Here is a 72089-nt window from a genome sequence, read left to right as displayed (position 1 = left end):
TTAAAGCTGTTATATTAGCACTCGTTCTATTACTAACGTAACCACATTAACATTATTGACACTCGCTGACTTTCCATAGTCGTTGATAAGTGAAGCAGATGGAGCCTGACCCTGCGTCGCATATTTGATGAATTACACCTTGTGATCCACAAAACAGCAGCGGCTTCGCTCATGCGCGATTCATTTGCAGTTTGGATGCATAGGTGTGAACATCTCCTGCCCTGATAGCAGCTGGGGGAGGACTATCCTCCGCCCATGAGCACTTTGGCACGAGTGAGGTGCCCACGGCAGCACCGCTGCTTGTTGAGAGCAAGAGTGATACGTGTTTTCATGTCAAAAAGTCGTCATAAATAAGTCTCCAATAACACCAGAATAAGTCTCCAGATTCTCTAGTCGCTTTTTAGGGGGAAAAAAGTCGCTAAGGGGGTCTGAAAACTCGCTAAATATAGCGACAAAGTCGCTAAGTTGGCAACACTGGTTAGGAGTGAGCACGTGTTGCAATGTATATTTGTACGTGTGATTTGGCTCTAGAAGAATGTACAAACAGCAAATGTGAGTTTCACTTGTCATTACACTTCAGCGGAAGTATCAACAGTGCATGCATTAACCTGGACATGGACAACAGCAGAGGTGGGCAGTAAAGACACCCAGGTGTCGTCCACATATCTGTACCAGTGGCTGGGTACTCTTCCTTTGAAAGAGCCAAGAGCCTTCCTTTCCACTTCCTCCATGTAAAGGTTGGCTACAATAGGTGACACGGGGAGCCCATGGCACAGCCATGTTTTTGTCTGTAAAAGCCTTCGTTGTACTTAAATATGTAGTGGTGAGGCAGAGGTCTAACAGTGTGCAGATCTGATCGGGTGTGAAGTTGGTCCTGTCCTCCAAGGAGCTGTCTTCTTGTAGTCGTTTTCTGACAGTCTCCACAGCCTCCGTGGTGGGTATGCAAGTGAAGAGAGAGACTACATCAAAGGACACCATGGTTTCATCTGGATCCAGGGTAAGTTTCTGTACCTTGTCGGTGAAGTTCTTGATGTGGTGTGGGGTGTTCCCCACAAGAGGAGCAAGGATGGTAGCAAGGTGTTTAGCAATGTTATAAGTGGCTGAGTTTAAGCTACTGACTATGGGTCTGAGTGGGACAGCTTCCTTGTGGATTTTAGGAAGTCCATAGATGCAGGGTATGGCATCACCTGGGTAAAGACGGTGATATGTAAGGCGGTCAATAATTTTGTCCTTTTCAAAGTCTTGAAGGCAAGCTATAACTTTCTTTTTGTAGCTGCTTGTGGGGTCTCGCTTTAGGGCTTCGTAGGTATTGTTGTCACTGAGGAGAGTAGTGATCTTTGTATGGTAATCTGTAGTGTTTAGGACCACGGTGCATCTTCCCTTATCAGCTGGTAAAACAGTGATGTTGTGGTCTTTGCTCAGGGAAGCGACGGCCTTCTTTTCCTGTATTGTGAGGTTGGATGGAGGGACTTTGGCACTGGAGAGCGTGGCTGAGACTTTCATCCTGATTTGCTCTGCTTCTGTCTGTGATAATTTATTAATCCGTATGGCTGTGATGAGGTCCACTATGGGCAACTGTTGTGGAGAAATGGCAAAATTGAGTCCTTTGGCTAATACTCTCTTTTCAGGTTCAGTGAGAATCCTGTCTGAAAAGTTCTTAACCCATTTCTCCTGATTGACTTCAGGTGTGTTTTCTTCTCTGGGTTGTGTAGGTTCAGGATGAGGAGTGTGTTTTTTGAAAGCAAGGTGTGAAATTTCCTGCGTTGTCTTTCTTTTCCTTTAGAGTGTTGGGCCCGCTGAGCCTTGTCCACAAACTTGTAAACCCCTTCTAAGATTGGAGAGGGTAGAAGGATTTCCAGTTCCTGCAGGGTCTGGCTGATCTTGATCTGGAGGGCATCTATGGTGAAATGGACCTGTCTTATCCTTTCACTTAAAAGGTGATTTTGTGCTCTGTAGAATCAAGTCTGCTCTGTATCCCCTGACAGTGGATCCAAGGCGCGGGCTCTTAGGAACAACTCTGCTTTGTCTACATCTTAGGTTGAAACGGAGATGGTTCCTATAATCCGCTAGTTTCCTCGATTCCCTTTCATACTCCCGCACCAGTTGAAGGGTGTTCCTCCCAACATGTACGGCAATATGGCTGTGAAGGTTCTCAGTCATCCAGGTCATCGTAGTCAAAGGAGCTTGCAAAGAAAAGCGTCTGGACTTCTTTAAGTTGCTTGAAGACGTTTCACCTCTCATCCGAGAAGCTTCTACAAAAGGCGACTACAAATGTTGTGGGTGCTAAATAAACAGAAGAAATTGATCCCTGTTGTCTTTGCTTACTGATTGTTTTTAGTGTTGACAATCCACATTGCCGGGATTGTATCTGTCAACATGTTTGTGGGTAGATCTGGATGTACCAGGGGTTAGTGCAGCCACTCAGCCTCTACTCAATGTGATCATAGCAGCAGGTGCAGATGTGTCACAAGTTAATCTAGTAGTTGGCCACAGGTGGCAGCAGTGGACTGACCTCCATTGGAGACTGCTCCAGCTGCTGTGTGATAGTGGATCTGCTACAAATTGAAGATCATAAGTTTTGGAAATTAACCCTTGTATTAAGTTGAAGAACAAACAATTGACATTGATTTTGTTGCGGGTCATTTAGATCCGTACTGTGTAAATCCACTCAGAATTATCCAAAAACTGCAATAAAACAATAGCAACTTTATTTTCCATTAGATAAACATGTAGAACACAGACATACAACAGTTAGACTGTCCATAACTATTTTAGGAACAATTTGGTTTTTCGTTCTTACAAACACATTTCTTTTGAACTTGCCCAACGTTCTCAGTTTTTCAATGCTCAACATTTTCTATTTTGTCCACATGATGGACAGAATGTAACTGTGTGCTTTCTGCAGATGTACTTCTTGCATTTCTCACAAAGAGTGCTTGTTTTCAAACAGGAACCTTCCTAACTAAGATTTAAAACAAAGGATTTCTACGTCTCCTCCAGTCTCACAAACAGATGACAAACCAAGCAACACACCTGAGTCACTGACTTTCTTAAATCCACTCACTCTCACTGGCTGTTTATTACTAGACACTGTGTAACTGCTGTGAATTCACAGTAACTGCCATCTCCTTACAAATGTTTATTTGATTAACCACACTTATAAAGACTGTATATAACAACCAACTCTAAAATGTTTGTTCGCAGAGAAAAGACACAGGCAGACTACACTAACGACATGTAACGGAGGCGGAAGGCTGGTTTTACTTCCACAGTGGGTTTTGTGCGAAGGAAGAAAATCTTCCTCCAACCGGATTGAGCAGTGGAGCCGCCAAGGGAAAGCCCACGATTAAAAACTGTATAATTAAAATATAATTTATTATATTTAAATAGTTAAAAATGTAAAATGAATTAAAACAACCTTGGCCAAGGGGTAACACAATAAAAATCAATAAAACACAACATTAAAAGTCCAGTGGCCTGCGCCACGACCTAAAAGTCCCAGGGAGCTAAGAAATCCGGCGAAGTAGTATAAAAAGGGAAACCCAGCGGAGTCCCTCCTTCCTTTCCGCATTCGCGTCCCGATATGCTGGAGAAAGGGAGGAGCGGCAGTCACTATTCTTCTAGACGGTTTTATTTCATAAAAAGGGATAAGTCAGAGACTTACCCCGGGTGGGCAGAGCTCTCAACTCCGCCCGCCGCTTCTTTAAAACTGCAAATCGGCACAGCCGTCTCGTGCCTTCCGCTGGTGCTGTCTCCACTCTCCCCGCTGGTGTTGTCACTCCCCGCTGGCCCTCTGCGCGCTGGCCCTCTCCTCAAAGTTAACTCCAGCCGTCTTATATGTCACTCTGTAAATTCTTGCCTCCCTCTCAGGTGTGTCCAATCAATAAAAACGGGGAAAAAGGCGGAGTCTCTCCAGGACAATTTGACGGTATAACGAAAACATGCAACAACATAACCAGTGCACAAAACATGACCGATACATGCAATATAAAAACTAAGTAAATACACTTCATATTAAAATATAGCACAGCAAAACAACATCCGTCCTTCCCTGGATGACACATGTGATGTTACAACACTACTGAAATATTAGTGTCATTTCATTCATTTCAAAGGTTTATTTGCATGACGCACAAACAGACACAATTGAAAGGTACAAATGTGCATGACACGAATTCAAACGTGGTGCAGATGTGTGTCACAGGCTGATCTGGCTGTAGGCTGTGGCACTTGGCCAGAGGTGGCGCTGGTTGACTCGACTCCATGTTAGTGCACAAAGTAAACAGCACGCTGTAGTTGTGAAGCAAAAACGCTGAATTCGGAGAAATAAACCGTGCGAGGGGAACGATAACGACGACAAGAGTCTCCCGATCGTTTACTCTTGCTGTCCCGTGAACAACAACGGCGTAGTGTTAATTGTTTGCTGTTTTCATGATTGCGTTGCGCATGAGGGTATCACCAGGTAAACTCGCCATATTTTAAACATTTTGTTGTTCAACAGCATCAAGACTGACGGAGTGTGTTTGAGATAACCTCACAAGTGTCACAGATGACACATTTGCTGGTTTGTCGGTAGCAGCTCCTGAAATGCAAGACTGCCACACATCTGTTCGACTAACGCCAGTTGATCTAAACGCCAGTAGATCTGGAACACCAGCAGCCGCCTCGGGTCTCTCCTCCTGCCTCACCTTCCCTCATCCACCTGTTGCCTCTGTGGAAGCTCCGCCATAGCCACCACCAAACAACTGAGTTATTTTTACACATCGGCCAGCATCTGGCCAATCCACCACCTCTCATAAATAAGTCATCAGCCCACCGTGCAAATGTCCGATGGCTAGTCCAGCTATGTTAACTTGTTAATCTGCGGTGCCGTCTTTCGTGCTTGGCTCTCCTACCTTTGCTAACATGATGGCATAGTGCAGAAGCCGGTGCTGCATTCACTTACCCTCGGATATCTGCGCTTCACTGTGAAACCATAATCGTACATTTGATATTTCATTAAATTTTATTGTTTTAGCTTCGGGGTGGCACCTGGGGTGGCCAGTCTGGTTGGGGTGGCCTGTGCCCCCCCAGACCACCCCGCTGGACACGCCATTGGTTTGAATCCTGCAGCTTATCACACATTTGATTTCCATGTATGACAACTGCAAGTGTCCAGAGTGAAGACAGACTGAGGGACCCACTGCTGCACATTCTCTGAGGCTTTGCACCCCTGATGATCCACCAGGACAAACTCAGCAGTGTGTGAGGAAGAGGAGGAGGAAGAGCCAGCAGCAGCTGACAGATGGAGAGAATAGACAGTGTTCCCTGTTTGTGAAGGACTGCTAGAAAAGTTTTAGAACTAACTATGGGGCGATTGTGGCTCAAGAGTTGGGCGTTCGTCTTGTAATCAGAAGGTTGTCGGTTCGAGCCCCAGCTCCGACAGTCTCGGTCGTTGTGTCCTTGGGCAAGACACTTCACCCGTTGGTGCCAGTGTCCGGCAGCCTCGCCTCTGTCAGTATTTTTGGATTAGTAGTACTGCTGTGTTTTGTTGCATCATATTGCTGTAACTGTTTATATGCTTTATATATTCTGAGATAGTTGATCTATAGTGTTACATCATATTCTATAAGGATGTTATGTGTTTGTAGGCTTTCTGCCAGTTGACCCATTTAGCAGAAGTCAGCCTGTTTAAGACTCTGATATCTAAAGCAGTTATGATACGGTCTGATTTTCTCACCCAATAAAGGAATATTTAATATATCAGTCTAGTCTTCATTCTATCAAAAACAGTTATCACAACTTGTACATTTTCTTTTTACACATATATGTAAGCATTGAGCCAAAATACAAAACATTAAACATGTTAACAACACAAAAGCCATATTAAACACAGACTAATTTAGGCCCGGAAGTAGGATTCGTCACGTCATACCTTAAAGACCGGATTAAGATAAGATAAGATAAGATAAGATAAGATAAGATAAGATAAGATAGAACTATTAATCCCTCGGGTGGGTTCCTCTGGGAAATTCGATTGTCTCCCCAGAAACATTTCTATTGTGTTTTGTGTGCTTTTTCAGCTTTTTTCTTTTTGCAGAGTTTTTGTTTTTGCAGGTGTTTTTGTTTTTGCAGGTGTTTTTGTTTTTGCAGGTGTTTTTCCTTTTGCAGGTGTTTTTCCTTTTGCAGCATTTTTCTTTTTGCTGGTGTTTTCTGAAGTTGCAGTGCAGCGTTTTTCTTTTTGCTGTGTTTTTCTTTTTAGAGCATTTTTCTTTTTGCTGGTGTTTTCTTGAAGTTGCAGTGCAGCATTTTTCTTTTTGCTGGGTTCTTCTATTTGCAGCATTTTTCTTTTTGCTGGTGTTTTCTGAAGTTGCAGTCCGTTTGGCCTCTCAGGGCCACCGTATTTATTCCCATCTTGTGGCAGAACATCTGAGGGAAGGACAATAAAACTGAGTTAAACAACCAAACACAACAGTAGACACAGTACACTGGAAAAAAAACAAAAACGGACTGGCCATCTCTTGGATTATGTAAGCATCTGCATGTATTTAAACACAATTGTCTCATGTTTTAAAGTTAAATGTAACTATCTAGTGTAAAAACTACATGATATGCCAGAAAGGGTGTATTAAAATTGTTTATATCCTGTTCAGGTGAAGTAAGTCAATAAGATAGCAACGTTAAATCTCGTGAAAACCGTCGAGCCAGCCAACTCTACGTTTTTGGTATGACTTGATTTTTTGAATTCATATTTACCATATTTCAGCCAAATGTAGTTAAAACATCTAGAGTGTCGCCATGTAACATGCTAAAAGAGAGCCGTTAGCTTATTTGCTGTTTTATCTGTTGTCAAAGAATTGGCGCTTTTTTCATCTGAATTTGTCATTGGCACAAGAGCCGTAATATTACATTAACCTAATTACGAGGCACTCATAACATAATTTGGTTTTCTGTGTGAAAGATTTTGCCAACTGACTCTTCAGTTACTTGTGTATTTACTGCACCGTGGTATTAGTGAGATTTTGGACATTGAAAAAGCTTTAGCTAATATCATCAGCCTCATTATGCTAGCTTACATCCCTACCCCTCCTGCCCTCATCTTCTGTCCTTTTGTTTTGTTTGGTTTTTTTGGGTTTTTTTTTTTGCTGCACATTGAAAGATGACCTCTATTCTGCATTTCACCAGGAGTCAGCTGATGGATTGTGGGTTCAAGGTGTAATGGTTAGAAAGTATATTCTACTTTTGCTTAAGGTTTCTGTAACTTAATTATAATAAGGTTTTTTTATAAGTTATTAGGTGCATGCATAATCAACAGACTGAGAAATCCAAACTCTGCCATAGGTTTAACTTATACCTGTATGTATTGTCAGAAAGGTGAATACTGGACTCACATTAATGCACACTTGAACTAAAATGAGGTTGTAACTTGTGGGTTGTTGGGTTGCAAATCAAAACAAACATCTTTGGATTTTTTTAATCCCATAAGATCTGGAAAAACAGTTTTTATTTCAACAAAACATTACTGATTAACCAAGCACAGTGCTTGCTGTTATTTCAAAATAATTTTATGTCATTTCAGATAAATGCAGCATTCCAGCGCATCCCAACCTTGCCTTTACTGTCAAGGTTCTGATGGAGCTAAGTTTCTCTCTGACAGTCTGCTGAAGTGTTTGCAAGTGATCGAGGAAACAGGGCACAAAGGTAAAGGATGTAGCTGCCATGATGACAGTAAGAACTTTAAAATTCTTTAACTACAAAGTGTATATGTATTGCATTAGGTCAGTAAAAGATTTGTAGCTGCATCCATTAAACAGTCAACTATTACCTGTGAGTACTGATTCCACTAAAAGGATGCCATAATTTCCGTCATGCATTACTGGCCCCCTGAGAAAAAATGTATCTTTTTAAAAAAATATATGTTCTGGAAACTATATATCCATAAAGTTGATGTCAAACAGGAACTTTTGATATTGCTTGGTAGCTGCTGGTGTTGCATGTTGACTGGTTTAAAAAGTCAAGAGGTTTTTGTCTGGGAATCATTTTCTTCTGTGCTACTGAAAAGTTCACAAATCTCTGTTTTCTTTGTTATAATACTTAACCCTAGAACACTATCGCTGGTGATTTACACCCGAGCAATACATTTACATGATTTCTCTCTCCTGCAGCTGTTTCGCGTGTCGAGGAGCCTGTGCCGTCACCAGGGAAGTCTCAAATGTCCCAGGAATGGGTGGACCAAAAGACCAGCTTCCAGAGTCATTATTAATCTAATTTGTTCATGTGTTGTCATATTTTGATATATTTGATTACTTTTTATTGGTTATATTATATCGGGTAAAAATCACCCGCATTAGTGATTGTGTTAGTATTTATAGCGATAGTGTTCTAGGGTTAAGGATGACATTAATGCTCGAAGGGAGTCCCTCATCACAGTGCTCCGCATCTGTGTGAAAGACAATTGCAACATCTTGGTGCAGGAGTTCACGGTGAGTGTTTTATGAGTAGATTGTGGCTTTGCAACATTTAAAAATGCATTCAGTTATCCACTTGATCCTCATTGGACTGGTTAGGACCAGTAGTCCTCTTTAATAATTTGAAGTTCACATGAGGCCTGGTAGTGAACTCGGCCGCCGGCTTTTGAGGCCTCACCCCCACCCCTATATTAGGGTTCACATCAGTATGAAAAAACTTTAAATTTGTCATTCTAGTGAACAAAGGAAAATCCCACCAATATTTACATTAGCTTTTGTTTGAAAAAAAAAAAAGACCAACTGATCAACAGCTAACCAAATTGTGGGGCTGAAAGTCTAAATTCTAACATCTTCTGAGTGACATAACCTGGATTTCTGATGGGCCGGTGTCTTTCTAACAAAAACTAATGTAAAGTATTTGAAATTATTATGTTTTTCACCCTCTCTTAGAAACTCTGTTAGACCATGAATGGCAGCATGGCAGGCCACTCTTTGGCTATAGCTATTTACTATGTTGCTTGCATTGGTTTAAATTACTCTAACATTAGAACTGGTAGATTCAAAAGAGATGAGTTTAAAAAGGAATCTTAAAGAAATGTTTTGTGTTTAACCCAGGACTTGACTGAGGCCACTGCACAGATTGAGAAAACCACAATGAACATCTGTCTCCAGAGGATGCGCCAGGCAATGACTTTACTGATGTTGGCATCATCATCGAGGGTATAGTAGTTCTTCAAGATCTGGATAACGTGACCTTTGCAGTAGCCATGCTGTTTGGACCTTTTTTATTCCTTCAATATGAGTTACCCATCACAACTCTGCTACACTTTTGAGGTGATTCAAAAGGTGGTAATGGAGTTGGATGCAACTCAGCTCTCAAGAAAAGCTCACAACTAAGACAAAACTGCTCCTGCAAGGAAAGCTCACTGTTATGCATGTGAGGTGATCAGCTCTAGGTGAGAGGACATTTAAATCTCACACTTATTCTGCTGCATTTTTGAAGCTCAATTCCAGGAACAGATCGCAGAGTTCATTTTTATATACTCTGCAACTGCCATGAGGACAGGGCCAGTTTTGTTGTTGTTGTTGTTTGTTTTTCCTTTTGCTCTGTACAAGTTCTCTGTTTGTCTGTTTGGCAGCATTTTCAATTTCTGTTTGTATTTTTTCTTTCTTTTACTAGTGAAGAGATGTAGCGTGAACAGTTATACAGTCTAAATATCCCATATAGGTCGTGTGAAATGGTATTTTCAGTTTCATTCAGTTGAAGTAAAGAACGTTGAATATTTCTAAGTGTGCTGTTTTGAACCAAGATGTCACAGTATGATCAGTGCTGTAATTTTTGACAGTCACTGTATCAATGTTATTTTTGCATCTCTTGAATAAAGGTTTTGACCTGCAAGTGCTAATTTCTTTAGTTATTGGGGTAACATGGGTAATGTTAATAGGAAGGTGTTTGCCAATTCAGTAACCTAATTTAATGTTAATGGAAACTAACATTACCTCAAATTGTTTAGTTATAATTGTTGTTTAACTGAATCTTGACATCAGAGGCCTTAAATAGAATGTTTTGTATTGTTCTTTCCCAAGATGGTTACCTGTAACATTTTTCAAAAGAAACAGTCTAATTTCTTTGCTGTGATTGATTCCAGAGAACACGGAAGAACTGACATTATTTAACTGTTGATTTATATAGATTCAGTAGACGAGTAATGTCAGTTTAATTCTTTATCTACTTTCAATGCAGTGAAATTAGACATTTTGTTTTGAAAGGTTACTGGTGGATGCCAGCAACCATCTTGGAAGAGAACAATACAATCTGTTATAAAGGCCTCCATTTGAAAATTGTGTATTTGATACTAGAATATAATAGCAAAATAGCAAAGATAACATGTAGTATTTAAGTGACCAAGTAGTATTGGGTAAAAGTTATTGAATGGTGTTGGGATAAAGTGAGAAAATTGTGAAGGATTAAAATATTCCAAGAGCTCAAATTACTTCATCAAAACATGTTTAACCTCCTAAGACCCAAACTTTTCCACGGCTTGCATTTTTAATTTCTCTTTGATATTTGGGCATATTGGGACGAATGTAAAAACAAACAATTACCAGATTTTTTTTTTTTTTTTTACCTGATTTTTGTTTCTAAGAAAAATGAGAGCCACATATCAGGATATTCATTTAAAATGTCAATAGAACAGTAGCAGTATAATGTCCTCGTAAATGGATATCAGGCCCTTGTAGAGCAAAATTTAGTATTTTGGTCTAAACAACCCAAAATGTGATGTCCACATATGTGGACGCCAGGTCCTAGGAGGTTAAGTCACATTTTATCAACACAAATTGAACATGAATAAATTGTGTTAATTTAACTCAATTGTTTAAGTTGCTGCCAAAGCAAAACATCTGTGTGCAACAAATGTCCACTATTGAATTAAGTAAATCCAACAACATATTTTTTCAGTGTATTTCTATACTGTGTTACGTGTGTGTTACCGTGCTGACCTGAAGACACTTGGACAGGCTCGGATAAAAGGGGGGTACAACTCAGCTGTAAACTCGCCAGCAGAGGGAAAGTTTCTTTAATGGCGCCATCGGTTTGCAGGAGGTTCAGGAAGTCTTTGCATTTATCTTCTCCTTTATTCATGATCTTATCCACGAGCTCAATGACGTGTGTCTCCGCATTTGCGTTGTTGATGCTTTTAAGATTGTTGTACTCCCGCTGAGCGATCAGCTTATTCTCATAAACTTTGTTGAGAATTAGCCCGTAGTCTCCGGACAAAATCTCATGAATGGCTGTTTTATTGCTCCTTATTGCATTTCGGGCCGACATGCTGAATCTGCGCAAAGGAAAGAGTCAGAGGTGATCCTAAACACTACTGTCTATGAGAAGGAAGTGGTTTACTACAGCTTACTATCGTAATAATAGCTGCACATTATATTACATAAAACGTAATTCTCTTACGGTCAGTTGGAACTTCTGCTGTCCTTGAAAACGAAACCTTGTTCCTTCTTTCAAATAACATCCAGCACCAAACTATCCCGCCTTCTGAGAACAAACTCTCAGATCCTCCAATAACGACTACACGCTATACAATAGCGCCCTCTACTTCTGGACAGCAGGAATAACAGGTTTACAGCCTTTGGTGTAGCACTGAGAAGAAGCTGTGCTGCAGCATCCCTGTCGCAGCAGAGAGTATTCCCCACAAATCCCCCACCCTGCTGCAAAAACGCACAGTATTATTACACAAACATAACATATTTTGTAAAGATCTCACAGTGAATTTCACACTGAATTTATCCGTGCGTGCGTGTGTGTGTGCACGCCCATGTGCAACTGTACATTGTAAATCATGATTAAAAGACATAAAAGCTGCATTTTAAGAAAGAAATTTATGGAGCGCATTGTATTTACCATGATAATTTATTTGGTGAAGGCAGACCCTTTGTATATGTGTAAAATAAACCACATATCTGCCAACCTGCTGCCTCAGGCTCAGGTGTTCCACTCCCATTGCCCCATTCCCACACACTGATATCTGAGGATGGAGGTTAGTTATTTTATGTCACAAAACAAGTGGAATTGTGTAAGGAAAAAAAATCTTTCCTTTTTGCCAAGGCATATAGGATTCCCATGATGCATTGAGTATTTCTTCCTCAGTCACATTTCTCACTCACTGTGTGTTAATAGACCTCTCTGCATTGAATCATACTTGTTATTAATCTTCAGCTCTCTTCCACATCATGTCTTTTATCCTGTCTTCCTTCCCTCACCCCAACTGGTTGCAGCAGATGGCCGTCCCTCCCTGAGCCTGGTTCTGCTGGAAGTTTCTTCCTGTTAAAAGGGAGTTTTTCCGCTTCAAACTGTGGCCAAAGTGCTTGCTCATAGGGGGTCATAGATTGTTGGGTTTTTCTCTGAATGTATCATTGTAGGGTCAACTTTACAATATAAAGCGCCTTGAGGCGACTGATGTTGTGATTTGGTGCTATATAAATAAAATTGAATTGAGGCCATGGTTCTCAGCCGGAAAAGGGTGGAGTGCCCACTCCGGGTCGGGGATGAGTTCCTGCCCCAACTGGAGGAGTTCAAGTATCTCGGGGTCTTGTTCGCGAGTGATGGGAGAAGGGAGATCGACAGACGGATTGGGGCTGCAGCTGCAGTAATGCGGACGCTGCAACCGGTCCGTCGTGGTGAAGAGAGAGCTGAGTGTAAAAGCAAAGCTCTCAATTTACCGGTCGATCTACGTCCCTACCCTCACGTATGGCCACGAGCTGTGGGTAGTGACCGAAAGAACGAGATCGCGGATACAAGCGGCAGAAATGAGCTTCCTCCGAAGGGTGGAAATGAGCGCAGGAAAAAACAAAAACAAAAACAAAACACACACACACCAAAAACAAAATCAGTATATATAGTACATAGTATATAGTAACAAAATAAAAATGAAACAAATGCCGTTGTAACTGAACTAACTCCATAAAGGTTTAGTTTCACCAAACTAAAGAAAACAAGGAAACACCTGCAAATATTTTCTAAAAGTAGTGGGTTTTTTTAATTTAAAATATTGTACAACAAGACCAAGCTGCAAACGTGAACGCAATTCTTTTTTTCAACTGAAGCCTTTAATCGAACAATCAAACAAACAAATTGGCACTCTCTTATGGCCAGACACGTGACAGCTCTTCTGCTATCATTTTGTTCACATTTAAAATAAAAATGCAGACATAAGTGTACACATTAGTTTTTGAGTGCTAGTGAAAAGGGTTTTCTTTTTGTTTGTACTCTCTTGAGAATTTTTCTCCTCAAAATGCAACATTTGTACTTGCAAAAATTATTTACGTGCGCTTAGAATAGAGGCACATGATCTATAAGTCATTTCTAAATGTTAATGTTTGGTTTATTTCGGTGTTTTATTGGTTCCTGACTAAATCAGTTTGGCTTCATAACTGGACCGTTTAATTTAATATTGAAGCCTTACTCTGAGAGCTGTCAGTATACTTTGAATTTCACCCGTCATATCCCCCCGATGTAAAATCTTCTGTTGTGGCGGACCACCAGGTGGCTCCACTCACACCCAAGTTGAAGGGAAGTGTTGGGGTGGAGATTTTGGTGCTCAATATATGTGAAGTTCTGAGAGTCAGTTAATAAAGTTGGAGTGAGACACAGAGACCTCTCCTGTCGTTATTACATACCTCCACATTGGTGACCCCTGTAGCGAACATGCTAAGGCTCGACGACGAAGCCAGCTCCGGCCTGGAAGCATCGGCTGCCGCCGGACTTTCACCTCCGCCGATGGCTGCGTTTGCTGTGGCGCTTAAATTGCCGGATTTTTGGCTTCACGATCCTCCTTCATGGTTCGTGCACGTAGAAGCTCAGTTTGCTCTTCGTGGAGTTTCAGCCGACGATACTAAATACCACCATGTGGTGGCCTCACTTGACCCGCTGTCAACCCGCCGCGTGATGACTCTCCTCCGGGACCCCCCAGCCCAAGGCAAGTACACCGCCCTCAAGGCGCTGCTGCTGCGGCGTTACTCCCTCTCAGATGCTGAGCGAGCCGAGAAACTCCTTTCCCTCGCGGGCCTGGGCGACGGCACCGCTCTCGAGCTCATGGAGAGCATGCTGTCCTTGCTGGGCGCGGATGACGGAGGATTTCTCTTCACCCACCTCTTTCTCCGACAGCTGCCGGCTCCAGTGCGCGCTGGCCTTGCCAACTCCCCGCTATTGGCCACGAAGGATTACCGCTCCCTTGTGGAAGAGGCGGATCGCATCCTCCTGGCTACCAGGACTTTCGGCGTCCAGGCGATTGTTCAGGACTCACCAGCGTTTTCCCTCGCCCCCTCACCGATGCTCCAGGGGCCCTCCGACTCGTCCACGGTGGCTGGAATCGCTGCAACGGCGGCACCGCGGAAAGGGGCTTTGTTTTTATCACCAGCGTTTTGGAGCGAAGGCACGGCGCTGTCTCCCGCCTTGCAGTTTCCAGACCCAGGGAAACGGGCATGTCAGCGCTCTGTAGCAGCCGCGACCGCTGGCAACAAGGAAAGGCTGCTTTTCTTAGAGGACTCACGCTCGGGGAGGCGTTTCCTGGTGGACTCCGGCTCACAGAAGAGCCTTCTTCCCCCGGCTGGCTCGGACAGGCTAGCTGAGGGCTGCGGGCCATTGCTAACAGCGGCTAATGGCTCTCCCATCAAAACCTTCGGTGAAAGGTTGGTGACTGTTTGCTTTCACGACCGTGACTTTCAGTGGAACTTTGTTGTTGCTGCTAGCTCTGTGCCTATAATAGGCGCTGATTTTCTTTGTGCTCACGGGCTGCTGGTTGATGTTGCTAACAGACGTTTAATTGATGCTGTGTCATTTTCCTCATTACCCTGTTTGACTCGGGGTGCTCAGCCCGTGGTGCATGCTAACTCAGTAGATTCGGGTGATGTTTTTCAGTGTTTGCTTTCTGAGTTTCCCTCACTCACTGTCCCCACTTTCTCGAGCACTGTGACGAAGGATGGGGTGGAGCATTACATAACTACAGTAGGGCCCCCGGTGTTCGCGCGCGCGCCGCCTCGACCCTGCCAAACTGGTTGTCGCTCGGGAAGAATTTGCCACCATGGAGCGTCTGGGCATCGTGCAGCGTTCGAACAGTGCCTGGGCTTCTCCGTTACACATGGTGCCTAAATCTGATGGTCGGTGGCGACCTTGTGGGGATTTCCGCCGTCTTAATAATGTCACAGAGAACGATCGTTATCCCATTCCCCACATCCAAGATTTTTTCCGCCCATCTTGCGGGGACCTCGGTTTTTTCGAAGATCGATTTGGTACGGGGATATCACCAGGTTCCCGTGCGCGCGGAGGATTTCCCCAAAACCGCCGTAATTACACCTTTCGGCCTTTTCGAGTTTCTGCGCATGCCGTTTGGCCTGAAAGGTGCCGCCCAAACCTTCCAGCGGTTGATGGACTCGGTCTTGCGCGGGCTGCCCTTTGTTTTTGTATATCTTGATGATATACTGGTGGCCAGCAGCTCGAAGGAGCAGCACATGTTCCATCTGCGGCAGGTTTTTCAGCGTTTGGCGGAGCATGGACTGATTATTAATCCGTCTAAATGCCAGTTTGGGTTGCCCGTTCTCGATTTTCTTGGGCACCGTATTTCCGCCGAGGGCGCGGTTCTGTTGCCTGACAAAGTCCGAGCTGTTTCGGAATTTCCGCGTCCCACGAATGTTAAGGCACTGCAGGAATTTTTGGGGATGGTGAATTTTTACAACCGTTTTCTCCCCAGAGCGGCACATCTGCTGAAGCCCCTTTATGGGGCGTTAAAAGGTAAGAAAGCTAATGACTCCGTTGACTGGTTTCCGGAAAGCATCCAAGCGTTTTCTGATGCTAAGTCAGCGTTGGCTAATGCTGCCTTTCTGGCCCACCCATCCCCCTCAGCGCCGATTGCGTTGACCACCGATGCGTCGGACATAGCGGTGGGTGCGGTGCTGGAACAGCGAATCTCGGGTGTCTGGCAACCGCTCGCCTTTTTCAGCCGTACGCTACGTGACAGCGAACGCAATTACAGTGTTTTGACAGGGAGCTACTGGCGCTCCACCTGGCGACTCGTCATTTCCGGTTTTTTCTCGAGGGTCGTCACTTTACCGCATACGTGGACCACAAACCCTTGACGTTTGCCATGTCCAAGGTTTCTGATCCATGGAGTGCACGCCAGCAGCGCCAGTTGGCAGCCATTTCTGAGTTTACCACAGACATTCGGCACGTGGCTGGTAAATCCAATCATGTGGCTGACTGTTTGTCCCGTGCGCTGGTTTCTCTCCCGTCTTTCTCGGCATAGACTACTCCGCCATGGCTGCCGATCAGAGCGGTGACCCGGACATCCTCGCGCTTAAATCCACCCAGACGGGCCTCATACTAGAGGACAGACCCGTGCAGGACGGTGGTCCCCGCCTCGTCTGTGACGTTTCCACCGGCCGCCCTCGCCCAGTGGTTCCCGCTTCCTGGCGTCGTCAAGTTTTTGACTCGGTACATGCTCTCTCTCATCCAGGGGTCCGGGCCTCTGTTAAACTGGTCAGCTCTAAATTTGTTTGGCCAGGCCTTCGCAAATCTGTTAAGCTATGGGCGTCGGCGTGCATTCCCTGCCAGCGTGCGAAGGTTCATAAACACACCAAGGCGCCCCTGGAGCCGTTCTTCATACCCGGCAAACGTTTCGATCATGTGCATGTCGATCTGGTGGGTCCTCTGCCGCAGTCACAAGGTTTTACGCACCTTTTGACTGTTGTTGACCGGACCACCAGGTGGCCGGAGGCGGTCCCCCTGGCGTCCACTACCGCAGCAGTGGTGGCCAAGGCGGTCTCGCAGTGTGAGACACAGAGACCTCTCCTGTCGTTATTACATACCTCCATACTGTTCTTATTTAAACGACTGACTGTGAATTCAATTTAACATTAAAAATATTTTTAATACAAGAAGAAACATTTTCACCGGGAGCAAAAATAGCATGTTAATAAGTGGACATCCTGAAGATTGTATTTTAAATATTGTTCAGTTCTCTTCCAAACACCAGCAGCTGTGTGTTGTAAGTTTTGAGTGTCTATTAAAATGAAAATAAAAGCATTCTAACATCTCACCTGTTTGTCTTTATTCAGGCATACATGTGTTTATTAATAGAGAGATTAAGCTTGTGTTAGTGGCTTTGCTTAACCGTATGAAGCTTATTAGACATTATGAAACAGATGATACGTAAAAGCAAATTTGCCAAAGTGCTTAAGGTACTTTTTAATTATTTTTTTCTTAAAAAAAATCTACTACATTATGTGCATTTTTTTCATTTCATGTGTAATTTCCAATGCAAATATTAATCACAGTTATATTAAGAAGGAAACGCAGTAAAAACTCAGGAACGGAGATGTCATCACGTACACTGCCGTCCTCGGGAAGTCAGGACTCCCATGTGAATCGACAAAGTCCGGACTGGCGAGAGAATTGAGAAACTGCCATTATTTGTTGTATTTTGTCACTGGGAGCCTCCAAACATAAAAACTTGAGCCTAAGCAGAAACACGTGAAAGGCAGTCCTGCTCGTGTATTCATCACCAGGAGATATTAAAGACATGAAAGGCAAAATCGTGTGCCATAGCCAGGGGTTAAAATGGGCCCGTGTTTTTATTTATTTATTATTGCAATGGTGGCTGATAATGAAGTCGTCAGCAAAGAACAAGTGACTTTTAATGAACACAGCACATAAACATAGTTGAATGTAGTACAGCTTACATGTGTGTTTATCAGTTAGCCATCTTAACTATATTCCTGGACAGCATTATTCTTCGACAGTATTCCACATTGGTGCAGTTTGGTATGTAGCGCAGTGAGTTTTAGGCCTCAGTAATATGGAACGCCAGGACTGCCATAATGAATTAATTAAATACACCATTAAATAATTAATTAAATGTGGCAATAATTAATTACAATTGGAATTAATTAATTAAATAAATAGTTATGACACATTTATTTAATTAATTATTGACACATTTAATTAATTATTTATGTATTTCACATTTTAATTAATTATTGACACATTTAATTAATTATTTATGTATTTCACATTTTAATTAATTATTGACACATTTAATTAATTATTGACACATTTAATTAATTATTTAATGATATATTTATTTATTTCATTTTGGCAGTCCTGGCGCCTGGCTCTCATCTTGAAATAATTTTATCTGTCAGCCTCACCCATCAAACTCAGGGGGCGGGGTTAACGCTGATCGAGTCAAAACCATTGCTTTGGCCTGGTGGCCATTGTTTCTAGCACACAACAACCGGCATGTGGAAGCTAACAGAACTGAGCTTTGAAAAACCCTGCTTGTGTGTTACCAAATACCGTTTTAATATTTTTTTAGCCGAGAATGTAGTGGTTTAATCTTCATGTGTCTGTTCGGTTTGTCAAGATACAGCCTCTTTGCAAAAGTGCTTCGATGATTTCGGAGATGTCTGCCCAGTCTCACGGCAAAGCGTGGGATAGACCCGCTCGCCTCGCAAGCAATCCCACCGACAAAGCGCAGGCCCCGGTACACAGCTGTAGTAACCCCCGCTGACTTCTTTTACTGAGGTTATATTTATCAGTGTTTTATTTCCTGATGTTCTTATGTGTCCTACGTGTTTCAGTCGCCAATTCTGAATTATAACTAACATTAAAAACATGTTTAAGGAGGCGAGAGAGCAAATAAATCTGTTTAACATCTGATCTTTGGGTTTTTGTTCAGTAATCAGCGTGACCTGTGTATAAACGCATAAAAGAGATAACGTTGGTGTTTCCGTCATGTAGTAACTGCTGGCTTTAACTGTACAAAGGTTGTTCGACACTATGAAACACATACAGACTTCATGATGTTCGGCTAATATTTTTATTGTGAATATTAATCATGCTGACCTCGCTCTGTACACCACGCAGCGAGGTCAGCATATCCACGATATCCACGATATCCTCAGCTCCATGAGTTAACACAGAGTTTCCCAGCTGACTATCTAACTTCCAACTATTCCAGAGACGTGAAAATATGCAGCATAAAGAAAAGTGTAAGAGACTCAGCAGCAGATTAGAATAACAGTTATACATTTAATAAATCACCAAATGAATCCAAGAAACGAGCAAACCAATCAATTTGAGTTTGTATTCCCTCAGCTGCAGACTCGCTGCTGTTTAAATGTTTGAAAAGGAAGATTAGATATAAACAAACGTCAAACATAGACTCAGTCTGCCTTCACATTTGATATGAGGCCAGCACGTATAGTGGCTGTGTCCTGTTTTAAGATCATACATGTAAAATTGTTGTCTGACCTCCGTCGATCCAGCCGCTCAGAGTCCGTGGTTACCATGGTTACTGCATAAGCAGCTATAATGTTAACAGCTGGCACTGAGGAAACCTACCGGCAGCATGGGTGTTTATGTTTTTCATTGCCAAAGAACTGTCTGAATGGTTAACTTGGATAAATTATAGTTAAGGAGTATCACAGATAACGCCTACGTGAGCTGTGCGACTGTTCACCTGAAATCAGCAGGCTATTACTGAAATACACGTGCTATATCATGAACTATGATATAAATAGGGAGGTCCTATTAACATGTTTAGTTTTAAAGGACACCTTCCTGCCTTTAGTCTCCTTCATGAGCAGTATTAGTTTTCTTCTAACATCCAGAAGTCTGCACGATGTGTTTCATAGTTTGTAACAAGCCTTTGACAGGTAAACATAACATGACGGAAAAAGCAAAAAAAAAAAAAAAAAAAGAGAGAGAGAGAGTGTTGACATAAGAAGAGAAAATGCTCTCAATTATGGAGACAGGCAAATGGTTCATTTATGTTTGATGTGTGTTTATATGTATGTATGTTATATTGAGTACCGGCTGCCCAGTTAAACTGTGACTATCACCAGGAAACGTAGGCGTGTTTCTTGAATTAGCAGCAGGTGTTAAACAGCTGACAGATGATGAGGAGGATGCATGCAGGTAAATTGAGGGTCTGTTGAGCTGATCGCTGGTTTCGTGAGAAAAATGTCAGCTCGTTCTTTATGTTACAGAAGCACAGAGACACAAGACCAGGCGGAAAGAGACGATCGTTCGGTGAAAATGAGAATCTGCGAATGCAACATGTGGAACACGGAGAGTGAAATATGTAAACAAACCGGTTAACATAACCCCCTCTGTGCACTCTGCATGCTAATTGTTAGCAGAGCTAGTGAAATCTCTGAAAACATCTGAGCACTTTTGCAAACATGTTCTATGTTGACAACCTGACCAGACATACGTCGCGACATTCGCGGCTAAAACACTGTTAAAAGTGTAGTTGGTGACAGAAAAACGGGGTATTTTAAAACTACACCACCACCATTGCTGCCTGTGATTTGATCTGCATTCTGGGATACCTGGCTGCCCCAAGTCTACACAAGCAATCGATTATCTAGGATCAACCTGTTTTGACTTACTTTGCACGGCAACCAATCAAATGTTAGAGAAGCTGCATGGGCAGCGTTAACCCCGCCCCCTGAGTTTGATGGGTGAGGCTGACAGATAAAATTATTTCATGATGAGAGCCATGCGCCAGGACTGCCAAAATGAAATAAATAAATATATCATTAAATAATTAATTAAATGTGTCACTAATTAATTAAATGTGTCAATAATTAATTAAAATGTGAAATACATAAATAATTAATTAAATGTGTCAATAATTAATTAATTACATGTGTCATAACTATTTATTTAATTAATTAATTCCAATTTTAATTAATTATTGCCACATTTAATTAATTATTTAATGGTGTATTTAATTAATTCATTACGGCAGTCCTGGCGTTCCATACAGTAATGCAGTGCAACGTTGTTATTGTTAAGTGTGATTCATCACCAAGCTGTCAATCACTTGAGTTGACCTCATTTAAATTGATAATAAAATATAAATATTATACATATAAGAAACCCCAAAGAATAAATTCGAAACCGAATTGGTTAAGAAAGAACAAGCCCCGCCTCCCCCTGCTATTTACGTGCTCAGATGCAGCCTGACTCCATCCTGATTCTTGATGTTCAGAACACACACACACACACACACACACACACACACACACACACACAGGTACTGTTTAAAGTTTAGTGTTAACCTGAGTCACTGATCATTTACAGTATTACAGAGTCTGGCAGTCTTTGCATGATGTCCACGTTACTGTAAGTTTCCAGCTGACTCTCAGCTGTGCCAGCAGGAAGGAGGCTCAATAAACCTGCATCCTGAGGTTTGTCATGCAGGATTAAATGAGGCAGACTTTGTTCAGACAGCTAGGATTGTATTTTACACTGACTCTAGATCAGTATAAGTATCATACAATGTAAACGAAGCACTGAAACTTGCACATATTTTTATAGATGCATTGAAGCTAATCGGGATATTTACTGTCAATCTGTGGCTGCGATTAATCACTTTACTAGAAACTTTATTAAGTAGTAACTCATTACTTCATCACAGAGGCTAATATTTCTGTCCTAAAATCGTTTAAATAGTAACAGCCAGTGGCGGAGCGGGGGTGGCTTACTGGGCTTACAACGACCGACAGTCTCGGTCGTTGTGTCCTTGGGCAAGACAAAAACGTTGGCGCCAGTGTCCGGCAGCCTCGCCTCTGTCAGTGCGCCCCAGGGCGGCTGTGGCTGCAATGTAGCTTGCCATCACTTGTGTGTGTGTGTGTGTGTGTGTGTGTGGATGATTGTGTATAGTGTAAAGCGCTTTGGGGTCCTTAGAACCAAGTAAAGCGCTATGCAAATACAGACCATTTACCTGTCCTGAATCAGTCTTATTAGGTAATGTTCAAATAATTTTATCATCCCAGTGTTTTCAGTGTGGGAGAAAGTACTCAGGGCCTTCAAATTACACACTATGAAAGGCAGCAACAAGTTTAATATTCAGAAACTTAAAGTATGTATCAGCAGCAGAATGGACCTAAAAATAAATGTTTGTTTCAGTTCTATGAAGCTTTGAGTATTTTGGATTAGTAGTACTGCTGTGTTTGTTGCATCATATTGCTGTAATTGTTTATATGCTTTATATATTCTGAGATAAGTTGATCTATAGTGTTACATCATATTCTATAAGGATGTTATGTGTTTGTAGGCTTTCTGCCCAGTTTGACCCATTTAGCAGAAGTCAGCCTGTTTAAGACTCTGATATCTAAAGCAGTTATGACATGGTCTGATTTTCTCACCCAATAAAGGAATATTTAATATATCAGTCTAGTCTTCATTCTATCAAAAACAGTTATCACAACTCGTACATTTTCTTTTTACACATATATGTAAGCATTGAGCCAAAATACAAAACATTAAACATGTTAACAACACAAAAGCCATATTAAACACAGACTACTTTAGGCCCGGAAGTAGGATTCGTCACGTCATACCTTAAACACCGGATTGTCTCCCCAGAAACATTTCTATTGTGTTTTGTGTGCTTTTTCAGCTTTTTTCTTTTTGTAGGTGTTTTTCTTTTTGCAGGTGTTTTTGTTTTTGCTGTGTTTTTCTTTTTAGAGCATTTTTCTTTTTGCTGGTGTTTTCTGAAGTTGCATGGCAGCGTTTTTCTTTTTGCTGGGTTCTTCTATTTGCAGCATTTTTCTTTTTGCGGGTGTTTTCTGAAGTTGCAGTCCGTTTGGCCTCTCAGGGCCACCGTATTTATTCCCATCTTGTGGCAGAACATCTGAGGGAAGAACAATAAAACTGAGTTAAACAACCAAACACAACAGTAGACACAGTACACTGGAAAAAAAAACGGACTGGCCATCTCTTGGATTTATGTAAGCATCTTGCATGTATTTAACACAATTGCCTCATGTTTCAAAGTTAAATGTAACTATATAGTGTAAAAACTACATGATATACAGAAAGGGTGTATTAAATTGTTTATATAATGTTCAGGTGAAGTAAGTCAATAAGATAGCAACGTTAAATCTCGTGAAACCACGCGTGATTTCATCTGGCGGGCTTTGGATCGTGGTTTAAAAAAGGTATCCATCTCAGTCAAGTCGAGCAGCCAACTCTACGTTTTTTGGTATGACTTGATTTTTTGAATTCATATTTACCATATTTCAGCCAAATGTAGTTAAACGTCTAGAGTGTCGCCATGTAACATGCTAAAAAAGAGCCGTTAGCTTATTTGCTGTTCTATCTGTTGTCAAAGAATTGGCGCTTTTTTATCTGAATTTGTCTTTGGCACAAGAGCCGTAATATTACATTAAACCTAATTACGAGGCACTCATAACATAATTTGGTTTTCTGTGTGAATAGATTTGCCAACTGACTCTTCAGTTACATTGTGTATTTACTGCACCGTGGTGTTAGTGAGATTTTGGACATTGAACAGCTTTAGCTAATATCATCAGCGGCATTATGCTAGCTTACATCCCTACCCCTCCTGCCCTCACCTTCTGTCCTTTTGTTTTTGTTTGGTTTTTTTTTTTTGGTTTTTTTGCTGCACATTGAAAGATGACCTCTATTCTGCATTTCACCAGGAGTCAGCTGATGGATTGTGGGTTCAAGGTGTTATGGTTAGAAAGTATATTGCTTTTTTTGCTTAAGGTTTCTGTAACTTAATTATAATAAGGTTTTTTTTTATAATTATTAGGTGCATGCATAATCAAACAGACTGAGAAATCCAAAATCTGCCATAGGTTTAACTTATACCTGTATGTATTGTCAGAAAGGTGATTACTGGACTCACATTAATGCACACTTGAATTAAAATGAGGTTGTAACTTGTGGGTTGTTGGGTTGCAAATCAAAAACAAACATCTTTGGATTTTTTTAATCCCATAAGATCTGGAAACACAGCACAGTGCTTGCTGTTATTTCAAAATAATTTTATGTCATTTCAGATAAAATGCAGCATTCCAGCGCATCCCAACCTTGCCTTTACTGTCAAGGTTTCTGATGGAGCTAAGTTTCTCTCTGACAGTCTGCTGAAAGTGTTCGCAAAGTGATCGAGGAAACAGGGCACAAAGGTAAAGGATGTAGCTGCCATGATGACAGTAAGAACATTAAAATTCTTTAACTACAAAGTGTATATGTATTGCATTAGGTCAGTAAAAGATTTTTATGCTGCATCCATTAAAACAGTCAACTATTACCTGTGAGTACTGATTCCACTAAAAGGATGCCATAATTTCCGTCAGAATTTCTGGCCCACTGAGAAAAATGTATCTTTTTAAAAAAATATATGTTCTGGAAACTATATATCCATAAAGTTGATGTCAAACAGGAACTTTTGATATTGCTTTGTAGATGCTGGTGTTGCATGTTGACTGGTTTAAAAAGTCAAGAGTTTTTGTCTGGGATCATTTTCTTCTGTGCTACTGAAAAGTTCACAAATCTCTGTTTTCTTTGTTATAATACTTAAGGATGACATTAATGCTCGAAGGGAGTCCCTCATCAAAGTGCTCCGCATCTGTGTGAAAGACAATTGCAACATCTTGGTGCAGGAGTTCACGGTGAGTGTTTTATGAGTAGATTGTGGCTTTGCAACATTTAAAAATGCATTTAGTTATCCACTTGATCCTCATTGGACTGGTTAGGACCAGTAGTCCTCTTTAATAATTTGAAGTTCACATGAGGCCTGGTAGTGAACTCGGCCGCCGGCCCTTGAGGCCTCACCCCCACCCCTTTATTAGGGGTCACATCAGTGTGAAAAAACTTTAAATTTGTCATTCTAGTGAACAAAGGAAAATCCCACCAATATTTACATTAGCTTTTGTTTGAAAAAAAAAAAGACCAACTGATCAACAGCTAACCAAATTGTGGGGCTGAAAGTCTAAATTCTAACATCTTCTGAGTGACATAACCTGGATTTCTGATGGGCCGGTGTCTTTCTAACAAAAACTAATGTAAAGTATTTGAAATTATTATGTTTTTCACCCTCTCTTAGAAACTCTGTTAGACCATGAATGGCAGCATGGCAGGCCACTCTTTGGCTATAGCTATTTACTATGTTGCTTGCATTGGTTTAAATTACTCTAACATTAGAACTGGTAGATCATGTTTTTGCTGGAGAAGTGCAAGGTTTTAGTCAACACCATCAGACACAAAGAAATGTAAAAATATATATTTTAAATTAAGTTGTTTCAGCTATTTTGACTATTACCAGCTTCTCTGTTCTACTGTTTATGCACATATGTTTTCAAAGTAATTATACCACATTTAAAAGTAAGATTGTTTTGGCTTTTTATTATTAGAGTTAGGCAGCACGGTGGCACGGTGGTTAGCACTGCTGCCGCACAGCAAGAAGGTCCTGAGTTCAATTCCACCATCAGGCCGGGGTCTTTCTGTGTGGAGTTTGCATGTTCTCCCTGTGTTTGCGTGGGTTCTCTCCGGGTACTCTGGCTTCCTCCCACCGTCCAAAGACATGCAGCTTGTGGGGATAGGTTAATTGGATAATCCAAATTGCCACTAGGTGTGACTGTGCGAGTGAATGTGAGTGTGAATGGTTGTCTGTCCCTGTGTGTTAGCCCTGCGACAGACTGGCGACCTGTCCAGGGTGTACCCTGCCTCTCGCCCTATGACAGCTGGGATAGGCTCCAGCACCCCCCGCGACCCTGAAAAGGAGAAGCGGAAGCGAATGGATGGATGGATAGAACTGGTAGATTCAAAAGAGATGAGTTTAAAAAGGAATCTTAAAGAAATGTTTTGTGTTTAACCAGGACTTGACTGAGGCCACTGCACAGATTGAGAAAACCACAATGAACATCTGTCTCCAGAGGATGCGCCAGGCAATGACTTTACTGATGTTGGCATCATCATCGAGGGTATAGTAGTTCTTCAAGATCTGGATAACGTGACCTTTGCAGTAGCCATGCTGTTTGGACCTTTTTTATTCCTTCAATATGAGTTACCCATCACAACTCTGCTACACTTTTGAGGTGATTCAAAGGGTGGTAATGGAGTTGGATGCAACTCAGCTCTCAAGAAAAGCTCACAACTAAGACAAAACTGCTCCTGCTAGGAAAGCTCACTGTTATGCATGTGAGGTGATCAGCTCTAGGTGAGAGGACATTTAAATCTCACACTTGTTCTGCTGCATTTTTGAAGCTCAATTCCAGGAACAGATCGCAGAGTTCATTTTTATATACTCTGCAACTGCCATGAGGACAGGGCCGTTTTGTTGTTGTTGTTGTTGTTTGTTTTTCCTTTTGCTCTGTACAAGTTCTCTGTTTGTCTGTTTGGCAGCATTTTTCAATTTCTGTTTGTATTTTTTCTTTCTTTTACTAGTGAAGAGATGTAGCGTGAACAGTTATACAGTCTAAATATCCCATATAGGTCGTGTGAAATGGTATTTTCAGTTTCATTCAGTTGAAGTAAAGAACGTTGAATATTTCTAAGTGTGCTGTTTTGAACCAAGATGTCACAGTATGATCAGTGCTTAATTTTTGACAGTCACTGTATCAATGTTATTTTTGCGTCTCTTGAATAAAGGTTTTGACCTGCAAGTGCTAATTTCTTTAGTTATTGGGGTAAAATGGGTAATGTTAATAGGAAGGTGTTTGCCAATTCAGTAACCTAATTTAATGTTAATGGAAACTAACATTACCTCAAATTGTTTAGTTATAATTGTTGTTTAACTGAATCTTGACATCAGAGGCCTTAAATAGAATGTTTTGTATTGTTCTTTCCCAAGATGGTTACCTGTAACATTTTTCAAAAGAAACAGTCTAATTTCTTTGCTGTGATTGATTCCAGAGAACACGGAAGAACTGACATTATTTAACAAGATAATCGACTTCTGTTGGGGTAGCGTTCAGATAGCTGCTCTGCTCTGTGTTGGTACAGGGCATTGGAGATGATAACAGTGGGTGGATTATATTCTTAATCTTAGTTACAGCGCTTTCAGAAAGACATCTACTGTGATAAAGTCTACTCTTCACCGCTGTGTAATCAATTATTGTAAAAGTAAATGTTTTCAGGAAATGATCAGACAGGAGAGGGTTTTCAGGAAACACTGTTAAATGTTCAGTTTCTATGCCATATGTTAAAACAAGATCTGGAGTGTGATTAAAGTGGTGGGTGGGTTCTTTTACATTTTGAGAGAAACCAATTGAGTCTAATAACAGATTAAATGCCATGTTGAGGCTGTCATTTTTAGCATCTACATGGATGTTAAAATCACCCACAATAATTATTTTATCTGAGCTCAGAACTAAATTAGATATAAAGTCTGAGAAATCAGACAGAAACTCTGTGTAAGGCCCAGGTGGACGATAGATGATAAAAAGTAAGACTGGTTTCTGAGTTTCACAGCTGGGGTGGACGAGGCTAAGCATCAGGCTTTCAAATGAATTAAAAGTCTGTCTTGGTCTTTCATTAATTAATAGGCTGGTGTGAAAAATTGCTGCCACACCGCCCCCTCGGCCTGTGCTTCGAGGTTTCTGGTAGTTAGAATGACTCGGGGGTGTTGATTCATTTAAACTAACATAATCATCCTGCTGCAACCAGGTTTCTGTAAGGCAGAGTAAATCAATTTGTTGATCAATTATTAAGTCATGTACTAACAGAGACTTGGAGGAGAGAGACCTAATATTTAATAATCCACATTTCACTGTTTTACTCTTTGGTTCAGATGTGGATACTGTATCCACATCTGAGTATTGGGTAAAAGTTATTGAATGGTGTTGGGATAAAGTGAGAAAATTGTGAAGGATTAAACTATTCCAAGAGCTCAAATTACTTCATCAAAACATGTTTAACCTCCTAAGACCCAAACTTTTCCACGGCTTGCATTTTTAATTTCTCTTTGATATTTGGGCATATTGGGACGAATGTAAAAACAAACAATTACCAGATTTACTTATTTTTTTTTACCTGATTTTTGTTTCTAAGAAAAATGAGAGCCACATATCAGGATATTCATTTAAAATGTCAATAGAACAGTAGCAGTATAATGTCCTCGTAAATGGATATCAGGCCCTTGTAGCGCAAAATTGAGTATTTTGGTCTAAATAACCCAAAATGTGATGTCCACATATGTGGACGCCAGGTCCTAGGAGGTTAAGTCACATTTTATCAACACAAATTGCACAGGTTTATTGAACATGAATAAATTGTGTTAATTTAACTCAATTGTTTAAGTTGATACCAAAGCAAAACATCTGTGTGCAACAAATGTCCACCATTGAATTAAGTAAATCCAACAACATATTTTTTTCAGTGTATTTCTATACAGTGTTACGTGTCTTACCGTGCTGACCTGCTTGGACAGGCTCGGATAAAAGGGGGGTACAACTCAGCTGTAAACTCGCCAGCTGAGGGAAAATTTCTTTAATGGCGCCATCGGTTTGCAGGAGGTTCAGGAAGTCTTTGCATGTTTTTTCTCCTTTATTCATGATCTTATCCACGAGCTCAATGACGTGTGTCTCCGCATTTGCGTTGTTGATGCTTTTAAGATTGTTGTACTCCCGGTGAGTGATCAGCTTATTCTCATAAACTTTGTTGAGAATTAGCCCGTAGTCTCCGGACAGAATCTCATGAATGGCTGTTTTATTGCTCCTTATTGCATTTCGGGCCGACATGCTGAATCTGCGCAAAGGAAAGAGTCAGAGGTGATCCTAAACACTACTGTCTATGAGAACGAAGTGGTTTACTACAGCTTACTATCGTAATAATAGCTGCACATTATATTACATAAAACGTAATTCTCTTACGGTCAGTTGGAACTTCTGCTGTCCTTGAAAACGAAACCTCGTTCCTTCTTTCAAATAACATCCAACACGAAACTATCCCACATTCTCGAGAAGGGTCTGGCTGCAGCCACTGTGGAGCTCCACAGTAACCGGATACACGTGACCTCCACAGTAGCCGTAAACACGCATGGATACCGTGGAAGTCTTGCAAGTTGATCGCAAAGGTTGGTTAAGTCTTTTTTAAATAAATTTGCCGTTAGTGATTTCATAATTCTAGGAATCGTCTAGTTTTCTTACAATGATCATGTTGCCACTTATTTAGCGTTACAATTTATTTTAATGTTTTTTCATCGTGCTCCATGGCAGAGAAACACACAAATATGCTTTTTCCTGGACCTGGTTTAAGTAAGAAAGCTGGATTAACGGCTTCTGTGGGCGAGAAGAAGCAAAAACCACATTTTGCATTAGAGTATGATTTATTGTCAGAGATGCAAAATAACGAATACTTCAATACTGTACTTAAGTAGAATTTTCTGGTATCTTTACTGCTGTACTTTTTTGTGCCTACTGTATACTTCTTTATACTTCTACTTCTCACATTTTAGCACGCGTATCTGTACTTAGTAATCCGTACATTTGTAAATAAGCCCCCCGCACGCGTGCTTTGGACGCAAGATTACTTCAAAATTTTGTACATAAATTATATTTTAGACCCTGTACTTCTTACTTCGACTTGACTAAAAAGTCGAGTCAGTGCTTTCTAAACAGAGGTATCTAAACTGTAGTAAGGAACGTGTGTACTTGTGACACCTTTGGTTAGCGTCAACACTGTAAATTTCGTCACAAACAGATTTAGATATTTATCAATACTTCTATTCGTTATTCTTTTCTGTACAGCTTTTTTATTGCCCAGATTTTAGTTAGCCTCTGTTCAATTGACTGTTATATGTCAATAGAAACATGTCTCACAAATTAAAGTGTCTTGTAAAATATTTGTGGGGTTTTTTTTTTTCAAGAATTTTCTTCCCAAATCTATTACATGCCAACTGTAAATTGTTATTTCTGCTAAAACCTTAACTTAAATGTGTATATGGTGTTTATCTGTTTCTCTCTCTGTTTTAGATGCACACATCAATCTGGAATTCGGGCTTAAAGCCAGAACTGCAGGAATGCAACACGTGTTGCAGAGGACTCTTTCACTGCCCTCTGTGCCCCACTTTCAGCCCTACTGTCAGGGCAAAGATTGAGGAGCATCTAAGTGTGCATATAAAAAAATGCTTTGCCTTTCAAAGGTATGTTTGTATTAAATATACTTTATAGTTATAAATATGCACTTTTTTAAGCACTTCTGCAGTATCTTTGTTGACTTAAAAGTTGCTGTTGATATTGTACAGTTCAGTGCATTCATCTGCAACAAAAATAGTGTTTTTATAAAATATATTTTTATTTACTTTTCACCGCTTTTCTTGACATAACTTTTGTGATCCATACCATTTTGCTTTCATTATTGAGGTTGGCTTGGATGTTTTTGTTAACATGTACAATCTGATTGTTAGACAAATTGATTGCATTCTATACAACTACATTTAAATTACATCTGTTTGTTTGTTTGTTTTTTTCTCTTACAGATAAAATGATATGCCGGTGCAGGCTGCCTTGTAGGACAACAGGACACTTTCACTGCCCTGTCTGTAAGATTACAATCATACGGTGTGGGGATATGGCAAGGCATTTATTGTCTTGTCAGCATTCTTCAATGCCAAGTCAGCCACCATTATCAGGACTGCTCCCCGCTGAACTCTCCGAGGAGACCCGTATTCCTCCGGCAGTACTCTTCGAGGAGCCCCGTCTCCCCCCAAGGTTTTGTCTTCGGTATCTGAACCATTTTCTGAGTCTTTGTTAGAACATTCATTGGCTCTACCCTCTGTGTTCAATAAAACTGCAGCTGATGGAAAGTCCATGAAAATGACATGCCCTCACTGTGGCCTTACTCTTCTTAGCTTTGGCAAGCTATTTGCACACTGGAGAGAGGAAGCCAAAGCTGTGCTTGAAGGACAACACGTGCCCATTTTCAGACTGAAAAAGCGCAAGTTCCAGGAAGTCAGTCAGGTCAGTATTCACTTTAAACAGTAGTGTAATTACATGGTTAGTGAAATTTGAATAACTGTTAAAAAACTGTTCTGCAACAGAGAAATAACTATGTTTTCATCCCCATTTGCCTGACACAGGAGCCAGCAGTTGTTGAAGATCTGCGTCCTGCTGTGCAGTGGGTTGTCCAAAATAAGGCACTTTTCCGTGGACATGTAACAATGCCCAAATATCTGTCCTTAAATCAAGGGGACCAGCAGAGGGTCTTAATAGACATGTCAGAGGAAGAAGACACTGGAGCAAGGGACTTGTTCCTCTTTGTTTTTCAGTTTGCAGAGGACATGGAGCTGATGAGCAGGGACTAAGGGTCAGTGCTATGTTTGACATGTAATGGACAAATGAAGTCACTGGCTGTGTTTGTTTGTTTGTTTGTTTGTTTAATATGTTGTTGTTTTTTTGTTTTGTTTTTTGCGTAGTACAAAATTCCAATTAAACTTATTTCAAAATGTTGTTCACTTTTTTCTGTGTCCATACTTATAATAAAGGATTACAGTGTAACAGCATTAAATGTAAATGTAACAGCATTTTTTTAAACTTGTAATTTCAAAATAAAAAGCTTATTGTTGATATTAACAGTAAAGAATTGCAATCAATAATATTTTTATACATTTTAAACATTAACACTCTGGGCTCTATCCTGGCCATCTGTGGACACTTCACTTATTCTTTTTTTTGACTACTGCACTGCAGTGGACCAAAAGAATGACACGGGTTTGATCTTAAGGATCTAATAGTTGTGTGTGTTGTGCATGACATTGCCACACAAATATGTATTTGCAAGATAGAGTAGAATAAATTATGACGCATGAAATATTACATAGGCTGCAGTGAATTTCTGTTGATACAGCCTATTGAGCTTTGAGTTTCCCAGTCAAACTTAGCTTTGAAGCACATGCTAAAAACACTTTTACTCTTGTGCATTTCAAAACAAGACACCATAGCCAAAATATTAACAAAATATATATTATTAAAAAATTCAAAGCTGCAGCACATACAGCAACAAACACCGTTAGTAAATGTGTCCTGGAGTTTATGCAGGTGCAGAAAGTGCTGCTGCTGTAAGTCAGCCTAACAGCTTCCAGATCACTTATTTTTCTGGAAAGATGGTAGGAAGGGCATCACTGCTCATTTCTACAGTCTCCCAGATCTTGGAATACAATCCCTTTGTATTGTATTGTTTTGTATTATTTGTACACTTATGTCTGCATTTTTATTTTAAATGTGAACAAAATGATAGCAGAAGAGCTGTCACGTGTCTGGCCAAAAGCGAGTGCCAATTTGTTTGTTTGATTGTTCGATTAAAGGCTTCAGTTGAGAAAAAAGAATTGCGTTCCCGTTTGCAGCTTGGTCTTGTTGTACAATATTTTAAATAAAAAAAAAAACACTACTTTTAGAAAATATTTGCAGGTGTTTTCTTGTTTTCTTTAGTTTGGTGAAACTAAACCTTTATGGAGTTAGTTCAGTTACAACGGCATTTGTTTTATTTTTATTTTGTTACTATATACTATATATACTGATTTTGTTTTTGGTGTGTGTGTGTGTGTTTTGTTTTTGTTTTTTCCTGCGCTCATTTTCTGTTATTTTTAGGTTTTTCTTTGACCCTTAGTCTGTTGTAATTATGCAACTTTTATTTTATAGTATGGCTGGTTTCATTATGTCTATATCCTCAGGCCTTTTTACCTGTAGTCTGTGTTCTGTTCATAATTCTAGTTTGATTGTATTCTGTTCCTTGGTTAAGTTTATTTTACGTTCCCGTGTTTCATCCATATCTTATTTAGTCGCCATTTCCTGTTTTATTTTTCTAGTCTGTCTCCTGTGCGTTTTTGCTTCCCCTGTTTAGTTATCTGATTATTTTCACCTGTTTCTTATTTTTCCCCAGATGTGACTCATTCTCTTTTAATGCTCCGTCTGTCTGTATATAAAGTCTCGGTTTGTCCTAGCTTTCTGTTGTGTTGTACTTTTTGTCTGCCCGTGTGTTTCCTTCCATTTTGGCTCAATGGACTTTGTGTTTCTGCAGGCTAAATGAAGCTTTCTGAAGCATTTAAGCTTGTACTGAAAAACGGTTCATTACTGAAAGCTTTTCAACACAGTCTTCTTTGGTGGCATCAAAACAATATGAAGAGCAACCTAAATCTAAAACTTGAAACAAACTTCTTCAATTGCCCACTCAAGAGAGCTGTGTTCATAGCTTCTGTTTAATGACAGCTCTGTCTGATATCGGGCTGCTGTTTGTTCTATTCAATTCAATTTTATTTATATAGCACCAAATCACAACATCAGTCGCCTCAAGGCGCTTTATATTGTAAGGTTGACCCTACAATGATACATTCAGAGAAAAACCCAACAATCATATGACTAGGGGTGGGTTTTGATAATCAATTTATCGATTAAAATCGATTCTGGCTTGGACAATGTGATATCGATTCATTAAAATCCTGAATCGATTTTTAATATAAATTAATTTTGCCCAAAATGCCAGAATCTCAGGTTAATCCTCACAAACGCTAAAACAGTAAATGAGAGCAGGTACACGGATTCTGCACAAAGACGTAAACACAAAGCGGATCAGAATCAGTGAGATGTCGCCTTTCTCACCCGACAGCACGGACACGGTCGGGGCTGAAAGCCGACACCTCGCTGATTCTGATGTTTCGGCGGGTCGCGCTTTATGTTTACGCCCTTTTTGCGCTGATCCTAAAGCTGTTAGTTGTATCTCTCTCCAAACAATATTGACCGAACCAGCAGCAAAAGAAGATCCAAACTACGCTTCACATAAACATCGTCATGAATTCCCTCTGACTTTTGTTGTTTTGCTTCCACCACGATAAAATCACACTTCATGCACAGCTCTTTCTCTCTCTCGCTTTCTCGCTCTCTCTGTATAGAACAGTTTCCCATCTAAAAATCTGTTTTCTGCATTATTCGCTTGCTTGTTATGTACAAGTCTACTGTTGTTTACAGCGCTGTTTTTTTCCCTTTTACTTAGAAAACCTAATTTCTGTCGTTCAATAGGCTACTGAACAAATTTAAACTATTTAAAATTATACAAAATTATACAAAATGCAAAACACTTAGCTGTGTCTCTGATAAAACCTCTGTAACTTCAGAGGTAATGTTCATATGTTGATTAATGGTTTTCTTTCGTTTTTGATGTACTGCAGAATATTTTTATAAAATCCCGGACAGGAAAATCACCTTCATGTTTTTCTGTGTTTTATCTTCAGCTACTTTGACACAAAGGTATCTGCTGTGATGCTCACACCTTTGAAAAAGTCTTGCGAGTGTTGAATCGAATCGAATCGTGGATCGAATCGATTCGGGACCTTGTGAATCGGAATCAAATCATTCTACAAATCAGTGACGATACCCAGCCCTACATGACCCCCTATGAGCAAGCACTTTGGCCACAGTTTGAAGCGAAAAACTCCCTTTTAACAGGAAGAAACTTCCAGCAGAACCAGGCTTAGGGAGGGGCGGCCATCGGCTGCAACCAGTTGGGGTGAGGGAAGGAAGACAGGATAAAAGACATGCTGTGGAAGAGAGCTGAAGATTAATAATTCAATGCAGAGAGGTCTATTAACACACAGTGAGTGAGAAATGTGACTGAGGAAGAAATACTCAATGCATCATGGGAATCCTATATGCCTTAGCAAAAAGGAAAGATTTTTTTTCCTTACACAATTCCACTTGTTTTATGACATAAAATAACTAACCTCCATCCTCAGATATCAGTGTGTGGGAATGGGGCAATGGGAGTGGAACACCTGAGCCTGAGGCAGCAGGTTGGCAGATATGTGGTTTGTTTTCCACATATACAAAGGGTCTGCCTTCACCAAATAAATTATCATGGTAAATACAATGCGCTCCATAAATTTATTTCTTAAAATGCAGCTTTTATGTCTTTTAATCATGATTTACAATGTACAGTTGCACATGGGCGTGCACACACACGCACGCACGGATAAATTCAGTGTGAAATCCACTGTGAGATCTTTACAAAATATGTTATGTTTGTGTAATAATACTGTGCGTTTTTGCAGCAGGGTGGGGGATTTGTGGGGAATACTCTCTGCTGCGACAGGGATGCTGCAGCACAGCTTCTTCTCAGTGCTACACCAAAGGCTGTAAACCTGTTATTCCTGCTGTCCAGAAGTAGAGGGCGCTATTGTATAGCGTGTAGTCGTTATTGGAGGATCTGAGAGTCACTTCCGAGTTTGTTCTCAGAAGGCGGGATAGTTTCGTGCTGGATGTTATTTGAAAGAAGGAACAAGGTTTCGTTTTCAAGGACAGCAGAAGTTCCAACTGACCGTAAGAGAATTACGTTTTATGTAATATAATGTGCAGCTATTATTACGATAGTAAGCTGTAGTAAACCACTTCCTTCTCATAGACAGTAGTGTTTAGGATCACCTCTGACTCTTTCCTTTGCGCAGATTCAGCATGTCGGCCCAAAATGCAATAAGGAGCAATAAAACAGCCATTCATGAGATTTTGTCCGGAGACTACGGGCTAATTCTCAACAAAGTTTATGAGAATAAGCTGATCGCTCAGCGGGAGTACAACAATCTTAAAAGCATCAACAGTGCAAATGTGGAGACATACGTCATTGAGCTCGTGGATAAGATCATGAATAAAGGAGAAGATAAATGCAAAGACTTCCTGAACCTCCTGCAAACCGATGGCGCCATTAAAGAAACTTTCCCTCAGCTGGCGAGTTTACAGCTGAGTTGTACCCCCCTTTTATCCGAGCCTGTCCAAGTGTCTTCATGTCAGCACGGTAACACACACGTAACACAGTATAGAAACACTGTGTCTCCTGTTGTGTTTGGTTGTTTACCTCAGTTTTATTGTTCTTCCCTCAGATGTTCTGCCACAAGATGGGAATATGTCACAGGTAAGATGCTGATGCAGAAACAGCCTCCTACACTTGTGACATCGCTTGAGACAGATATGTAGATGAAATTCTGTGGTTACACAGGCTGTAGTAACACATGTAAAATCTTGGTGTCCACTCTTTAGGATGTTTATGAAATCATTAGCCGGCCCGTCGGCCTCTGCGTGATCATAAACAATAACAACTTCAAGGATGGTTCACAGAGAAGAGGGACAGATAAAGACGCCCGTAAGTTTCAGGGGCAGATTTTTTATTCTTTCTTGTTAGTATCTGGTGCTTAAATATTTTTCTCTAATTACATTTTTTGCAGAAAGCTTGGCAGAGGTGTTCAGGTGTCTGGGCTTCAGAGTGCTGATGTGTGAAGACCTGAACAAGGATCAGATGGATCAGGCACTGACGTTTCTTGCTTCCCTGGCAGACATGTCTCAGCTGCAGAAGTTCAACTTTAAAGAGTGGGATGGCAGCAGCTTTGTTGATCCTCAGCAGGTCCTTGAGCACGGTGATGCTTTCATCTGCTCTATCCTGAGTCACGGGGAAAAAGGTGTAGTTTTGGGAACTGACAGGAACCCCCTCCCCATTAAAGAAATTACCCGAAAGTTCAGGGGGTGTGACCAGTCAGTCCTCACCGGTAAGCCCAAAATGTTCCTGATCCAGGCCTGCCAAGGAAGTAACATACAGCGTGGAGTGCAGATGAACGATATGGAGATTGATGATGATACTTCATTATTGACCATTCCTGAGGAAGCTGATGTTCTGGTTGCCATGGCCACTGTTGAAGATCATGCTGCACTTAGACATATAGTCGATGGAAGCTGGTTCGTTCAGTCTCTTTGTGAGCAGCTGAAGGAGCGCTGTCCCAGGTAATTGTTTTAAAATCACCAAACACATGTGCACACTGACCCTGACAGTGATATCAACATGTTTTTGTATCTCTATAAATGCTCTTAGGGGCGAAGACATCGTCTCCATCCTCCACTACGTGAACGATGATGTAGCACATCGAGTAACCTCCTCGTTGGCCAAGCAGATGCCTGAAGTGAGATTCACCCTGAGAAAGAAACTTGTGCTGCCACCTCAGTGCACCTGAAGTCATCATGGAAATACAGCACATCTTACTGTGCAACTAGGGATGCATGATTACTTATCAGAGTTACTTATTATGTTTCTTAAAATGTTTCCTTTATATTTTCCATCTTTCTGTCATCATTTTAAATCTTTTATTTTTCTAAATCTGAATCTCGCATTGAGGTGCTGCATTTTATACTGTAGCAGTTTTATATCAAAGAATAAATCTCAGACTGGGAACACAACTGGTGTTATTTGTGTTGGGAGGTTTTTACATGTGCTGCAGTAGAGCTTCACGGGTGCTTTTCCTAAACTGAGCCTTTACATTCTTAAACCTAGTAACATTACTTAATCAAAAAGGTTACTTTTATTTCAAACAACAAATCTCACAACACTCTCCTGATAGTAACAATAAAAATGTTACATTTAACTTGTTATGTCTTTTAATTCTCTCAGAATACATCAGTTTGCTTCAGAACTGTTTGACTTGATTTCTCCCTCCACAAATCCTGAAAGTTACCATGGCTACCATATGTGGTTGAAAGAAACATGTTCCAGCAAAACCTTTTTTCAAAAATGTTGTTTATTTTCTTCTGTCCCTCATTTTGTTTTTTGTTTTTTCATGTGGATCTCTGAACTGTTAGATGAAGGGAAATACTTGATTTAAAAAAGGAAGGTGAAGTTCAGAGAAGGACATCCCAGTGTTTGAGTAGCCTGTGCTGGAGCAAAGAGACCACAGCTGAAGCCTATTATGGTTAATAGGTATTGCGTAAGTGCTGTAGGAAACATCTGCACTGGCCTTCTATCGTCTGATCACATATTGAAGTCATCTTGTCAGTGCTGGAAAGTAACAGTCTTAAACAATCCGTCTATATGCATTGAAATTGCTATAAATAGTACTGAATATATCCAGAGTCAAGTCATGTCATAGATATTAACGTATGATATGCAGCTTATAAATGTTTGGGCTGCCTGCAGAGATGAGCATCTCCCTTTGGTTTGTGTGCTTTGACACTTTCAAGAACCTGGCTGTCTGATCACTGATGTAATCAGTGATCCTCCAGTCATGGTGGTTATAGACAGAGTTGCCCTGTTTTCATGTTTATTGTCTTTCAACCCAGTGTTAATGGGGTTGAAATTGAATCCATAAAGAAAGAACGGGTAGAGCCAAAAAACACCTTTGGTTACACGCTTGTCCATAAGTGACAGTGGCTTCCTTCTCAGGCTCCTCAGAAGCTGGTGTGCCCTCTGACTCTCACCTCCCTGCACTCCTCCATCTCATCCTATATGCAAGTCTGACTGAGTGAAATCCAGAATTTAAAAGAACTCTACATCACTCAGCCCTCTGCTTCCTGAAGTGTGGACACAGATTGAAAATATGGGAGTCTTGCTGTCCACTACAAAGGACACTGAATCAAACATTTTGTTACGTTCCCCTGAGGGGTCTAGGCGGGGAGGGGGAAGTAACAAAAGTGACCGGGTCAGAAAAAGGAGTCAAGGAGGCAAAAGGGTAAATTAAAGAGTATTATAGTCTCAATTCATACTAACTAAAAGAGACGGACAAGCCGCTATCACCATTTAAGAAAACAAACAAAACTCAGGCGTTGGTCAATAAAGTAAAACTTAAGCCAAAAAGAAAGAGAGCAGCTCACTAGCTGAAAACCACCAAAAACACAGCTCACAAGCTGTAACCACACTACTGGCACTCTGGCCCAGAGCTCACCTTTCCCTGGGCTTAAATACTTTTAATTACTGATGCGAGTCAGCTGTGTAACAGGGAAAGGTGGCACCTCAGGCAAAAGAGGTGGTGGGACACGCCCACACAGGCACCTTCAGGAGGAGGCCCTGCTAGGGCCGTAACACCCCCTCCCATAAATACAAACCCGTGGTTTGTCAAATTATGACGATAACCAAAGCAAGTCCATAACCGTTTCATCACCTACTTGCAGGCTTTCCACCTACCAAACCCCATAGCAACGGTTAGGCATTTCCTGCGGAAGCTGCCAACCCCATCTCAGAGGGGTTCACAACATTGACAGAGAGTGGCACCAGACCCTTGAAACAGTGTCCCATGTGATAGCCAGGGCTTGGAACCATCACATGTGGAGAACCCAGCAGGCAGCTAGCAGGCTTTACTGAAACACAGACATGATTGTTAGCAAGGGGTGCAGGTCTGAATGGTGGTTTTAAACATGAACTTTCTCCCCGCAAATCATTTTGAGGACCGGAGAAATGGTCAACCAGCGGCAGCTCAGGGTTAGTTGACCTCTTACACTGACTACATGACACTACTGAGCAATTATGCTCCAAGTGTAGCCTTTTACTAGGCCGGGCAACCTTGTCGGTTTGAGAACCGCGACTGACTTTTCTCAAAGCAGGCCCGTTTTGCGTTGAGTGGGCTTTCTGTTTGAGTGCCAGGTTGACACAATTGGCAACCACATGGCCAGGCTTGTGACAGAAGAAACACAGTTTGGGCCTAGATCTTAAAACCATAACTGCATTTGCTTTGTTAGCTGGCCCACTCTTACCTGTCCAGGATGCACAATGGTGCAGATGGATATCATGTCCTACAGCACTTGCTTTATGAGTCAGCTTAAACTCATCTGCCAGGGTGGCAGCTTGCTGTAAAGTTGTAACCCTCTGTTCACTGTTTTTAAAGTCCTCCACCAGCATAAGCTCACGTATGGACCCCACATCGTTAACCTGGCTTGCAGAACACCACCTATCAAAGAACTTTGCCTTCTCCCTGGCAAAGTCACGGTAGGACTGACCCTGTGCCAACTCCAAACCTCTAAACTGCTGCCTATAAGCTTCAGGTATGAGTTCATGGGCTTGGAGGACAGCACTTTTAAGCTTTTCATAAACTAAGCAGTCCTCCATCGACAAAGCAGAACAAACCTCCTGAGCCTTACCTGTCAATTTATATAGTAACATCACACACCACATGTCTTGAGGCCATTGCAGTGCAGTCGCTATGCGTTCAAATGCAATAAAGAAGCTATGAACACTGGACTCACAGAAAACTGGAACCAGGTGGATGTTATTGCTCATAAACGAGCCTCTGGACACCTGTTCACCAACAGATGTAGGCCCAGTGCTCGTCAGCTCCAGCTGATTCAACTGGAACGCCATTTCAGCCTGAAGAAAACCACCACACACACACACACACACACACACACACACACACACACACACACACACACTAGCCTACAATTAATGGGAACCGAACAACTTACTCTTCTTGACCAACTTACCTTCTGCTACCCACACATTAACAAATACAACCTACCCAGTTCCTAAGCACAACAAACTTTACCTACCTATCTTCTGGAGCGTGCTGTGCTCGAGGCAACTTGAAAGGCAGAACTTCAGCGACCGGAGCCCTGAATTGCCTACCCCCAACAGGGAACTAATCCCCGCCCAGGATTACTCCAAAAATAAAAAGGCAAAATAACAAAAGAGTGCCCGAAGGAAGAACTTAGGACGAAGCTCAGCTGGACACTCACCTAACTAAACTGGGAAGTTGAATCTCTAAAGGTGAAAAAAAAAAACAAAAAACCCCAAGATAATCAAAAACCAATTCCAACTCAAAACTCCCTTTTCAACGATCCCGGACGAGCCCCCACTTGTTACGTTCCCCTGAGGGGTCTAGGCGGGGAGGGGGAAGTAACAAAAGTGACCGGGTCAGAAAAAGGAGTCAAGGAGGCAAAAGGGCAGGGCCGTGCAGAGAGGTTTAAAGGGGGGGTGCTCAAAGTTAAAAAGGGGCACATTGAACCAGGCTGAATAACAACAACACACATTCATCAAGAATCTAATATGGGCAACAATGCAAAGCAAACGTAGCCGATGTTTTACCTGATGGGTACAATGTTGCTGTTGAGGGGTTGCTATGGATAGTGCTGGAGGGCAGGGCTGTGTTGATCTGAGACTGTAGACATTAAAAAGTCCATAGGAGAGATGGTAGCTGATTAAACAAGTATCATGAGATAATAACAAAATGCAAAGATTGGTGACAGCGCTTGGAACCATAAGGCAACAAAAAACTGTGAGAAATAAATTAGGCTCTGCCTGTGAATCACTCTTTGCTTCTCTTCTTCCTTCCATCCCATCATTTCATATATCACTCTCCACTTGCTGTCTATGTGAGAATAAGGCACAACTTGCTATTGCAATAAACTATAATCTAATTATCCACACCTAACAACTCTTGCACTTAATCTAAAATAAAATGATGACAGAAAAATGTTTTAGCACTGCCTTTGGTAGCCTCACACAGCTCCTACTGTTTCCTCCTCATGTCCTTACCAGCCATGTCTGGACAATGTTATATCATGAGTAATATTTTTTTTTTTTTAATCCATCTAAATAAAACAAACACATGCACGCACACACAGTGACATTTTAGACCTTCTTCAGAATACTGTATATACTATGGGCATCATGGAGCTGATCCAGAATCCTTACATTATTATTTATTACTAGAGCTACAATAATAAAGCAATGAGGAGGGGGAAGTAATAAATATTAAATAATGTATTTATGATGATTCCATTTGTTTCACTATCCACTCTGTGCAGGGCAAAGCTTATTACATTTTTAAACTGTAGAGATACAATCATTTTACTGCTGTAAAATCCAAATTTTGTCTTATTTAAAATATAAATCTAATATAATCTGCTTCTTAATGTATGTTATTTAAAATACAGCGTGTGTTTTTTAATATATTATAATTATAATAATGCACAATTATGTGGACATGCATATTAGATCGTTTTTAGTGAAATATAATCCCTCCAGAAAGGCCGGAGAAGCCCTGTAACTTACTTTAAAACTAAATATGTTCCCTAAAACGGTGACAGAGCTACAGACCCATGACAGCCTTACACAGGTAGCCAGCAGTTATGACCAGCACTACTTGTGCAGTTAATAAAAGGACAGGTAATGTTTGTCACGCTGTTGCACACACAGCACGCTCGTTTGTTTCAGTTCGTCAGTTGCAACAAGACAGCTTACCAACGTGTACGTAATAAGCTAATACTCCTGTGTGCTATACACTACAGTGTGCGCTGTACACCTACTTACTGGTTTTGTCGCATCAGTCTGTGTCTCTGAGTTAACTTGTGTTTCTCCTACAGCTCCGGACTACAAAAAATGCGCGTGCTCTTTGTGAGCTCGTTCCCAGCTCGTAACCAGCGCGTTCTGCCGTCAAGGGCGATCATTGGTTAAATGTGATCATGTGACTGATGCAAGCCAGATCCTTTTATTTAGCAAAACTGTGATTAATAGTTAAATATTATTGTTGAGGGGCACAGACAGGACTGCGCATGCACACACACAAAAAAAAAAAAAAAAAAAAAAAGTTGCCTCAACAAAAGGGCACTTTGGGCACCCATCAGGAAAGGGGCGGGTGCTCAAGCCCCTCTAGCCCCCGCCCCTCTGCACGTGCCTGCAAAAGGGTAAATTAAAGAGTTTTATTAAAGTCTCAATTCATACTAACTAAAAGAGACGGACAAGCCGCTATCACCATTTAAGAAAACAAACAAAACTCAGGCGTTGGTCAATAAAGTAAAACGTAAGCCAAAAAGAAAGCGAGCAGCTCACTAGCTGAAAACCACCAAAAACACAGCTCACTAGCTGCAAACACAACACCCACTCAGCTCACAAGCTGTAACCACACTACTGGCACTCTGGCCCAGAGCTCACCTTTCCCTGGGCTTAAATACTTTTAATTACTGATGCGAGTCAGCTGTGTAACAGGGAAAGGTGGCACCTCAGGCAAAAGAGGTGGTGGGACACGCCCACACAGGCACCTTCAGGAGGAGGCCCTGCTAGGGCCGTAACAATTTGTTTAAGGTTAAGTGGGATAGGTTTACTGTACATTTCTGAAGTCCTACTAAATTCAAAATAAGAATCCCCAAGAATATTGAATGAAAAAAAATCGACTTTTAGCAACAGAAACATAATATCTACAAATGTATCTATTTAGATTGTAAGCCCAACAAGGGACAATTGTTGAAAATTAGCAGTAGCTATAAACCTGTGTGCGGTACATCAGTTTCATGTCTTGCACTTGAAATATGTTAAACTGCACTGTCCCCTTTAAATAAAAAAAATAAAATGATCAAATTAAAAAAAAAAATCACTTAAGCTCGCTTGTTGCTATAACATGTGAAATGACCATCATTTTGAAAAGCAAGCATGTTGCCTGCTAGACTGACCCCCACAAATGTGGCCCAGGATGTCCTCCTGACAGTACAGTAGGACTGTTTTTAAGATTGTTCTGTCTAGCAGTTTTTGCAATCAGAATTATGATCTGAATTCACTATTATATATTGTATTGCATAATTGTTTGCTTGATGTAAAGATCTCAGACTTAAATAAATTAATTCACAAAAATTAATTGCTGGTTTTTAGGAGGAATAGTAATCAGTGTTCTTTGTTTTGTTTTTTATTAGCTTATGTACAGCGCCTCTATTTTTGTATAATTCCTTCCTCTAGATTTGGTGGTGAATAGTCAGCCTACAATTCACACATACAATGGTCTTTACGGTACTCCAGCGTCGTTGCCATGCCAACAGAGATTTGGTCGTCAGCTTCCCTTCTGTAGCAGAAAAATGCTAAGCAGGAAAAGTGTGGGATAAGACTGCTTTGCATAAAATTACCCAGACAGACTGTCTGTCGAGGCAGGCGAGTGTTCTGTGAAGTTGCTCCCACACACTTTTCAGGCTGTTTTAAAGATGGAAGCCACGCTGGGTGAACAGACTGCTGTGGGTTTTTCAGCGGGGACTGAAGGACCTGAACACCGACAGGAGCTGGAAGCCTCTGACGAAGCTGTCACGTTCATGTCCGGCATCGGTGAGTTCGCATCCAATTTAGGCTAATATGGTCGGTAGGAAACAGCTGAGTCCAAAACTACCTGAAAAGCAAAAAACCGTAAAATCATTACAGATATTTGAATCTGTCCACTTTGGCTTTGCCTTCTGTGTCCCTTCGCTTCTCAGAGCCTGCCGAGCTGCAGAAGTGTGTGTTTGCAGACTCGCTGGTGACTGTATCAGAGGGGGGGAGAGAGCTGGGGGAGTTCAGTGTGACGGTGGAGTTTACCCGGAGAGAGCAGCCATGCATGATGCTTCATGCTCAGAGCCACGGAGCCATTGATGACTGCCCCTGTGGGACAGCAGTGACAGGTGACAGCAGGCAGAGGATGCTAGGACAAACTGATCTTTGCTGTTTCCTGTTGTTAGTATTTCTCTTCATTCCCTTTCCTCTGTTTAAGCCTACCTAACGACTGACCTGCAGGTGCTGGAGGAAGATCACCATGAATATGTCAAGGTGAGTCGCTGAATCCTTTCCGGGCTGTTTCTTTTTACATTGACTCAGCTCAGCAGATGCATTAAGTGGAAATATTGCACCTTTGATGTGCTTCTATACTTCTCTCCTCAGCTTGAGGGCCATAGTGTGGACAAAAGGTGTCACATGGTGCAGTGTGATGGGCAGATGGTGATCCATAAGGTTACGACTGTGGGAGAGGTCAGATAACCACTGCTTTATAGGTCAACTCACTAATATATTAATGAAACAGTACCATAGTCATTCAGAGCAACTTCCACGCTCTCTTTGCAAGAGTTAGTCCAGTATTTACAAAATCCTTACTTACTGTTGCGCATTTACTGCATGAATTTTTTTTTTAACCATTTATAAATTTTAAATGGCAGCACATAATCACACTTGTGGTCCTCAGGGGTCAAAAATATCCCCACTTCATTTGACTGTTTTTTAAAGTAAAAAGTATAAATTGTCAATCAATTCAGTGTTACACCTTAGTTTTACTTAAGACCAACACATTAACACAAAATTTACTCAACATTTTACATTTTAGGGCCACCAGACCTTCTTTACAAAAAATAAACCCTGTTTTTTAGCGAAAATAAAACAAGAAAATTAAATATTTAATTGTTTAGATAATTTTGACTATCTGAATAACTAGAGAGTGCTGTATGTTTAACTTTAGTGAGAATTTTTTTTTTTGAACCATTTATGGAGTTAGAAAGTTAGTAGGGTTGCCAACTCCCTGAAAAAAAAATAAGGGACACCTCGTGGCCAGGGCCGGGCAACCCAGTTCACCCTTCCCAGTGTGGTGAATTTTGTAGCTCTTTTTTTGTGTGTGAAATTATTTTTTAACCATTTGACTTGAATTTGATTTAAGCAGATGCATATTCTTTGTGATATGACCATATGGGAAACAAATGATCATTTAGCCATTTATTTTTAGCTCAAAATGACAACATTAAGACAATAAAACAGGTCTCTTTCTTAAACAGAAGCCTGTCATGCTTAACTTTTGAGAATATAAGTAAATCTTTCTTTAAAAGAACTCTGTCCTGCTTAACTTAAAATTATATAAATTAATAGAAAACAATAGAACGAAAAATATTCTTGTAACAGTGCACATATAGTGCATTTAGTACAACTGGCTTCAGTTGAGGTATTATTTCAGCTTTTCAGAGGTTGGATTTAAGATGGCGCCGGTGTGTGTGGCTTGCCGTCTATCACTGCCAGTGTTATGTTTATTTGTATTGATTTTATTGACTATTGTAATAAATGCCAACTCTTTCTTGGTGTATGATCGCCAAACCCTACTGGATCTCCGACCTTCTGTCAAAAGCTGGGCAAAGTGGAACCAAGCTGAACATAAAACTTTGCCCCCGCTAATATCAGAGATCCCGGCTCATCTGTGCCGTGTTCCAGATCCTCCACTCCGGCAAAAGTGCCGTCGCCGCGGTCGAAGGACTGGCTTCCTGGTTAAGCTGAAAGCTTCTTTGAGGTATTCTCTTAAGCCCTTGTCCAGAAAACAAGGAGTGGTGCCAAACTTCTGTTTCTCTCAGCGATCGTTGGAACCTGTCTGTGCCTGGCTGGTACCTGTCATCGGCCTGGATGGGATGTCCCGAAAACCCTACTCTCCTCGCCCCCGCCGACGTGGTGTGAATCTGCGGAATCTGCGGCCTCTGTGTCGGGCTTCTAGGACGGCTAGCGACGGGGATCCGCTGTTTACCGCCAGGATTGGCCTGGTAAATGCTAGGTCCCTAGCGAACAAAACGTTTATCCTGAAGGATTTTTTCACATCCCGAGGACTGGATTTTCTTTGTGTGTGCGAGACGTGGCTGAGCGCCGATGACTGCAGCATCTTCTCGGATCTTCTACCTGGCGATTGCTGCTATTTTAATTCCCCACGTATGTGGGGCCGAGGAGGAGGAATAGCTACGATCTTTAAAAGTCATTTTAAATGTAAGCAGCTATCAACCCCGTCATTCACCAGCTTTGAACTGTCTGTGTTTGAGCTGGGCTGCTTTCACACAGTGTTGTGTGCGGTGGTTTATCGGCAGTAGTAATACGATGGCACCTATCCAAGATGGCGGCCAACCAAACCGGTTTGACAACCGGTTTGACCGGTTTCGTCTGTGTGCGCATGCGCGTTCAGCAATACGATGGCACCTATCCAAGATGGCGGCCAACCAAACCGGTTTGACCGGTTTCGTGCGTGTGCACATGCGCGTTCAGGTGTTCTTACCCTCTGGGCGGGAACGACTCCTCCTAGTGGGATGTGCTAGGTTGTATGGGTATAAAAGTGATCCTTTCACATTCTAAGAGCATCACCGCCACGGCCTGAGGAGCACCGACACATCGCGCTAAGGATCCCCGACGCTCGGAATGACACCCAGCCAGGACATCGCCCATGCCACAGGCACTCTAGGTATGTCTTCAGGAGTATGCAGTCGGGGTCCTCAACGTAAAAAGCAACGCTGTGGAAACGCCGCAGATGGAACTGTATTCAAGTTAGAATATCGAGGCGTCGAAGGGTATGTGTATGCCATTAAATATACCGAAGGGACAGTTGTGCTTAGTGTAGATTGTGGTGAGGGATTGTTTTGGGGGGAAGCCCAAGTCATGTCTACTAAAAACTGGAAGCTCTTCCGCACCGCAGTGTGTGCGGACCTGGACAATGTGGGTTTCCCAGAGCTGCTGTATGTTTCCCAGTGGAACAGTGCATCAGGCCCTGAGCTTTACAGGGTTGAGGCTGATCGTTTCAATCGCAACCCCGACGACTTTATTTTTCTCAGTGTATGTGATGACAGGGATAGTCTTATTGCTTCCAGAGGGCTTGAAAACTGGAGGTTAAATCCATACCCTCTAAACCTCGAAGAGCGCACAAGATGGTTTAAGGACTTGTTTTTTATACAGTGGTGCGACTGGAGAGGTTTGTCGCGTCTGTTTAGCCAGATTGATGACGCGATCAAGAGGGACAGACTCAACACTGCGTACGAGAGTATTAGAAAACGCCTTGTTTTTGACGATCTGGCGAGTTGTCCGAAGACTGGTTTGCCTGCTACCCTGTGCAAACCTAAAATCATAAGACCTTCCGACAACTAAACAATAAACTGGTAGGTTTAATGTGCGGGTGTGTGGGGTTGAGTGTGTATCTATGTGACAAATTAAGAGCTTGTGGTTTTCATTTTACAGAGAATGACACGCCCTCGTGGGACCTGTTGGAGTCACCATCAACAGAGCTGCTAATCCTGATCCCCCAGACTCCGCCACCCTCACCACAATGCTCGCAGGACCCCCTCATATCAGACCTGTGGGATGAAACTGTAATCGACATCAAACTCGCAACTCTCCACCTGTTAATGTTGGCTTTGAATGAGTTTATACAAGAGACATGTTACGGATGCCAAACAGGCCACCCCAGTCAGGTGCAACGCAGCTGCTTGCAGGAATTGTCTGAGTATTTCTTCGACACCTACTATGATGATGTGATGATAAGGCTCCAGACTGACCGATTCATCCCTGCCATCCGGCTGTTTGTACGCTCATCCACTGCAGATGGGTCTGGAACACAAATCCGCAGAGTTGCAGAACACATCATGTGTGAACTGAGATCAGAGCGATATATAGTATGCGCCATTAATGACAACATTGGGCACCTGCTAGATGCAAGTACTTGTGCCCGCCGTGTTAAACCAGCCATGCTCCGCATGATTGGAAACTACTGGGCTGGGTTGCATCTGGTTTAATGTGTGCTGTTCAAGTATCCATTGTCTGTGATTGTGTCTTTGTGAAAATTAAATAAAAAGACTTGTTAACATCAACATCTTAGTCATTTGTGGTTTGTAAATCATGGAAAGCACATTGCATAAAATATATCATGATCCAGCCCATCCTGCGGGGTTGGCCAGTTTAAATAAGCTACGTATAGCAGCAGGGGAGGCATCAGATGTAACACCTCCACTATCTCAGGTCAAACATTATTTAGAACAAGACGACACTTACACACTCCACAAACCTGCGAGGATCCATTTCCCCAGAAATAGAGTATTGGTGACAGGGGTCGACAAACAGTTTCAAGCCGATCTGGTTGACATGTGTGAATATGTGGCAGATAATGATAATGTGAGATATCTGCTAACATGTATAGATGTATTCTCAAAATACGCATGGGTTAGATGTCTAACAAACAAGACAGGGACTGTTGTATCAGCTGCTTTTGAGGATATACTTAGTGAGGGTAGGATCCCTGTGAAACTACAAACAGATGAAGGCAAAGAGTTTTATAATGCAACTTTTAAACAGCTAATGAAGCGATATAATATCAAGCATTTCTCAACAGCTAGCGAGGTTAAATGCAGTATTGTCTAGAGATTCAATCGTAGCTTCAAGGGTAGAATGTGGAAGTACTTAACATCAGCCAACTCCCGGAGATATGTAGATGTCATACCAGATCTCACACAAGCATATAACAATGCTTATCACAGATCTATCCAAATGGCTCCGGCAGTGGTGAATAAGCATAATGAGAAGTCGGTCTTTAACTCGCTGTACAAAACGAGGCCTCAGAGGGAACTGCGCTTTAAATTTAATATCGGTGACACTGTACGAATATCAAAACTGAGAGGAAAGTTTCGAAAAGGATACGAGCAGACCTACACCGATGAGATTTTCACAGTCAAGGAACGTATAGGGAGACAGCCCCCAGTGTACAGACTAGTGGATCTAGCAGGAGAGGTATTGAAAGGGTCATTTTATGAGCCTGAGATACAACGTGTGGTTGTTGATGAAAACAAAACATTTAAAATTGAAAACATATTGGCTAGAAAAAAAGTGGGTCGGAAAAAGCAGGTGCTAGTGAAATGGCTAGGATGGCCCAACAGCTTTAATTCGTGGATTCCAGAAAAAGACATCGTTGAGGCGTAATTAACTCAGATGACACAGCTCTACATACATTCATTCAACACTGAGCATAGACTGAGAAAGCATGAATAAAAAGAACAACAATGCAGGCTTCTATGTAAGCCTCTTCTCGAATGCTTCAGCACATGTTTACCCGGGTAATAAGATATCTAATTTTAGAACAAAGCTAGCAAAACCTATTGTTTTGGATCAGCCGTATGAGGTCGCTGTTATAGAGATACAGTACCCACGCATATGGCGGACTTTTCCACAATCAGATTCGGAAGTGGAAATTCATGACCCAGTCAAAGATGGAACCATAGCCGTAACCATGATCGAACTGTCTGTGGGCCATTATGCATCTGTGGAACAGATAATAAAAGAATTTAATTTTAAATGTCAGCAGCACCAAGCCACTGGTGACATTAAAATGCAGTACAATGCAGTTAGTAACCATGCCTGTGTTATGGGGCCTAGGGGGACTATTCTCACATTCAGAGGGAGACTGGCGGAAATCCTAGGATTCAAAACAGGAGACCCGTTTGTACTTCATTATAAAAACACATATGCCCCGCACCCCGCAGACATATACGGGGGAAAATATAACATCTTTATTTATACAGATATCGTTGATTACCAGCTTGTGGGTGACGCCCACGCGAGGTTATTAAGAGCTATAAATATTACAGACGATGACCGCCGCTTGCCTATTCTACAATTTGACAGCCCACACTACACACCTGTGTCAAAGACATTAATCGACGACATAGAAATTGATTTGAAAGACGATCGAAATCAACACATACCCTTTTTATACGGCAAAGTGTTTGTCAAGTTATACTTCCGACCGATAACCCAGCATTTTTGAAAAAAAGGATGGCCGTCTACAACACTGATGACTCAAAATATGTAAAATACTACTTATCACAGGCTGGTGGTGAGCTCGGAGGGTATGTTGGGACCAGTACACAATATGGGACAGGTCTGGGTGGGTTGTTCCGTAGCTTGTTTAGATTTGCAGTACCGCTGTTTAAAAAAGGAGTCAGCATAGTCAAACCACACCTAAAAACAGCCGCATCGGGCATAGTGTCTGATGTCATAACCAACATAACCAGACCCTCAACCACTAAGCAGGACGGTAACGGCTTGTATGTGTATACGCCCAAACCATCTAAGACCCCACCCCCAGGGCAGCCGTTGTCTAAAAAGCGTAAAACCACAAAACCTAGCAGGAGAGCCACCAAACGGACACCGTCACGCAGAGTGAAAAGACCCAGAACCAGTCGTTCAAAGACTGCAGCGTTAGACATATTCTAAATGGCTCTGTTACACAGTCATTCTGGAGAATGTGTAAAAACAGAGCTCGATCTTTTTACTGTCCCATACACACAGACTAGCATTGAGAAAAGTACATTTATTGAAATCCCACCTGTATCTGCAATCACTGATGGAGGGCCGATCGAGTTTTACATCTCATCTTCGGGTGAAGATTACCTGGATCTAAATGACTCATATATCTACACACGGGCGAGAATCACAAACGCTGATGGCTCAAACCTGGCTAGGGACGCTAATGTAGGATTTATTAATTATCCTGGATGCAGCATATTTAGTCAAGTCGATATTAATTTGGGAGACCGGCTCATTAGTCAATCATCCAATACATATCCATACAGAGGTGTGATAGAATGTCTTATCAATTATAATAAGGACACTTTAGACACACAGTTCAGCACCGGGTTATTCTGTAAGGATACATCATCACACATGAATGACACATCTATAGAAGGAGAGAACCAGGGTCTGGTGACCAGAGGTGGCTACACAGCAAATAGCAGTATTGTTGAATTGATTGCACCAGTACATGCAGACCTGTTTTTTCAAGAAAAACTGTTACTTAATGGAATCGACCTGTCGCTGAAATTTGTGCGCTCTAAAGACGAATTTGCTCTCATGACAGCGGATGCCAATGCATACAGAGTTAAAATTGTCTCAGCCAGTCTCTTTGTCAAGAAAGTTAGTGTATCACCAAGCGTCAGACTTGCACACAGCAAGGCATTGCACCATGCAAACGCAAAATACACGGTAGACAGAGTGTCTTTAAAGACCTTCTCCATACCTGCAGGGGCTAGAATATCAACAAATGACAATTTATTTATGGGTAGGATACCTAAATTTGTCATCATTGCATTCATAGACAATGAAGCATACACCGGCTCCTAGACTTGTAGTCAAGACCGCCTAATCCGAGACCAAGACAAGACCAAGACCAGAGGGTATCGAGACCAAGACAAGACCAAGACCAGAGGGTATCGAGACCAAGACAAGACCAAGACCAAGTTGAGACGAGACCAAGACCGAGACCGAGTCGAGACGAGACCAAGACCAAGACCAAGACCGAGACAAAAAAAGTCTTTAAACTGCAGCCAGATGCTATTCTATATACATATTCAGGACACCTTAAACTAGTTTTTTAATTAAGCAGCAAGCAGAACAAAGTCGGGCCTGTATCAAGACACAGGGACTAAACCCCAATTCAACCAGACCCAAAACTGATCTGGAATTAAAACAGGACTACAACAGTAACCACGACAGAACCAGAATCAGAACTAGATGATAGTAGCACTAAAAATCATCATAGACCTGCACTACACTTATTTTTTTATTCTACCAAAGTCCACTATTTAGATTGAGAAAAGTTTATATAACTATTTAGCCTCGTTGTGCAAACAAGCCTGCATAACTTAATAAATATAGAATTTGAAAAGTAACAAATGGTATCTAAAAAGAAACACTAGGTACTAGATACATGTTCTGATGAGTTTTGGCAAACAACCATTTGACTAACATGTGTGTCTCACCTGCTCTGGTTCCATCTCTGTTCTGTCGTCATTCTCTCTCTCCCTCTCTGCTCCTCTCTCTCCCTCTTTGTGCTGACAATCAAGCCAAACACCAACATCATCAAATATACAGTTGAAACCAGATATTTATGTACTCTTCAGATAAAAACACAAACACTTTTTTAATTGTAACATCAAATCACATGGACTCTACTAACCTATCAGAAGCTTCTTTAGCTCAGAATGGAATCGTCTGCAGTTTTCTTATTAATTAACAATAAACTTAGTGTATATGTACTCCTAAATTTGATGAAAGTGATTAAAATAGACAGCTCCCTCTTTTAATTCTGACATTTAACTAATTCAAAAGATATTTCAACATTTATTTATCTAAAACAAAAGTTTACTCTAAATTGATGTTTGACAGTAAAAAAAAGTTTTTATGTTTTCTCCATAAAGTGTATGTAAATATCTGGTTTCAACTGTGAATATACTGCTGTGTATTGAAATTCCTCTTGTTTTGCATAGATATACTGAACAACATCCAAAGCATAATATATAAAATAACATCTACCTGAGTTTTTTCTTTGAAAGAAGCTCCTTATGTCCATTGTTGTGTTCATCAGTACACAACTGAAACCGAGAGAGTTTGTTTAGCCGTGGAGGGTAACAACTGAAAATATGAAATGTAAGCTAAGACTAAAAAATCAGCATTGCTGTTTGGCTTTTTATTTATCCATTTGTTGATTCACTCAAAGAGCAAGTAACACAACCAAGTGATCAGTTTGATATCAATCTTTTGTGATACACCGTCATATTTACATTATTAGTTCAGTACGAATGATTTGCTTTGGTACCTGGTCAAACTTAAGCTCTCAGACAGAGGAGAGCAGATGCACTGCTAGTGCCTGAGCTCGGATCATACCAAAATTAGGGGGAATTTACGACGGTGCGCTCTGTGCTTCGTGTGTTGTTTTTGGGCTTAACCCCCCACTCCGCTGATGGTTGACTCCAAATCTCCCGAACACTATGTCGATTTGAGAACGCAAGACCGAAACAGCGAGACCAAGACCGAGACCAAGACAAAAGTCAGTCGAGACCAAGACGAGACCAAGACCACGTAAAAGTGGTCTCGAGACCGGTCTCGAGACCAAGACCGGTCTCGAGACATCCAACTCTACCGGCTCCTACCAGCGTAATCCATTTCATTTTGAAAACTGCGATATAGAATTTATGTCTTTATATGCTGATAGTCAGGCTTATCCTGCTAAACCATTCCAACCAAATTTCCAGAGAAAACACTATATCAGAGAATTTTACCAGCTGATACAAACCACAGGAAGACATTTAAAGGACAGATCCTTGGCCATAACACGTGCAGACTTTGGTAACGGCTACACTTTATTCTGTTTCAATCTGGAAGCTGACGAAGGACATTCAGGAAATGTGTCGTTAATTAAAACTGGGAACGTGAGATTGGAAACCCGTTTCAGAAACCCACTACCCCGTACAGTTAACCTCTTGTGTTATTCTGTATTTGATTCAGTCATTGAAATATCTAACATGAGACAGGTGCTCTTGGACTACTATTGAGACAAAAACGGTCATGAACACTATAGAACTATCAGCCGTGGTCGGCGGCATTATCAATAAAAAGACACATTTCCTAGGCGTGTTAGCCTATGATCAGCTAACCACAGAACGGCTTCAAAGACTCCCCGCTATGGGTATTGTAAACACCCACCCTTCTACGATGCCAGGGGAACATTGGCTTGCTGTTTATATTTCGAGAGACAGACGCGGTTATTTTTTTGATAGTTTTGGACACTCGTTAGACAGTTTTCCCCCAGCAATAAAGATGTTTCTTCTAAAAAACTGTTCCACTGTTTTATGTTCAGGAAAACAAGTGCAGAACGACTTCTCCATCACATGCGGTCAACATTGTGTATTTTTTTATATCATATGCAAAATGGTGTATCTTATGCCCGCCTGCTTAACATGTATGGGTCTGATTTAATTTGTAATGATGCTATGGTGTGTCGATTTGTCAACAACATACAACCTGTTGCTGTATGCAGTGATTATGTGTGTGTGCAATGTGGATACTGATGTGTACTAATGAGAATAATAATAAAAACAACATGAGAGCATGATTTAATCGTGTCAATGGTATTTATTATCAAATCTCGTATATATATATATATATATATATATATATATATATATATATATATATATATAGATTCATAACATACTTTGTTTAAACATAAAAGAAATCAAACATTAACCAGTAATAAAAGACATAAAATATTTAACAGTAATAAAACAAAACAATTTAGCAGCAATAAGTGGAAAAAAAACATAACAGTAGAAAAACACCAAACAGCAAATATTTTTAGCAGAAAAACAATTTCTGCAATAAGAAAAAAAAAACCTGAATTCAAAAATCCAACCACTCTACAGGACCCCCCTTTAATTTGTTTTTTTTATTCTTTATTTTTTTTAGTGTACTATGTCGCAGCGGTCCACTGGGGGTGTTCTTTTTTGGTGTGTGTTTTAAAAAACCACGGTCTTCAGACAGTGTGTGATCGGTTTTATACATGGCGACGGTCTTACGTATGCCTGTGTTAGATATGGCTGATAACGGTATGTTTAAATCTGAGAAAGCTTTTAAAAACTCTGTCCAGCCGATAGGTCTCAAACCCTCAGAAGGTGTGTGTGTGGTTGTGACGGCTTTAATTAGATCATAAATGTGTGAACCAGGGATGGTGTGTTTATCAACAACAATTTCGCCTTTGTCATTGTAAGAGATCAAGTGTGGCGAACAGTTCACCGCTGATAGAATAAGTTCTGCATTCCTCCTACTCCTTTTAGGTATGTGTGTTAAAACATTCTCCGCAACAAGATCCCTCACCCCGGCATCACCATGAACAGACGATGTGTCCGGTGACTGGGGTTGCACATCCCTGTTAAATTGTTCAGGTAATGATAAAGACAGTACATTCTTTTCACGGGCACCTTGTCTCACAAGGGTAAGGTATCTTTGGAGAATATCGCTGTATTTTTTAGCCTTCTCATACACATCTATGTCAGAATCTTGTAACACTTGTAACATCTCCTTATCCAACTCGTGCTGAGACTGTTGTCTGATGCTGCCTGTTTGCTGCTGCTGCTGCTGTTGCTTTATTAAGTCCAACTGATGTTGGGGTACCAAAAACATCTTTTGCACATGTTCCATTTTCACCTGTTTGCTATCAGACTGGTTATGAAAGGGATTGCAGCCCCTAATAACGGTAGTAAAAACCCTCCAGATTGGTTGATTGTCTTTCTCTTTTTCAAAGTTTTTATTTTTTTGTCTGCAATCAGTCTGATTATTGTTTTTTTTCTTTTTTAGCTGTTTGTACTGCTGATTGGTCAGTGGAATGTTACCATGCAATACATTAAAGGCTATCTCACACAATGCATTGATAAAATCTAAATTTGAATTACTAATAATAACTCTGCGTAGAGTAGGAGGAGCCCTGTATATCATCTCCAACAGAGACAGATTCCTCCGCATGCGTGATGACATCCTTTCACCTCTTTGCTGATTTTTGTTTTGGAATGTAAACAACCGGACGGTCTGACAGTAAATTTGTTCTGAGTCTTAAATAGTCCGGGGTCTTAGCTTTATAGTCTATTAAAAGATACCCGTATGTTGTGGATGTGGCATCATTAAACGCTTCTATAAAATATTTAGTATTACCCGGAAACATTTGCCTACCTAAAAGCATAACCTGATATTTATCTCTCGGATTTTTTAAAACAATATTAGGTAATTAGTGTTCAAGGAAATGGTTCTACTGGATTTTCCTTGAATAAACAAATTCTGAACTAGATATATACAACTCAAATTCCTATGATGCACATACTTTGTAAACACATTTTGTACTTCTAAATTGTTAGCGGCGTCGTTCATTACATCGTCTATAATTAACAAATTGTTCTTTTCTGTAGGCAGAAGGGTGTCATCAGCAAGAGATTCGGGTATACCGTTAACAAAGTTTATGTTTCTTATCTTAAGAAGCTGGTCATATAGTGGCTGCCAGCATGAGTATATATACACAATGTTATCAATGCTGCATGATATAATCCTGGAAGAATTTTCAATTATGTTTTTAACAAAAAAAGTCTTGCCACAGTTACTGGGACCACTGACCACCATGCTGAACGGATGCTGCAACCGGGCGTCAAACCGCTGTTCTAATTTAAAATCCATAAGGCAGGGTTGTGAAGTCTGGGAGCACACGGCGCTTATTGTAAACAACTTTAACTTTTTTCACAATGGTTTCATTCTTCAAATGAAGCTTCTTTTTATCGCGTCTGATGCTATCAGACACAGCAACTAGGTGTGCGTCTGATGTCTGATTGGCTACAAACTTGTGTACTAAACCTTTCAAGGAGTCGTGGGTGACAACTTTCGAGTTTAATGCATTCAGTGTGACGCCTTTACATTTGACCTGGGTCTTTCCCAACGATGTGTGATATGCGTAGCATTTTGGCCCACCGGAAACAAATTCCGCTATGTAATCCTCCACACCACCCTCTCCACAATCTAATTCACTTGTGAGATCCCCCAGAAACGGACCTAGAGGAGGCATCCACTCGCCAGGGCGTGCCGTGAAAATGACACTGTCCGTGTCACAATACAGCACGCGCTGCTGCAAGTTGTCTAGCAAATCATACAGCATGAGTCTGGCGTGTGCAGTGGTCATGGCCCCGACAAAGACATTAACGTCCTTCACACGGGAAGCTCTACCATCAGCATGGCGCCACTGCACCATTGCGACGTCGTCAGAGATGAAACAAAACTGACGCACGTCGTACTGGTCGCTAAACATTAACTGGCTAAATCTGGAAGGGTCTGTAATGAGCTCAGATGATGCCATGTTTGACCTCATGCTGAAACGACCCCATAACGAGTTTAGCAACAGCTTGTTACAGTTACGAACAGCTTTATTTACACAAATCTTGGACGGGTCTAGCATTATTCCCTCCTTCTCATAATACTCGTCTATGTACTTCTGCTGTTTGTCAGGTGTGTTCACATGTTCAGGATACCCCGAGGCCTCCTGTTTGAGTTTTAGGAAGGCTTTCACATAGTCTTTAAACAATGTGTCGGTCTTATTGGGGAAATGCCACACCTCATCAACAGCAAGAACCCTGTATCCCTTCTCAACAGCTTTTTCAAGCTCAAATGAGACCCATGTGCCTTTCAACACCCGCTCACTGTCACTGTGCCCGCATGCAGTATGCTGGTTCTGGTCTTCAGCACACATGCTGCAGAGTGGAAACATCAGTTTTCCGTGGCATCTGTAGGGTAGGACGGGGTGAAAAAGACCCTTAGGTGGGAGCACTGTGCATTTAACAAAGCCGAAATAATTTTCTAGCTTGTCAAAGTTGGTGTAAATGACTTGAGGGTGTCCTACAGGATAATCTTTTTTAGATTGCACTGTGGGATAGAGACTGGTGAAGTCGTAGTAAAATATTTTTTCATCACAAGCAGTCTTGTGGTACAGCTTTAGAGCATTTGTGCGACCGCCAAAAAGGGCGTCTCGGGGATTCAGGCGTTCTGGCTTTCTGTATGTATGCATGAAAGCCACAACTGCAGGGTCTGTCTGCTTCAAGGCAGCCCATTCACACTCCCACATCACTATTACGCTCACACAGTGTTGTGATCTCAGTGCATCAACTTTGTCACAAAACATGCGATGCAGCAGTCCATAGGATGCTTTGCTGACAGGATTAACTTCACTCTCGGGGTAGCATTTAACACAACCGTGGTGAAAACATCCTGCAAATTCATAAGCTGTATTACTTGTGGGGTCAAAACCGTCCACAAAATACGGTCCAACCCTCTGCTCGCCTCCTCTGAGAGCATGTTTTACCACTTTGTTGATGGTGTGGGACACGTATTGAAGCCATTCAATAGAGACGTTAGAAAACGTCTTGTTCTGCTCAACGTATGCCCCTTCATACGTGAGAGCGAGCGCGTCTCTAGGCAGAAACAGCGTTTTATACACACCCATACTAAATGCAGCCAGGGTGGTATACGTGAATGGATCAACTTGAGTACAACCCAGTAGCGTGTCACGATAAATGATGCATGCTTTACGCAGGACATCAACATCGTTAACACAGTAACGCCTGAGTTCAGCCTGAAAATCAAAGGGATTCTGTGAGGCAACCTGGTACCATTCCATGAATCGCACCTTATCGCTTTCAGACATGTGCTCATAGCCGTAGAAGGAGGGGTCTGGGTACGGGCCCACATAACGCTCATTATCCCTCGTATTAAACCTGTGTGGGAAATGGCCCTTCTGCAGGTCTTGAAAACCTAAAGCAGAGGGTATTTTGGCAAGGCCCATGGGCAAAAAGCTGAACGAATCAATCCACCGCTGGTCATAGTCCCTGTCATGCATTAAAATCACACGGCTGCCGTTCATTATGACACTAGGTGTTATACTCTGTCTGACAAAGTACTCAAGGAGTATGTAGTTGTCAAAGCCAGATGCATTATGTGCTATGAAAGTGTACCCACGAAACCTTGGGCGTCTGTAATGCTGCACAAACGCCTCCACACACTTTAATGTGTTAAATGTGAACTTATTGCCCTTCAGATCAGACGCACACACAAAGTTAGCCTCGTGTTTACCGTTGTGGTACCTCGTCTCAAAATCATATAAAATGTATTTATCATTAGGCTTCTGTTTTTCAACAGGCTGTATGAAACACTGATGGTCGGAGTCTCCTGCTAATTTAGGTTCGCGGCAGTGCTCGCATGTAGGCTGCGCACATTTGTGTGGCAATTTCTTGGATTCTCTATATGTGGTGCCACAGTGCATGCAATGTTTCATATTATCACAGGGGGTCATGTTGTGTTTTAATTCAGGTAATTTGTGTTGTTGGTAACAGTGTTGTGATTTGCAGATGCGGTTACAGTCGCTGCATTTCACTGTGGGACCCCTGTGATGTTGACAGAGTGTGTAACATGTGTTACATCTATGTTTACAGCTGTGCTGTAATGGTGTATTATATATACTGTAACAGAAATTACACACATAGGACCCCCCCAAAAAAGCGGCCGGGTTTAAAATCAGGTGGTAATGTTGATTATGGAGATACATCATCAACGTGTTAGGGTTTGGCTCTTCATGTGTGTAAAAACATTCCAGGCGTTTACGCCCTTCTGTGTGGTAATAGATTACAATCTTAATGTTTATGTGCTTCTCAAATTTACCGACATCAGAGAATGATACTTGCTGTGTGTCGCATAGACCTACTTCAGCATGCATCTGTTTAGCTGTAGCAAGTTTTTCATGCTCAGAGGATGATGAGTTTAATGAATGTGCTATGCATAGGGAGAAGCACAAATTGTTGTTTGTGTTGTTTGGTGTGTATAAATGTCTGCCTTTCTTTGAGAGAATCTCATCATAAGGTATGTGCGCCAGTCTTAAGCGAGACCCACCACTACTGTTCTGAGCTACCGTGACAATAAACTCTAATTCATCATCAACGATAGATTCATCATTACTCTGCATAACTTGTGCAATTTGATCGAGAAACAACTCCGGATCATACTGATCATCAGCGTTTAAAACAGCCTGAACATCTGAAGCCAGCGAGGGGCCACGCAGGACCACGTTTAGAACACTGCCCTGTTGGGATCCCGCCACAGCTCTGTCTATCACATTGGCTAAGCACTCGCGCACTCGCGCCGGCACTTGTTCCGGATGATCGAGACTTATACCTCTAAAATCAAGGCGTTCATGCAATTCGCGAGCATTAAAATTAGGTATCTCTCTAATGTGTGACTGAGAGCGACTGCCGGACCCAGACTGCACAACGGGCTTAATTACAGCAGTATCTGTTTGTGAGAAATTTACAATGATTGAGGGGGTGTGTTGTGTTGCAGCATCACCAGCGGAGCCCGGACACGCATGTGTGGTTGAAGTAATAGTAGAAGCGATAATAGGCTGAATAACAACTGCAGTAGCTGCAGCAGAGGTGACCCGGCTAGATTGTGCATCAGACGCAAAATCACCAGCAGCACAAGCTATATGGTTTGCATCAGTAACAGCAACGGCCCGAGCAACACCTACTGTACTATCACTATTATTAGCAACAATAGCCCCATCAGCAATAGCAGACGTAGGAACAGTCTGACAAGGATGTGTATTGGATGAGGCTGATGCAGGCACCCTATTAAGTCTAGCTATAATATCGTCTAATTTGTTATCTGTTTCTTCAGCCCACTGCATAAAAGTCTCTAAGTCAAAACATCTAACAGGAGTGGAGGTTCCGTTATTATGTTTAAATAATTTATTTGGAGGGTCCATGGTCTGGATTTTAAAAGTCAGGGACTTGAAATTTTGCTGCAGATGTCGTCTAATGTACTACACACTTTGTTTATGAGTTTGGTAAACTGTTGCCTTTGTACCTGTGCTTCTTGGTGGTATTGATTGAGTCTAGCTTCAATCAAACATAATTTATCAGCTATTGAAGCTATATGACTTTGTTCAGCAGGCTGAGCGTCTGGAAGCTTTATGTAAGCATCATACGCCGCTGATATTTGAGAGTCTGTTATGCCATCTTCTTCAAAATCTATGTGTGAATCAACACTATTTCTGACACATTCTGGGTTGGTGAGTATATGAACTAGATCAAAATCTGATATACTGTACTCAAAAACATCAGAGAAATCGCGAGGTAGCCACTCACTCGGGGGGTGTTGCAGGTTCGCTGATGAAGATCTGTTCTGACTCTCCACTGTTGCACAAAGCTCCAGGTTTTTGTTGTTCTGGGAGGTCGATACTGCTTAAACATTCCAAAAACGTCTGGAATCGTACGGTGTCCTGATCATTATGAGGAGGGGTGCTGTTCTGCAGTCTGTGAAGATAGATAGACATGTGTTAAAACATTTTATACATGTACCCATTTCAAACTGAATAAGCGTGTCTCCCTCTCTATCTCTTTTTATCTAATTTATATATGCCTATGCTTACCTTGTAGTGTGCGTTATTCGGGATGGTCCTGCTTCTCCACACACCCGGTTCTCTGGCGTGGCTCTGTATGTGTAAAACGGTCAGTTTAGAACATTTGTAATTGTTTAAACCTTTTTTAAATTTTTTTTTCTTTTAAAAAAATAATACACAACTATACATCCCGTTGTATATGTAGCCGCTAAACTGGTGGAACTAAATCTTCACCACCACGCCTATACAAGCAGAAAGGGGAGTGAGTGGGTCAGCGCTCAGAGCACAGAAACTTAGCTGGCTTCAAACACACCATTTATTTTCAGGATAAAACACAGTCAGAACCCCAAATACAAGCTAAAATCCCCGTATACAATAAAAATAGTGTTTACAACCCGCTAAAAACCCTGCCGGCAGGAATGATTAAACGCTAAAAATACAAAGCTAAATAAATGTTTTTCCCTATACTAAAAACTCCCCCCCCCAGGGTCCTAATTCTCCCAGTCCAGCAACACACGGGCAGATTCTCCTGAGCTGAGAGAGACAGGAGAGGAACTCCTCTTCTGGGATGTGGACTCTCGCCAGCAGAAGACCAGGGAGGAGGCTCCTATCTCCACCTGACTGTGCGCAATCGTGCAGTCCAGCCACTCTCCACCTCCTCGCACGGCCTCCCTCGTAGCTCCGCCAGATGCAGGCAGAGGCGTACCCCTGCCCTACTGTGGATTTCACGCGTCGCCTCCCACGGTCGCTATTCTGTCCGTCGGGACTGGATCGCCGGATTATGCTGGCCGATCGCCGAATGTCTCGTGGCGCCCCACAGTCAGGCCAGAGGTCCTTCTTCTCATATGCTGGCTTGCACACGTTTTGTTTTCCAGCTCTCCACTTTTCGTGTGTCTCTCTCTCTCTTTTTAGTCTTTGCGCTCACCATCTCCCTTAAGTCAGTTTGGTGGCTGATAGGCCACCTCGGGGAACGCCCCCACCTCACAGGTGTCTAAAATTGTCCGCTTAATCCACAGTGGAATAATAAAAAACATATTGTTCAATCAACACTAAACACACACTATAAATATGGAGATAAAATCATGCAATAGGAATATCAATAAACAAACATGCAATATCACTATTACAATAAAATCATGCAAATAAAATCGACACCCTGTACCAACACAGTCTGATCCAAAACAAAATATAAAAACACAATTTTCCACTGTGTGACATCCCCCCACATTTTACCTGTGACAGTCCCTGTCACCCTAATCAGGCGACCTGTAACGGGCGGGTGGCTGACCAAAATTAGGCCTCATCGAGCGCCGTACCTCTGACAACTCTCCCAGCTGCTGGGCTGGAGCGCTGGGCACAAAACCATAAAATGGAGGCTCAACTAGCACCTCTCCCTCAAGGCTGACTTCTTGCCCCTCTGAGTGGTAGTCTGCTGCAGGGGTAACGCACAACTTCAGTGCATTCCGATGGAGGACCTTCCCCCCCCCCCCCCCCCCCCCCCTTTCTCCGGACGCACCCTATATACTACACCGGTATTGCCAACTTCTTCCACTACCACATACGGCTCTGAGCTCCAACCTGGGTGCAACTTGCCTTGTCCCTGCCTATTCCTGTCCCTTATCCAAACTCTCTCGCCTGGCACCAACGGCAGGGCCCGCGCACTTCGGTCATAAGCCCTCTTGTTTTGGGTGGCTGCTGCCCTCATCTTCTTCCTAGCCATCTCATAGGCAAAAGATAGTTTCTGGTGGTGGTCCTTAACCCACCCTCCCAGGTTGTGGCATGGGGAATCCCGCTCAACACCTAGGTTCAAATCCACTGGCTGCCTCAAATGCCGCCCAAACATCAGGTACGACGGTGCATACCCTGTGGCACTATGGACAGTATTATTGTATGCTTGTAAGAGCTCTGGGAGATATTCTGGCCACCTCTGTTGTCTCTCTGACTCTAAGGACCGAAGCATGTGCAGCAACGTCTGGTTCATCCTCTCAACCCCACCATTTCCAGCCGGATGGTATGGGGTGGTCTTGCTTTTTGTAATGCCATAGCACTTACACAGCTGGTACATCAGGGCAGACTCAAAACTACCACCTCTATCTGAGTGTAGCCTGGTCGGGCAACTGAAGGTCTGAATCACGTGAGCCCAAAGAGCATGCACCGCAGTCTGAGCAGTCTGGTCTTTGGTAGGAACTGCCCAGGCGTACCTAGTGAAAAGATCAGTCATAACCAGAATATTCTGGTACCTGTCTGTGGGCCTCCCCAATGTAAGAAAGTCCAGGGCCACAACCTCAAGGGGATAGGACACAATAACGGGATGCAAGGGGGCTCTAGGCCTATTTCTATCTCGTAGGCCACACGCAGCGCACCCTAGCTGGAATTCGCGCACCTCCTCTTCCATGCTGGGCCAATAAAAGAAGCGACGTATCCTGGACAGTGTCTTTTCCACTCCCGCATGCGCCGCTGCCTCGTGATACTTCTCCCACACCTCCTTGTGTCTCTCTGCAGGACATAGGATCTGAAGGTACATTTCGTTAGTGTTAGGGTCCCTTACCTCTCTGCACAGCGTACCCTCGCAAACCTGCAGCCTTCTCCATTGCTGTAATAACTTCTGTACAGGGCTAGGCAGGGATCTCCTCGTTGGTGCATCAGGCGGGATTCCCTGTTCCACATGCTCCCTCAGGATGCGCAGATCCATGTCCTTCTCTTGAGCCTCCTTCCAGTCATTCATCTGTGGCACCAGCCCCTGTGGCTCCTGACGTGGAGCACTCGTGATGTTTATGTAAGCTGTGTGACAGTCTGTGGGAAATCTAGAGAGAGCATCAGCATTAGCATTCTCTTTTCCAGCCCTGTACTTAACCTCGAAGTCAAAGGATGCCAGCTGTGCCACCCAGCGTTGCTCTGTTGCCCCAAGTCTAGCATTCTGTAAGTGGGCCACAGGATTGTTGTCGGTATACACGACAAACTTGGCACCTGTCAAGTAATCCTTGAACTTCTCAGCAATGGCCCATTTTAGAGCTAAAAGTTCCAGTTTGAAGGAGCTATAGTTTTTGTCATTTCGTTCGGTGGGGTGTAAGCTCCTGCTGGCATATGCAATCACCCGTTCCTTGCCATCTTGCACCTGAGCTAACACAGCACCTAAGCCTTGATTGCTGGCATCAGTATAAAGTGCAAAGGGCTCCAGGAAATCTGCATAAGCCAGAATAGGGGGCTCGGTCAGAGCACATTTCAAGCTGTCAAAGGCTTCCTGACATTCAGCAGACCACTGGATCTGCATGCTTGACCTGCTAGAAATTCCCACGAGCAGAGCATTTAAAGGTCGAGCCAACCTAGCAAACCCTGGGACAAATCGCCTGTAATAACCTGCCAGGCCAAGGAAGGCTCTGACCTGCCGGGTGGTAGAGGGAACAGGCCAGTTCTGGACAGCTTGGATTTTCTCAGGGTCCGGTCTTACCCCTTGTTGGTCGACAAGATGCCCCAGGAACTTCACCTGACGGTGGAACAGCTTACATTTGTCCAGCCTCAGCTTCAGACCATGTTGCCACAGCTTCTGCAGGACATTCTCCAATTGCTGTAGATGAGTAGAGAAGTCAGGTGAGTAGATTATTATATCATCCAGATATACCAAAACCGATTCAGAAAGGTGACTACTTAGACACCGCTGCATCAGGCGCTGGAAGGTGGCAGGGGCATTACAGAGTCCAAAAGGCATGCGATCAAACTCAAACAAACCCAGAGGAGTGGTAAATGCAGTTTTCTCCCGATCCTTAGGATCCATTTCCACTTGCCAGTATCCACTGGCAAGATCCAGTGTGGAAAACCACTCAGCTCTGGTCAGACATGTTAAAGTCTCTTCAATTCGGGGGAGTGGGAACGCATCTTTATGAGTTACTGCGTTTAATTTTCTGTAGTCTACACAAAATCGCCAACTGCCATCCTTTTTCCTCACCAACACAATGGGGGCTGCCCAGGGACTGCTACTCTCCCGAATGACACCTTTTTTCAGCATATCTGCTAGAAGTATCTTAATCTCTTTGTACATCAGTGGTGGTAAAGGACGATATTTTTGTTTAATGGGTGGTGTATCACCTGTGTGGATCTGGTGTTGGACCAAATCAGTTCTTCCGTAATCCTCCTCATTTACAGCAAACACCTTTCGCCACCTCTGCAGCAGGGTCTGGAGCTCGACCTTCTGCTGGGGGGTCAAGTCTATGCCGTTAAGCAGTTGACTCACCTCCTCTTCAGGGACCGCAGGCTCTTCGGGCCCAGCTGCTTCAACTACGCCCACCTCGATCACACCATCGGATCCCATTGTCAGGCTAAGATCACTGTCCATCTCCACGTCCGACTCCTCCACCTGATACAACTTGCCCATTTTCTGGTAGCGTCCTATAGTCACTTCGTATGGATTAGGGTTACAGACCCGGATAGGGAGCCTCCCTCCTTTTCCACTTGATGACCCCCAGGTTTGTGACAGTTGGCTTAACATACTGTGCCAGGGAATCTACATACACATTGGGAGTCTCAGTGGGGCTACCAAAAACCATCACCTCTGTCTTTTTATCATTGAATTTTAAGAAGTTAGCAGACATCCAAGCCTTAATATCATCGAGACACTGAAGTAATGGCTGTGTAAGGTATCTGCCTTTTTTCTTTAGAGAGACATAGATCTGACCGTCATCAGCATAAAAGTGGAAAGCAATGCCGTGCTTTCTCAGTACAGAACCAAGAGGAAGCAGATATAAAGAGAAGAGGAGGGGGCCTAGAACTGAGCCCTGTGGGACACCACACAAGAGGGGAGCAGAGGACGACACATAGTCACCAAGGCTGACACAAAAAGTTCGCCCCGTCAAATAGGACCTAAACCACTCCAGTGCAGTGCCCCTAATGCCCACCCAGTGCTCCAAACGAGAGAATAAAATGGCATGATCCACGGTATCAAACGCAGCTGTCAAATCTAAAAGCACAAGAACAACACAGTCCCCAGCATCAGTCGCTAAAAATATGTCATTAAAAACCTTTAAAAGGGCTGATTCAGTGCTATGAAAGGGTTTAAAACCAGATTGGAAAACCTCTAAAACATTTTGCTTTTCCAGGAAGGCCATTATTTTGTTGTAAACTACCTTTTCAAGAATTTTGGAAAGAAAAGGTAGTTTGGAGATAGGCCTGTAATTTGCAAGAACCATAGGATCAAGAGCAGGTTTTTTAATCAGGGGTTTGACTACTGCATGTTTAAAATCTTTAGGGACAACACCTGACATCAGACTATGGTTTACCAGCTCAAGCACCAAAGGACCAACTGTAGGTAACACCTCTTTTAAAAGTCGAGGAGGGACAGCATCATTTGGAGACCCAGCAGGCTTAAGATGACCAACAGTCTCCTTTAAAAAGGACAGAGTCACAGGCTCAAACCTGTCAAAGACGGCAGAGCAGGAAGCAGAGACTGAGAGGTCGTGAGCATGAGAAGAGATTTGAGCCCTTGTGGAGGAGACCTTCTCGATAAAAAAGTGTAAAAAATTTTCACAGGCTTCTGTTGAGGGCTCAATACAGTCAGTATATGGTGCATTAAGAACAGAGTTAATAGTATTAAATAAAACACGTGGGTTGTGGCAGTTTGACAAAATAATGTCAGATAAGTGTTCTCTTTTGGCATCTTTTACAGTTCTTTGATATTGACGCCAACAGTCCTTCAGCATCTGGAATGACACTTGTAGTTTGTCCTTTTTCCACTTGCGCTCAGCTCGACGGCAATCGCGTCTGACAGCTCGGGTCAAGTCGTTCAGCCAGGGCTCAGATTTAGTTTTAGGCAGTCTGGATTTTAATGGAGCCACAATGTCCAGAGCAGTCCGACAAGTAGAATAAAACCATGAGCTCAGTTCCTCAGTCTGGCTGCATAAAAAATCCGGGATCTTACAGAACTGGTCAAAGACTGTTGAAAAGTGTTCAGCAGTGGAGGAGTTAAGAACACGACAGCGCTGAGCAGCAGCGCGAGTTTTAACTGAGGCGCAGGCAAGAGGAACTTCAAACATCACAGGACTGTGGTCAGAAAACACAGCATCACAAATCTCTATGTTAGAAACAGAAAAACCATGAGATAAAACAAGATCAAGCGTGTGTCCACGTTCATGTGTGGGACCTGTCACACATTGCACCAGATTAAACGAATCAATAAGGTTTAAAAAGCCCTTTGCCATGGGCCTGTTGGGACAACACACGTGAATATTAAAATCCCCAACAATAAGAACACGATCATATTTTGGCATAAATTCAGCCAAAAAATCGGCAAAGTCACTCACAAAGTCGTTATTGTATTTTGGAGGCCGGTAGTAGTAATACGATGGCACCTATCCAAGATGGCGGCCAACCAAACCGGTTTGACAACCGGTTTGACCGGTTTCGTGCGTGTGCGCATGCGCGTTCAGTAATACGATGGCACCTATCCAAGATGGCGGCCAACCAAACCGGTTTGACCAGTTTCGTGTGTGTGTGCGCATGCGTGTTCAGGTGTGGAAATACCACAGGGGATCAGAGGGGTTATATGAGTTTGTGTTTTTAACGGGGTTTTAATTTAATCAAACTATAGGGTTTTTAATTAAACTATTTTTATCACTTAGGTGTATCGCAACATTCAGTTATGCATGTGTTCTTAAAAGCAATTCTTTGTGAAGGAAAAAAAATGTCCATCCCGGTTTTCCCTCCAAGGCACGAGCGATAAGCAGAGTTCTGTCCTTTCCTTCTAAGATTCCTAATTATTTAAAGTAACACTCAGGTATGCCATTCAGCGTGTTAGTACGAGCTCGGGAGCAGCTTGGGAGAACAAGAAAACAGAGACTGCTTTAGGTTGCCTTCCCAATCGACTCAAAGGTTTATTAAGTATACAACAGCTTATATAGAGAAAAAAAGGTTCGTGTGTCAGCTTTCCCAGTTCAAACCGGTACAGACCAAATAAGGAAACGTCTTCCTGCCTAAAGAAGTATCCTTTGTGTAGTTTATCAGTTCATCTACAATTTATGATCATCCCAGCAAAATACACTCCTAGACATAGAATACAGAGTTCTTTCATTAGTGAATTCTGAAACAAACCACCTGGCCTTTAAAGAGCCTTTTCTAAGAGATAAAGAAAAAGGGAGGATGGGAGTAAGGAAGTGGTCTCGTCTCTGTGGTGTTTTCAACCTTGGGGTACCAGCCTGTGAGTCTTACACATTAATTCTTGGGTCAGAGAGAAAGAGAAAAACAACTAGTAAATGGGCCTTATTGAGTAACAGTTTCATGTATGATATCACTATAAAACAATATCCTGTAAATGCTACCATGGTATCAAAATATCACAACACTTTGTTTCTTGTTTCATTCTTGGCGGAGTGGAAGCTGTTTTGGTTCACAGTGCGCCTTAACAAAGAGGGTGTGCTCTAGTCAAAAGTGTTGGTAATAGTGTTTTAATCACACTAATTTTCTAAATCTGACAATGTCTCAGCTTGCAGTGAGGCATGCATTTTATTTTATAAATGGCGCAAATGGGAATTTCTTCTGAATGGGTGATGTCAGCATGTTCACAAGCGTCTCATTTAATCAAACCCCTAGTTTTAATTTAACTAGTTTTTACACATCTACTGGGGTTTCTTTCCAGGGTTGATGCGATCATTTTATTTAAAAATCGGGATTTCGGAATGTTGAACTAAGAGTGAGACAAAGCCAGCTAGTTTTAACACAGTAAATGTCACAAATAGCATTCAGTCCTTTAGAAAATAAATGCTATAAGCAGCCAGTATTGCTCTTTTCAAACTAATCGTCTTTTAAATACACTCATTTTGTGATTCCGGTGTCAACACCTTGCACAGATGCAAGCATTTTATTTATTTAAAAACGGATCAAACGGGCCATTTCTTCTGTAAGGGGTTTCATGGTTTCAGAGTAGTTTTTAACACAACAGATAGTCACAAATAACATTCAGCCCTTTAGAAAATAAACGCTACAGTGATACTTCTAAAACCAGTCGCCCAGACCCACTCCAACTTTTCAACAGCTGGCTAATTGTTTGAATTTGTTCAGGATTGTAAAAGCCCACCGCGGGTATCACTAGTTGAGAGTACCATGCGAACAAGGGCCCAGCCTATTGTTTAAAGTGGCCGGTATTGGCTCTTTTTGTAATTCCTCGACAAGGTAAATGGGGCAGGTGTACCAGTCGGGTGGCGACCCCGCCTATTGTCTGAAGTATCGGCTCCTTTGTAATTCCTTGAGAAGACAAAAGCCCTGAAGGGTCTCATTTAAATTGATTGGCGACATACCTTTTCTTTTTGGAAACACGCTCAGAGCCCGAAACCCTGAGCCATTTACGCCTCAAGAGTCGCTGCAGAGCACACCATTTTCTTTGCGATCATCAACACTAACATCGTTCTTTATAACATGGCCATCTTAAACGGTAAGTAAAACAAAACCTATTATTGGATTTTTAAAAAGTGTTATGTTAACATATTATAGGATATTCAAACTATTTTTTTCCTAAAACAAAAGCTTAATTTTTAGGACTTCGGGAGAACGACCCAGGACCCCATTCTTTAGAAACGGGCGCTTTTACAGCTGGAACTAGTTCTCTAACAGGCACAAGGTGTGTACAGCATTACTGGATTTTAAAACGTATGTATGTTTTAAACTAGCGATTGTTTTAAATTATGTAATAACGTTTTTGTTTGTTCCAGGGTTAACAAACTGAGCAGGAAAACATTCAGACACCGCGACCACAGAGCCCAACCTTACATCAGGTGTGTATATGTCACACAGTGGAAAATTGTGTTTTTATATTTTGTTTTGGATCAGACTGTGTTGGTACAGGGTGTCGATTTTATTTGTATGATTTTATTGTAATAGTGATATTGCATGTTTGTTTATTGATATTCCTATTGCATGATTTTATCTCCATATTTATAGTGTGTGTTTAGTGTTGATTGAACAATATGTTTTTTATTATTCCACTGTGGATTAAGCGGACAATTTTAGACACCTGTGAGGTGGGGGCGTTCCCCGAGGTGGCCTATCAGCCACCAAACTGACTTAAGGGAGATGGTGAGCGCAAAGACTAAAAAGAGAGAGAGAGACACACGAAAAGTGGAGAGCTGGAAAACAAAACGTGTGCAAGCCAGCATATGAGAAGAAGGACCTCTGGCCTGACTGTGGGGCGCCACGAGACATTCGGCGATCGGCCAGCATAATCCGGCGATCCAGTCCCGACGGACAGAATAGCGACCGTGGGAGGCGACGCGTGAAATCCACAGTAGGGCAGGGGTACGCCTCTGCCTGCATCTGGCGGAGCTACGAGGGAGGCCGTGCGAGGAGGTGGAGAGTGGCTGGACTGCACGATTGCGCACAGTCAGGTGGAGATAGGAGCCTCCTCCCTGGTCTTCTGCTGGCGAGAGTCCACATCCCGGAAGAGGAGTTCCTCTCCTGTCTCTCTCAGCTCAGGAGAATCTGCCCGTGTGTTGCTGGACTGGGAGAATTAGGACCCTGGGGGGGGGAGTTTTTAGTATAGGGAAAAACATTTATTTAGCTTTGTATTTTTAGCGTTTAATCATTCCTGCCGGCAGGGTTTTTAGCGGGTTGTAAACACTATTTTTATTGTATACGGGGATTTTAGCTTGTATTTGGGGTTCTGACTGTGTTTTATCCTGAAAATAAATGGTGTGTTTGAAGCCAGCTAAGTTTCTGTGCTCTGAGCGCTGACCCACTCACTCCCCTTTCTGCTTGTATAGGCGTGGTGGTGAAGATTTAGTTCCACCAGTTTAGCGGCTACATAATTTTGGCGTTTGTCGACAGGATACAAGTTTGGGGAGCAGTGTTCAGCACCTGGAGTGCAGATATAGAGATGATGATGCCAGTGTATCCGGGTGCCCCTTGGGTACCAAAATATAAGGGTCCTGAAACAGATGTTTCATATGGTGACTGGAAAGAACAAATACAAGGTTTATTGAATGCTCAAGAAATAGCCGAGGCCCGGAAAGTAGAAATTTTAATTGGGGCTTTAAGCGGTGAGGCAAAGCGTCAAGTAAGCGTGTTAGAAGAAAAAGATAGAGACCAGATTAGGAAAATATTCGCATATCTAGATTCTCTATATGGTGACAATACCTCCCTAGCGGTTTTGAGGTCGCAGTTTTTTAGCTGTATACAAAAACAAAATGAGTCGGTAAAATCTTTTACCTTAAGGTTGAGGGAGTTGCACTGCAGGCTACAACAGCGCAATCCAAATCAAGCACCTACTGAAAAGTGTTTACAGGAACAGATGCTGTTGGGCCTGCGGGAGGGCCCGTTGTCACAAACCCTGCGAGCCTACGTGCGTCACCATCCAGAAGAGGATTTTGCAACAGTCCATCGGGAGGCGTTGCTCCTAGAGGAGGAACAGTTAGGACACCAGGGATTGCAAACTACGTGCTTGGCAGTGGGTGAGTCCAGGTGTGTTAAGCCACCTTATGAACCAGACTGGAAAGAGACATTTAAAAAAGAAATTATGGAGGATGTCAAGGGTCAAATGCGAGATCTTGTTAAAGATGTTGTTAATGAAATCAAACCGCTCTTGCCACAGCAAAGCCCAGCCGGCTCAGCTTTTAATAAATCAAGGTTTAAGCCAAAGCGTTCTGGGTATGCTAATAACTGGACCCGAGAGGGAGAACCCATTTGCCATCGTTGTAAACAAGCTGGGCATATTGCCAGATTCTGTCCGAGCACACTAGACCAGCAACCACCTTTAAACTAATAAACCCCGCTGCCGAGGCCCAGGCGGTGGGGACAAGGGACTATTCAAACAATCAGGGGGCCAGTACAGCTTTTGTGGGAGAATGTCCACTCATTGAGGTGTGTATGGGAGGGGTTAAGATGACGGGATTATTAGACACAGGCTCTCAGGTTACACTAGTGCAACAGCAGGTAATGGATCTCCATTTCCCTGAAGTGAATAAAACTGACACACCCCTGTTGTTCGCCTTAAAGGCAGCCAATGGACTTGAGATACCATACTCAGGCTATGCTGTTATGGATTTTGAGGTAGAAGGGGTGGAGATACCAGAAAAAGGGGTTGTGGTTGTGAGAAATGACTGTTCCACGCACCCTTTAATTATTGGTATGAATGTTATTAGTGCATGCTGGAATGATGTTTTTGCCAAGGGCAAGTCTGCTTTTCATCCTCAAAAGCTGAAGTCCCGCAGAGCATGGAAAGAGGCGTTTGCCGTCTGTCAACAGACTGCTACCACCAAGACTGATGGCTTTCTAGGCTATGTTCGACCTGCTAGCCGCAGAGGAGTCAAGG

At 42.1% G+C, this 72089-nt stretch overlaps 2 protein-coding genes and 2 long non-coding RNA genes across 5 annotated transcripts; all 4 read left to right on the top strand.

Annotated features, from left to right (window-relative positions):
• The first annotated feature begins 23860 nt into the window (after positions 1 to 23860).
• On the top strand, positions 23861 to 26718 carry LOC120728248. Its single transcript, XR_005694662.1, has 3 exons — positions 23861 to 23984; positions 24354 to 24443; positions 25650 to 26718. It is a non-coding gene; the product is annotated as an uncharacterized LOC120728248 (long non-coding RNA).
• A 2027-nt stretch (positions 26719 to 28745) lies between these two features.
• LOC120728247 lies at positions 28746 to 31274 on the top strand. The gene is made up of 4 exons (XR_005694661.1): positions 28746 to 28846; positions 29745 to 29914; positions 30251 to 30731; positions 30851 to 31274. It is a non-coding gene; the product is annotated as an uncharacterized LOC120728247 (long non-coding RNA).
• A 3519-nt stretch (positions 31275 to 34793) lies between these two features.
• LOC120728245 (caspase-8-like) lies at positions 34794 to 37159 on the top strand. Of its 2 annotated transcripts, none has more exons than XM_040023055.1 (6): positions 34794 to 35078; positions 35204 to 35547; positions 35648 to 35664; positions 35790 to 35892; positions 35975 to 36524; positions 36613 to 37159. In XM_040023055.1, the coding sequence occupies exons 2-6, from the start codon at positions 35211 to 35213 to the stop codon at positions 36749 to 36751; spliced, it is 1146 nt and encodes a 381-aa protein (XP_039878989.1). In that variant the 5' UTR covers positions 34794 to 35078; positions 35204 to 35210; the 3' UTR covers positions 36752 to 37159. The 2 variants fall into 2 exon arrangements, with proteins under 2 accessions (XP_039878989.1, XP_039878988.1); XM_040023054.1 differs by having other exon boundaries at positions 34798 to 35078; positions 35633 to 35664.
• A 6204-nt stretch (positions 37160 to 43363) lies between these two features.
• On the top strand, positions 43364 to 44563 carry LOC120728246 (ciliogenesis-associated TTC17-interacting protein-like). Its single transcript, XM_040023056.1, has 4 exons — positions 43364 to 43584; positions 43731 to 43913; positions 44003 to 44058; positions 44170 to 44563. Exons 1-4 carry the CDS (start codon positions 43467 to 43469, stop codon positions 44263 to 44265), a joined length of 453 nt encoding a protein of 150 aa, XP_039878990.1. The 5' UTR covers positions 43364 to 43466; the 3' UTR covers positions 44266 to 44563.
• The last annotated feature ends 27526 nt before the right edge of the window (positions 44564 to 72089 follow it).

Source organism: Simochromis diagramma, unplaced genomic scaffold (assembly GCF_900408965.1).
Source record: "Simochromis diagramma unplaced genomic scaffold, fSimDia1.1 OVJJ01000307.1, whole genome shotgun sequence".
NCBI lineage: Eukaryota > Metazoa > Chordata > Actinopteri > Cichliformes > Cichlidae > Simochromis > Simochromis diagramma.
This window is presented reverse-complemented; position numbering and strand designations above follow the sequence as displayed.

What these genes read in the sequence shown, in the direction of transcription:
- LOC120728245 (XM_040023054.1), top strand. Translation starts at nt 35,211, where the DNA reads ATGTCGGCCCAAAATGCAATAAGGAGCAATAAAACAGCCATTCATGAG. An exon ending in AGTGTCTTCATGTCAGCACG is followed by an intron (nt 35,548 to 35,632) that starts GTAACACACACG and finishes TTCTTCCCTCAG; the next exon opens with ATGTTCTGCCACAAGATGGG. An exon ending in CTGAAGGAGCGCTGTCCCAG is followed by an intron (nt 36,525 to 36,612) that starts GTAATTGTTTTA and finishes AAATGCTCTTAG; the next exon opens with GGGCGAAGACATCGTCTCCA.
- LOC120728246 (XM_040023056.1), top strand. Translation starts at nt 43,467, where the DNA reads ATGGAAGCCACGCTGGGTGAACAGACTGCTGTGGGTTTTTCAGCGGGG. An exon ending in CACGTTCATGTCCGGCATCG is followed by an intron (nt 43,585 to 43,730) that starts GTGAGTTCGCAT and finishes TTCGCTTCTCAG; the next exon opens with AGCCTGCCGAGCTGCAGAAG. An exon ending in CTGTGGGACAGCAGTGACAG is followed by an intron (nt 43,914 to 44,002) that starts GTGACAGCAGGC and finishes CCTCTGTTTAAG; the next exon opens with CCTACCTAACGACTGACCTG.